This window comes from Protopterus annectens, chromosome 2.part1 (assembly GCF_019279795.1).
Source record: "Protopterus annectens isolate FY-2018-M chromosome 2.part1, PAN1.0, whole genome shotgun sequence".
NCBI classification, from domain to species: Eukaryota; Metazoa; Chordata; order Ceratodontiformes; family Protopteridae; genus Protopterus; species Protopterus annectens.
The window spans coordinates 1,049,190,156-1,049,262,244 of NC_056729.1; positions in this window are offsets into that span (position 1 = coordinate 1,049,190,156).

Sequence of the window (72,089 nt, forward strand, 5' to 3'; positions counted from 1 at the left end):
CTGCTTTAGTGTGCAGTAGGATTGCAGTAGTGGCAATATTGTAGAATCTGCTCCAAGGTTTGTGCTTTGGTACTTTTTATAGCTGTATATAACTGCTTAAAGTTGAATTCTAGTAATGTGATGCCTTAATGTGTAGTGGGATTGGAGTAGTGGAAGTGTTGTGAATTCTGTTCCAAGACTTGTGCTATAGTAATTTTTACATCTGCATATAACTGCTTAAAGTTGCATTCCAGTGCCTTTCTGTTTACATTGCTACTGTTGTTCCCCTGTTCTTTGAGTCTGCCCAGCCCCCCTGCAAAACACACACACACACACACACACACACACACACACACACACACACACACACACACACACACACACACTGAGACATCAAGCACAAATTTTCTGACATTCTAACCACAGAACTATAGTTCCAGTTTGAATTTTTCCCCAGCCTTGCCACCCTTTTCCTTTTGTGCTTTTAAATGACTGTGTCTCTGGCTATTGCCCCTTATGGTAATCTGACTTCCAAAGTCCTTCTCTCCCTCTTTCATTGCTATTATCTGGTGTATAACCTATTTAAGTACTTTTCCACTCATTGTTTTCAATATAGCCATAATACTAAGTGCCAGTCACTAAGTCAGTATTACACTTGAATAAACCTCACTTACTACAAATGGCCTGTTGCTCATTTTCCAAAAACTCTCATCTGCTTGACACCCATAGCACACTCTGAGGAGATCCTGAGTCAATTTTGTTCCATCTTTGGCAGATAAGAGATTTATGTCCGGGAAGTAAAACTTTCTATCTGATGAATCTGGGCATCTTGGGGCAATGTAGAAATTGCTTCATGCACACAGACAACCCTCTCCTCCTACCACCCAACACTACAACCTGTGAGAGATGCACTTATCTAGCCAAACTGGAGGTAAAGCTCTCTCCAACCAAGACTGAACTTGACAGTCAAGAGGAGAAGGTAAACACTTGCACCACACCACACTCATCACATAGTCTCACTAAATCTACACCACCAAAATCCACACATAGAAACACAAAAACATTTGGGGAGGCTCTCAGTAATAATCTGCTCAAGCAATAGAGACCTCCAAAGCAGAAATGCAAGCAACCTCCACCCCCAACACAACCTAAATGACACATAGCCCACAGACTCAGTGTGCCACTCAACCACAGCCAATAAGGCAAAACAATGTACCCAACACACTAGTCATAGGGGACTCTATAGTCAGGCACACTGATGTCCCACTCACCAAGCTAAACAAGGAGAAGGTTACTGTCAGCTGCCTGTCGGGTTCCAGGATCTGCTACATAAACCACGCACTCAGGTCACTCCACAACAAGTACAAATATGACTCTGTCATTGTCCATGTTGGTGTGAATGACCTGAGACATACCTCCCTGGACTACATGAAAAGAGACATGGAAGAGCTCTCCGATCTTGTAGCCCAGGCAGGTATGACCCTAGCCCTGAGTAGCGTTCTGCCATCACCCAGAATGATACCACAGTACAGGGACAAAATGATTAACTTCAACAATTGGCTAAGCTTCTGGTGTCATTCTAAAGGGATCCAGTATCTGTCTGCCTGGGATGACATGATCGACAGACCACGATGCTTTGCCAGAGATGGCCTGCACCTGTCACTCCTGGGATTCCAGATACTGGCTAAGGTTCTTGCCGCCCCTATAGTGCCTTTTGTAGGCAAGGTTCAAATGACAAATTCACCACTGTAACAGGAACAGGCAAGCAAAAACTGAGGGTGATGCTACTCAATGCTAGAAGTCTAAATCTCAAAATGCACTCACTCGAGGCATTCCTTAAAATGGAAAACATCAATATCTGTGCAGTGACTGAGACCTGGTTCAAGGTTCCAGAGATCACCCCTGTACTACCAGGCTATAACTCATACCGCACTTTTTGTTCATGTAACCTAGACCAGAACACGAAAGGCGGAGGTGGGTCCATATTCATTAAGGATATCCACACCTTCAGGCTAGTTGCTCAGCATAATACAGCCGAGGTTATCCAAGTGCAACTAACTCTGGGCAAAACTGCAATCCAAATTGTAGCTTGCTACAGATCCCCCACCATGCCCCAGGATTCCCACTCCTCTTTTCTTGATGTACTGGAAAATATTAGGGTTCAACAAAACACCCTAATAATGGGCGATTTCAACTACCTCACCATTAACTGGGAAAACTACTCATGTACCAACTCCTTCGCTCAATGCATTCTGGAATTTATAAACTCCAATGCCTTGGATTAACTTATCCACAACCCCCACCGGGAACAACAATATCCTAGATCTAGTCATTACCAACATGAGTGACCATTGTTCCACACCTGAAATCAATGCCTCATTGGTCCGATCCAACCATAAACTAATTATCCTAGATATCCACATCCTGCCCCCTCTCCCCATTAAGGAAACAATGGCAAAAATTTTCTCCAAAGCCAACTTCATGCTTCTTAAGACAGAAGTGCTGAACTTCATGGCACCCATGCAGATGGACAATACAGTTACAACTACTGAATCCTACACAATTGTACTTTATAAGCACTTACACAAGTGCATGGATCTTGCTATCCCAAACAGAACCAAGATGCTATCCTCCAAAAAAAGGAAGCCAATCTGGTGGTCCCCTGCCATAAACAAACTGTACAACAGAAGGAAGAAACTGTTGCAAACGAGAGTAAAATCCCATGAGTGGAGGAGCTCCCTGGTCAGCCTCAGTAAAAAGCTGCGATCCCTGATAAAATCCTCTAAAGCTAGTTACAAAATCAAAATTGCCACTGATTCTAAAGACAACCACAAAGCATTCTATAGCTATGTCAAGAATCTCAATGGGAACACTCAAATCTGCTCTGAGTTACAGCACAATGGCACTAAATACACAGAGTCCACTGATATTGCCAACATCCTGGCAGATTGGTTCAGTGCTAACTTTACCCCTCCTCTCACCCCCTAAAGAGCCCATCTCTATACCAAAAGAATGCAAAGTTCCTGTAATCATGGCTGCACAGGTAAAAACCACACTCTCCAAAGCCAAAAACACAGCATCCATGGGACCAGACAACATCCCGGGCTATGTTCTACATGCACTACAGAACAAACTGGCACCCCACCTAAGTACCATGTTCAATCATAGCAACACCTCAGGCTTTGTGCCCGCTGAATGGCACACAGCGACAGTTATCCCACTCCACAAGGGGGGAGCCACCACAGACCCCGATAACTACCACCCTATTAGCCTGATGAGCCTGGTCTGCAAGGTCATGGAACGTAACATCATGGAACTCATAAACAAAGACATTGGTAATCTCCAAACTCTGGACCCCACCCAGTTCGGGTTTGTAAAAGGCAGATCATGTCTCCTATACCTGATAGATTTCTTTGAAGCAGTCACCAAAGCCGTAGATGAGGGTAAGGTGGTTCACACAGCCTGTCTAGATCTTGACAAGGCTTTTGACACCATCCCCCACTCTGGAATTATAGATAAACTCACTAAACTAGGTATAAATCCCTATGTCACAAGATGGGTTGCCAACTGGCTCACTGACAGAACCTACACTGTGAAAGAAGCAGACTCCAAATCTGACTTCAGACCAGTTACATGTGGAGTACCACAGGGTTCAGTCCTGGGTCCTCTCCTGTTTGGTATCTACTTTTCTGAAGTACAGGCTAACACAGAAGGTCTTTGGCTAATGAAGTTCGCAGATGACTGCAAACTAGGAGCCATAATCGAAACTCCTAACGATGTGGACATCCTACAAAAGGGCCTCATTGAGACAGATGCCTGGTGTCAAAGCCATGGCCTCAAGCTCAATGCCAAAAAGTGCATTGTCATCCCCTTTGGTAAAAACTCTGTACTCATGAACTACAACATAGGCGGTAGTATACTTAACACCGAAAGTGTGATAAGAGACCTTGGGACACAGGTGGACAGTAGTCTCTCCTTTGATAATCACATCACCACAGTAGTCAGGAAATCCTTCTACGTGACACACCTCATCACAAAAGGTTTCTCATCCAGAAAAAAGAGGTAATTGTTCCCCTCTACTCGTCACTCATTAGACCCATTATAGAATACAATGCCCCTTTTGGTATGTACCTCACAAGACATCTACAATAACTGGAAAGGCCGCAAACATACCTCATAAAGAGGATTACCGGCCTCAAACAGATGCCGTACACAGACTGTCTCAAAAACCTCCAGCTTTACTCCGTCACATATCACCTACTCAGAGGTGATCTCTGCCTAACATACATAGCTATGTCAAACCCAGAGCTGTTGGACATGCTCCACTTAAAGAAGTCCCAAGCCCTCTGAGCTACATGCTCTAGGAACCTAAACCTTGTCACCACAATAAACAGAACATGCCGGAGGGATAGATTCCTGTCCCAGAGACTTCCCATACTCTGGAATAAACTACCTATCTATATCAAACAAAGGTCCTCATTAGTACTCTTCAAGAAAAATCTTGATGATTGAATGGGAAATAGGAAATTCACCCTGGGGATCACTTCTGTGTCTCTGCTCGACAGTGGCACAGGAAAATTATTTTCTTGGGTGGCAAAAGCAAGGGTACCTTTTTGGCTGGGCTTGTATAGGCCCTAGGGCCAATAGCCTAGTACCTACCTATGAACCTATGAACCTATGAACTTCTCTTAGAACTCATACTTGGGACAAACTTAGAGCAGCTAGTTTGCACATTAAACAGCACTACTATCAAATCTTAGCATAATGTAACCTAGTCTAGTGCCAAAATCCAGAGACCACCCAAGGAAACCTCTTTATAATCCACATGTCTGACAACATGGATATGTAACTTCCAAATATATCTCCTTAGCCAAATTGTTGGATACAGGCTTCCTGAGACAATATAACAATTGTCTCATGTTCACAGATAGCCATTTAATCCTTAAAAAAGCAAACATAGAGTGTCAGAGATGCACATGCACAGTTTCTCTGGATGCAAAAATCTCACATAGAAATAAGGTTGTCAAGAACACACACGCATGCACACACGCGTGCACACACGTGTGCACACGCACACAAACACACACACACACACACACACACACACACACACACACACACACACACACACAAAATAAAGTCACCACTCCACCGGTACCAGTATGATTCAGTCATAATCTATGTGGACATTAATGACCTGAGACATACTTCCCTGAACTGTATAAAGAGAGACATTTTTGACCTCTATGAATATGTGTCTTAAACAGGTATGTACATTGCAATGAGCAGCATTCTACCTTCACCAAGGATAATGCCACAGTGTCAGCAAAAGATGATTGACTTCAATAATCGGTTTACTTTCTGGTGTCTTTCCTTGGAGATTCAATATTTGTCAACATGGAAGGATACAGTTAACTGAATACATTGCTTGGCAAAGGATGGTCTGCACCTGTCACCTGAATATTGGCTAAAACTTTATAGGTTCATAGGTGTGTACTAGGCTAATGACCCTGGAGCCTTTACAAGCCTAGCCCATAAGATTACCCTGGCATTGTGCCACCCATCTTTAGTTCCTAGTGCCTCTGTTCAGTAGAGTCACTGGAGTGATCCTCTGCATGAATTTTCTATTTTCAATCCACTCATCAAGATTTCTCTTGAAAAGGGCCAGAGAGATGCTCTGCTTGACATGTATGGGAAGTCTATTCCATAGCATGGGCAGTCTGTGGGTTATGAACCTGTCCCTCCAGCATGTTTTGTTGATTGTGGTAATGGGGTTGAGGTCTCTGGAGCATGTGGTGTGGAGCAATTGGGATTTTTTTAGATGTAGCATTTCTAAGCAGACATGGCTTTGTAAGTCAAGAAGAGATTGCCTCCAAGTAGGTGATATGAGACAGAGAATAGTTGGAGTTTTTTGAGTCTATCCATATAGGACAAGTGTTTAAGGCCTAGGATCCTCTTTGTGAGGTACTTTTGTGGCCTCTCCAGTTGTTGCAGGTGGCTAGTAAGGTACATGCCAAATGGGGCATTGTACTCGATGATTGGCCTAATGAGGGAAGAGTAGAGGGAGACAATGACCTCTTTCTTCCTGGATGCAAAACCCTTAGTAATGAGATGTGCCACATAGAAGGACTTTCTGACCACAGTGGCAACGTGGTGGTCAAAAGAGAGGTTGCTGTCAACCTGTGTTCCCAGATCTCTTATAACACCTTCTGTGTTCAGTGGACTACCATCAATGTGGCAATTCAAGGGAACCGGGTTTTTCCCAAAGGGGATGAAGACACATTTTTTGGCATTAAGCTTAAGGCCATGGTTCTGACACCAGTCGTTGGTGTCATTGAGGCCTTTCTGCAGGATGTCAACATCACTTGGGGAGTTAATAATAGCTCCCAACTTGCAATCATCTGCGAACTTTGTCAGCCAGAGTCCCTTAGTGTTGGTTTGGACTTCAGAGAAGTAGATACCAAACAGGAGAGGACCCAGGACCGAACCCTGTGGGACTCCACTCGTGACTGGTAGGTAGTCTAACTTGGAGTCAGATACTTTCACACTGTGGATTCTATCTTTGAGCCATTTTGTAACCCACCTAGTGATATAGGGGTTGATGCCTAGCTTAGTAAGTTTTTCTATGATCCTGAGTAGGGAATGATATCAAAGGCCTTGGCCAGATCAAGGTAGGCTGAATGAACCACCTTACCTTCATCCACAGCTCTGGTGACTGACTCAAAGAAGTCAACCAAGTTGAGCAGGTATGATATACCCTTCACAAAACCAAACTGTGTAGGATCCAGAGTTTGGAGATTCCCTATATCCTTGTTTATTAGGTCCATGATGATGAGTTCTATAGCTTTGCATATCAGACTTGTCAGGCTAATGGTGTGATAGTTCCCGGGGTCTGTAGTCGCTCCTCCTTTGTGAGAGGGATGACTGTAGCAGTGTGCCATTCGGTAGAGACAAAGCCTGAGGTGAGGCTGTGATTGAACAGGGCACACAGGTGAGGTGCCAGTTCACTCTGTAGTTCATGCAGAACACAGCCAGGGACACTGTCGGGTCCCATAAAAGCTGTATTCTTGGCCTTGGACAGTGCTGTTTTAACCTGTGCAGCAGTAATATTGGGTGCCTGGCAATCTACTGGTATTGTGATTGGTCCTTTGGGGGGGTGAGAGGGGTAAAGTTAGCACAAATCTGTTCACCAGTATATTTACAATATCTGTTGGCTCGGTATAGGAGGTACCATTGTGCAGTAGCTCAGAGCAAATCAGGGTATTGCCATTGAGATTCTTTACATAACTGTAGAAGGCCTTGTGGTTGTCTTTATTATCTGCTGCAATTCTGTTTTTATAGCTAGCTTTAGAGGATTTGATGAGGGATCTCAACCTTTTGTTGGGGCTGATAAGGGAGTTTTTCTAGTCTTGGGACTTCACCTTATTCCACATCAGTTTCCTCCTTCTGTTGTAAAGTATGTTTATGGCAGAGGACCACGAGATTGGCTTCCTTTTTTTTGAGGAGAGCATCTTAGTTCTATTGGGTATGGTGAGATCCATGCATTTGTGTACGTGTTCATACAGTGCATTGGTGTATGATTTGGCGGTCATGCAACTATTCTCCATTTGCATGGGTGCCATGAAGTTAGCCATCTCTGTTTTTAGGACCCCAAAGTTAGCTTTGGAGAAGTTTTTCCTGGTGGTTACCTTTGTTATCCACCCCCTTAGAACCTTTTTTAGGCAATGCCAAATTGACAAACCTATTGATATAGCAAATAAAACCCAAAGAAACCCAAAAGTCTTACTGCTCAATGAAGGAGACCCTAAACAAGAAACTCCACACCCTAAAAGCTCTCTTCAATCTGGAGAACATAGACATCTGTGCCTTTGCTGAGACACAGTTTAAATCCACAGGAAGTACTTCTGCAGTGCAAGGTTTTAGTGCCCTCCATACATTTAGACCATCAGCTGCACAGACATGGTCAAAGGCAGAGAATCCTCAATCTCTAGTAGCAACAAGTGTAACTCTCCTTTGGTTAAACAGGATAATGCTCTGGAATTTTTCCACATGCAAATCACCATATGCAAGGTCCCATACCATATCCAAGCAAGCTATATGTCAGCCTCTATGTCTCTAGAATCCCAGAGCTCATATCTAGACTTACTGGAGACGCTCATCATTAAAAAATTACCCTATTCATGCAAGTCATTAACTACCCCTCTATAGACTGGGATACATACACTGTGTCATACTTGTAGGTACAATGATTCCTGGACTTTAACAAAAATACTGCTGATCAGATAGTGTGCACAACCACCAAAGATTCAAATATACTGGACCTGGTACTCATCAATATGGGAGAGTGTTGCACCCTCCACCCTACGTCACATCCTCACTGATGAGGTCAGTCCACAAAGCTGTCTCCTGTGAAATAAAATCAACTGGGTAACCCCAGCAAACTCTTTAACAGTTAAGTACTATTCCAAAAACAAACTATAGTCTATTAAGTTATAATTTGCCAAAATTCAGTGCTTCTCGCGACCCTGAGTTCACGGTAACCTATGTAGAATTGTTCACAGAGACCCTGTACAATTAGGTAAATGGCTGTGTAGAGTCTGCTATACCTACTAGAATTAAATTCAAAACAAACTACACTGGTAAAATCATAACATTAATAGGGTATATGACAAAAGGAAAAAAAAATCATGGCTAAAACCAGGAAGAGCAGGTCTCATAATGATAGGAGCTCTCTAATTATACTAAACATTAAACTAAGAGGACTAATTAAGTCCAACAAGGTCAATTATAAGGCCAAGACAGACTTATACGCTAAAGAAAACCACAAAGTCTTCCACAGCTATGTCCAAAACCTCAAAGGCAGCACATATCAGTGTGCCAAACTGGTGGTCAATGGTGCCACCTTCACTGAGCAGAGTAACACACAAAATTTGCTGGCTGACAAATTTAGATCAAAACTCCTCACCTCTCAGTCTCCTCTGCCTCCCCCATGAAATACCTATGAGCATAAAACCCAAGCTATTAACAGGGGGACGTACTGGTGGCACTTGCTAAGGCCAAAAACACATTCTCAGTTAGCCTCAATAATATTTCCAGTTGCCTCCTAAATAGCTTGAAACATGCCCTATCAGTACCACTTGAGTCACTTTTCAACTATAGCCTTAAAACAGGCTTTGAACAACAGGAATGGAGGATGTAATGGTTATCCCACTTCACAAGGGTGGACCAACAACTGACCCTGGAAACTAGAGACCTATTTGTCTGACTAGTCTAATATGCAAAGCCATAGAACAAATTATCATGGAAATGTTTAACAAAGACATAGGCAACCTTCAGACACTAGAACCAACCCAGTTTTGCTTTGCAAAGGGAAAGTCATGCCTACTAAATCTGGTTTACTTCTTTGAGAAGGTCACTTAGGCAATGGATGAGGGGAAAATGGCGCATACCACCTACCTGGACCTGGCTAATGTGTCCAGTACATTACTCCACTCAGGTACAGTTGACAAACTCACCAAACTGGGCATAATCCCCTACATAACTGACTGGATTGCCATGTATCTCACACTCAGGACCTAGGAAGCTAGGACTGGTGATGACACCTCCACTAAGAGACTAGTCACCAGTGGGGTACCTCAGGGCTCCATACTGTGACAGCTCCTATTTGGCATCTAATTCTCAGATGTAAAAAATAAGGTCAAGGGCCTTTGACTGACAAGTTCACAGATGACTGCAAATTGGGAGCTAACATGGATTCCTTCATGAAACAAACATCTTACAAAATGATCTAACATATACAAATGACTGCTGCAAAAGTCATGAATTAAATCTCAATGACAAAAATGCATTATAGTGCCTTTTGGAAAAACTGTCACCCAGGCTAATAATGTGAATGCTAAGACACTCCTAAAAGCTGATCTGGTAGTCAGGGACCTAGAAGCATATGTAGACAGAATTCTGGTCTTTGAACAACACATGGCCAAGGTGATAAGAAAATCATTCTATGTTATCCAACTTATAAGTAAGGGCATGGCATCCAGGTACAAGGACGTCATAGTACCACTTTATTTGGCCCTTATCAGACCATTTCGACATGTACCTGACCAGACATATGCAGCAACTGGAAAGCCCACAAAGGTTCCTTACCAGGAGAATGCAGGGTATAAACATATTTTCCTATACAGATTGTCTTAAAGCCCTATCTCTATACTATGTCTCTACAGGTTACTGAGAGGTGATCTATACCTGGCAAACAAGGCATATTTGGATCCTGATCTGATAGATCTTTTGCTCATCTGCACAGAAAAAGCTTCAGAACTGCTAGATCAAAGGATTTGAATTTTGCTTATGATATAAATAAGACACGGTGTTGAGACATACATGTGTCTCAGAGGATCCCCATGCTCTGGAGCAGTCTTCCCATCCATGTGAAGCAGAGTCCATTCCTAACCATATTTAAGCATAACCTTGACCAATGGATGGAAATGGGAAAGTTACCCTGGGTCTGGTCCCATGTCTCAGACAGAGGCAGAGAGTAATGTCCAAACTAACATTCCCTTCCCACACACACATAACATCTAGAAATTTCGTAACTAACCTACCTAATAATAATCCATTCTATCTAATCACCCATGATACACAGGGGCACAACTGGGTTGGGTCGCATGGCTAGGCTTATAAAGGCTCTGGTGGTCATTCGCCTAATACATACCTATGAACCTATAATAATCATGGAAAGCATTGCATAATGCACTGTTATTTTTTTAGTACTATTTATTTTTAGCATTAAGTTCTCCACTTCACTGTTAGAATCACTAGTGGCACATTTCACTAGTTAATCTTGCAAACTGAACTGGATCACACACTCCATTACAGAGCAAGCAGAGGTCACCTATAAGTAACCTATGTGAAACAAAATAGAATGACAGGTCCTAAATAATTTTCCAATTCTATGACTTTTTTTTTCTAGTAAGACATCACTGTTGGCTTTTAAGTTACGTCAGGTGACTACTTTATAGGCTAAACATCGCAGTGTTGCAGTCACTACTGATTAAGATTAGCGAGGTGTAAAGAAGAACTTTTATTTCCTCTGGCATGACTAGGCATGCATTTAGAAATGGGAGAAATACACAAGTATTATTTTCTATGCCTTTTCTGCAAGTTCTTACAAATAATAAAGTACTCATATATGTGACTTTCTTAAAGGGGTGTGGTCACAACATACTAGTGGTGGATTACTGTTTACTGGCATTTGGTTGCTGCCCATTGTAAAGAAACATTCAAGGGTACTGAACTAACAATAGGACATAAAGGATCTGATTCATTTAAGCAAGACAAAGATAATAATGTCATCACAGGTTGTAAATATCCAGTTGTCTAACTGTCTGGAAGGTGCGGTGCTTTAGCATTTAGGAAGGAATTCAACATTTTGCTTTGGTATTGTGCTGTTTTTGAAGAAATTAACCTGCTTCATGTAATTTCATCACAAGAATACAACATTTTAATACCTTATTTAGACTACAGTTTTATGAATAATTCAGAATTTTGTTACTGCATCAAAGACAGCCATAGTAATATAAGCGTTATGCTTTTTTTCTGCAGGTTAAGATGATGATATTTAGACCTGCTATGTGCCTTTCTTTTTAACTGGAAGTTGAGTTAGCTAGCCATTGTTTTATCACTGAGGACCTCATGCCTTCAGAATTCTCTGTTATTGTTTTGCAAGGAATGGCATTGCCAGACCTATAGATAAGCAATGTGCAGAACTGTACTATCATGTTTAAAAATATGTCATGGCAAATGCTAATAATTTGATTTCATTCTTTTCACACTGGTCTCTTGTTGATCATAGTTTGTTAACAGTAATAATGTAATTAAGTTATAATGTTTTGCTCATGTCTTATGTTTATGATTTTGCTGAGGCTCATCACAGTGCCTGTCAGTAAAAAGTGCTATACTGTTTGTTTTTGCTGACCTTGCTGCCAGTTGTTTAGAAGTGAATCATTAAATTAATAACATTTTATCAGAAAAGTAATGATTAACACATCTAACCCAAAATGATAAAACTAGAATCCTTTCAGTGAGTGGCAGTCTAATTTCAGTTAATGAAATGCATAATCTCTTTATGAGAAATAAGGATTAATAAATTAACATCATAATGCTTGTCACTTAGTTTCTTTTTTATTCTTAAATTGTTACAGCCAATTATAACTCTCTTTTTGTCAAGAATAAATTAAAATCTTCAGTAAAGCACTCACTGGGAAGCTTAAGAAATGGAACTTTTATTCTTCAGAGATTGCCATGTTATTTATTAAGGTAAATTAAGAAAACATTCATACTGTCATGAAAACAATCTGCCAAATTAGCACATTCATTAAAGTTCACCATATATGCACCTTTGATAGATGCACAGTAAATTAAAGGTACTAAAGATGGTTGCAAGGAGTAGGCTCAGGTTGTGAAATCAATCTAACAGCTGGAATCATAGTCATTATATTTACAATTGAAGTGATTAAGCACCTGCCTGTTTATTATAAGAGAACAATTAAATCAATGTGGTAGGGTGAATTGCTCTGCCCTTTCTATAATTCATCTGAAAATATTTACTAAAGATCATACACTCTCCCCTTTTATGTTTAGAAACGTGCCTTCCTTTGGGAAATTTTTGCAAGCCATAGTCAACAATTTAGAAATAGATAGTTGAAATAAGGTGTTAAAAGTATTTCTGTGAACCATTGCTTGCTAACACTTGTTAATAGTCTCACAGACGCAAAGCATCATTTTCCTTTAAGGTGTTTGCATAGTAGTGCTGAATTTTCATGTGTACAGATAAAATTTCTAACAGAGTTTGCAAATTCCAATTTCTTTTAATCAGATTTGTATAATGGCAATGAAGAAAAATGCTTGCAATGGTGGAAATATTCCACAGTTATTCTGGGAATCCGCAAGTGCAACTAAGTGTGATATAATTCTACTAAGGTAAATGAAATGCATTTGTATCTCATTAACTACAATAAACAGACACATGAAGTAAAAACTGAAAGCAGACAAATATGCATAGAGATACATAGATAGTTAGACAGACAGATAGATTAGAGCAGAGAGAGAGATAAATTAAATTAAAGGAAAACTCCACCCTCTCCTACAGTTTAACTCAATCCTTAGTTTTTTTTCTCCTTACCATATGGTTCCAGTATTGCATAGGTACGAGAAACATGCTTGTACATTTTTAAAGCTTTTATTTCCTTGTATTGGAATCAAAGGAAGGGAAAGCCCACCTACATTTTTTTAAACTTAACTTCTCACACACTTTACAGAGGAATTTGTCTCTGCTTGCATGACAAATCACAGACACAGACAGTTAAATCTGTAGTTTACCCAGTCAGGTACTGCTGTCAATCTTTGATGGCAATTAATCCTGCTAATGTCAGGAACACTGCAGCTGATATAAAAAAGACAGAAAGCTGTGGAACTATTTTTCACTATTTTTACTGCAGAGAGGAGGAGAACTTAGCACTCACCTTTCATAGCAAAAAGAAGCAATTAGATCAGTCAGGGGTATAAAGGCAGTTGTTATGTCTTCTGAGAAATTTACATAAGCAGCGACAGATGTAAATGTTGGTTATTTATAACAGTTTATTTGCTAAGATAATGTAAATACAGTGTTAACGATTTATGTGACATCTAGAGAAAAATCAGAAAATATTTTTTCATATAAAGTATCAACACATTTACCATTTTCAAGCCCCGTCCCACACACACATAAGACAGAAATATAGAAAGAGAGACAAGTGGCAAACCTATCAACTAGGTGCACTGATAATGTTCATAAAAAGGTCTTTTATGCTTTTTGTGACATCCTACTAGAGGAGGATGCATATCTGGTACACACAGACCCATGGTAATAGATTCCCACTGACTTTGAGCCAGTCCTTACATTGTTAGAGTGCATGAGCATTTTTGTAGTCCACAACAGAAATGTGACCATTGATGTCAACCATAATATACAGCTGAATTTATTTTAATGGATGTTTATTATGCGCTTCTACATTAAAAACATTATGATTTACTACCACCACATTTCTTACATTTTTATTGCTGTTCTGTACGTGGGCAGATTTTTGTTACTTGTAGATGCTAAGGTTACTAATTGAGAAACATTTGGCAAGTTTTACATTAAGTATTCCGGTGCTGTTATATGATATCAGCTAACATTACCTGGTCTGTAAGAATATTGGTGTCATCTGCATCCAACCAATATCATACTCTAAACACTCATCATTCCCTAATCTTATGTGAGTTTGTCTCTCTCTAAAAATATAAGTATCATTGTAGTTCTGATGAACCTTGTCCCAAATCTCTATATAGACAGATGTATATACAAGTTATCACAACTTATTAGATGGCGCAGTGGTACAGCGGATAGTGTTATTATGTTGTAGTAAGAGGTTTTCAAGTTCAGTTCTCAGCTGAGGTGCTTCTGTGTGGAGTCTGCATGTCCTCCCTATGTTCATGTTGGTTTCCTCCATCGGTCAGTTTCCTCTCACATTCCAAAGACATGCAATAGCTGGATTGGACACATTAAACTGGCCAGTGAGTGTGTGTGGTATGAAAGAACAACCACAGCAGGTCTAGCCATTCAGTTGTATGAACCTTGGCTTTGGATGATTATCGCTGTTGACATGACACCCCAACCCCTTGTGCAAAAATGGGAAAAGGGGATGCTGATGGATGGATCACCACTTCTTTATTTATTTAACATTTGTTAACTGGCAAAGTCTGACTTGGAACAAAGACAATTTTCAGTGGAGGCCCAGGGAGAAATGTTCCAAATGCATGTCTTTGTAATGTGGGAGGAAACCTGACCACCCAGAGGAAACCCACATGAAAGCAGGGAGGACATGCACACTCTGCGCAGAAGGCATCCCAGTCAAGAATCAAATAGGAGAACCTTTTCCTGTGAGATGACAATGCTACTGCTGCACCACTGTGCCATCCCTTGTTGATAAGTTTTCATTTCCATATTAGTTTATATCTTAAATTAATTCATACCCATGTGTTGTCAGCTGGGTGATTGCTAAAAGTTACATTTGCATACCTATTTACAAAATACCTGTGCTTATTCACTGTTAATGGCGGTATATAGCTGACATTTCTTTATTAAATTATACCATTGTTCTGTAGATGTTCTCCTCATTGATGCTACATTACCATTTATGATTGCTTTCCAGTGATTGCTAAGAATCCTCTGCTATCCCATTCATTTCTTCAATTTAAGTAATGTTTAAAATGGTGGCTTATATACTTTTTTTCAGTTAGATTAATTTAATTTAACACTGGACAGCAAGGTTCATGACACTGAGACATAAATCCCTGAATGCATCCTAGGAAACCTATAAACAATTAGTGATTAAGGTGTTTGAGGAGCCAGTGAGGGATTCTGGGAGTAGGTATCCTATTCTGGCTCACTCATTCTGATTGAGGGAGGTAGTCTGTTCTTCTGCAATAACATCTTATCAGAGGAGCATTTTTGTAGCACTATATATCTGGATGTCTGCATGAGCCTACTAAGCTATTTTTAGTAACCTTTGAAGGCACATTTGTGGGAGTGTGCATTCATAGGAGAAGGCATTGCATGCCGTCAAAGTGATGACAGTACATTTCTCAGCTTAAACTGATTGGGGTAGGACATAATGTAAACAGGCCATTGTCTGTATTGTGGGCTACACAACATCAAGGGTAGATGATATGACGTATATGTTCTTCAACCAATAATGTCACTGGCAAAAAATGTATTACTTGCCAAAAATAAAACATTGCAAAGAATGCAGTTTTCTTACCTGATCCTAGAACTCAGCACCGCCTACATTTGCAATTGTTAAAATGGGCAATTGGTAAAGGCAAGCTGATACAACTTCTTGCTACTTTCTGATTCAAATAATAATAAATCAGCATATATGCCTTCCTTTCCCTTCAAGACATTCTACAACAACCAGCTTATATGGTCTCAGAGCAAAAACACGGCAATGTGCTAACCTTGAAAAGACCTTCTTCAGCACAAATATTTGTAAAACAGGCCTTCTCCAAATAGCTCTAGTCTGCTGTTGCATCCTTCCTAAAAAAATTAGGTAGCAGCAAACACCCCCATCCTTTCAAAATAAACTCAACTATTTTCTTTTCAAAACATATGATGTAGCTGCTTTACAGGTAGTTGATAGACAGTTTATATACTGACTTGCTTACTAAAAACTGTTGTTGGCTCTGTCTTACAAATGTGGAATAATTGGAATCCAAGCTGTAATTCAGAAACAATTTCTGCATCATAGTAGAAGATTTGGTGTGAAAAGTGTCATCTCACAGTGTGGAGTCTATTCAGTGAAATGCTGATCTAAAGTGGGGAAAGCCAAGAGATTCTGTGGCCTGCATAATATGCAAATACAGTATAATTACATGGTAATGAGCAAGTAGTGAAACCCAAGAGATTATGTGGCCTGCATAATTTGGAAATGAGGGTATAGTGACATGGTAATGAGCAACAGTATTAAAATAAGGGCAACCCTAGATACAAATGAGATTAAATAATATGGTGGAGTGCTTCATAAACATATAAAGGTGCCAACTCCAGATTTGTTAATCACAGCTAAATAGCTTATGAGAGACAGACCAAGAAAGCATGTATGAGTGAAATATTTAGTCATGACTCCAGTTAATTTGAATATGCATGAGGCTATTATCACTGATAGTGGTTGTGGTGTTGCATGTGTTTGCCTTCTGTGGAATTGAGCCATCCATTACATATTATACCCTCCATTGCACTGACATTGCAAACCACTTGTATGTGGACAGAGATATCATGCATGAGCTGGTTGAGATCTGTTGTCCTCATATGCAGGCCCATGGGATGCATGGAGTACCTATCATTCCAGAGAATAAGGTGGGTTTGGCAATTCTAGCAACACAGACCTTTCAGTGACCAGTGGGTGACATGACTGATGTATCCCAGGATGTTTCTCAATGTTATGCTATATCATATGGGGGGCATATGTGGATTCTACACACTGCAGAGGAGAGATCCAACACCATGGGAGGAGCTAATACAGCAAGAGGTTCTCCCGTTCAATTCTCGGCTGGAGTTCAGGGAGTGCCTTCTGTGTGGAGTCTGCATGTTCTCCCCATGGTTGGGTGGGCATTCGAAAGACATGCGTAGATGGGCGTGCCTTCATTGAAGGTTGGACGTCGAGCTGGCACCTCGGCATTCGTGAAAATCTACTGCCAATCATTAGTGGACTGGAGTTCTGCTGTAGCGACCCCTAACCGGGAAAAGCCGAAAGACAAACAACAACAACTGGAGGCCATAGACTGCACCTACATTGCAAAACAAGACCCAATTGGGGAGTATAGAATAATGTATACTGACCTTAAGGGGTTCCCTTCTTTCTGCTGCCAGGTGGTCTGTAATGCAGAGGGTATAATATATAAAGTGTCTGACCACCCAGGCAGACACTTTGTATAGGTCCTACCATGACTCCAACATATGGCAAAGCAGCAGTTTGTGTGTGGGGTGATTTTAACCAGGGACTGGTGATTTCAGATATGCTTTAGATCCATGCTTAAGGACACCTATTATAAATCATCATGCCATGACAGTGAATGGGTATAATAATGCCCTGTCTCAGTCCTATGCAGCTGCTCTTTGACTGGGGTAAGGCCCACTTCCACTATCTGGATTTATATGGTTATGTACTGCAGTACGACCTTGCAACATGCGATAACTTTTTTGCAGTTTTTGCAATGTTCATAGGTTCATGGGTTCATAGGTTGGTACTGGGCTATCTGCCCGAAGGCATATATTAGCCCAGCCACGTTGTGCGGTATTCACCGCCCCTTTAGTAGTTCCCTAGACTCTTGTACTAGCAGCTAGTACCCTTGCCCCCTATCTAGTAGTGCTGTTGGTGTGATCCCCGGTGTGAACTTTCTGTTAGCCATCCACTCATCAAGGTTCCTCTTGAAGAGTGATAGTGAGGGTCTCTGTCTTATGTAGATCGGGACCCTGACATACACCATTATTATATATAAGCAGTTACAGTAAGGCAGACACATGTAGGAGGAGTATGCTCCACTCAGCAGTTTAGGAGGTGCTGGATGAGTAATCTGTGGAGTAGACGGCTGCAGGGGAGGACTATTTCAGACAGAGACATGCAGATTATGCAGTGTTTGTTTGGACCATAACCAATTGCTGTCAGGGTATTAGAAACCCAAACAATGTGGAGAAATTAAAAAAAGACTTTACTATGAGGGTTGGAGGGTGGTCTTAAAGAGTCTATTTGCAGTATTATACATATAAAGTATATGCAGGAAAAGAAATGGTAAGGATACAACTTGGACATAAGATGGTCTGTGAAAGTAATGTTAATGACTTGGTATAAGAAGATTCTTTGCAAAGTAAAGACAAAAGTGAAATGTAGGGTGTAAATACATACTGCTAACACTTTTTTAATTTACAGGCTAAAAACAACAGATATATTTTATTGAAGACTCCATTGTGTTACTAAGTGCATGCACTAAAATATCGGTAGTCAGCCCCAAGTCATTTCATGAAAGGGAACTTATGTAAAAAGTAGAAAATAAATTATTTATACACAGCTACATTGTATTCTGAGAGGATGCTGCAATATATCTGCATTTAAGTAATATAGACATTTCTCTTTCTCTATCTATATATAGACAGATATAAATATATAGGGAGAGACAAATATTTAAAGATAGCTATAGATATAGACATAGATATACATATAAATATAGAGAGATATAGATGTAGAGGATTATGATCAGGTCTCCAATCAAAAACTGTTTATTGTGTGTTTGAGACATGGAAGCCAAGAACACATAATAAAGAATTATGATTGGCAACCCAATCATAATTCTTTCTAGTTCATGGAACTTTATCTATTCCATGTACTACGAATTACAGAAAAAAAAAATGCTAAGTGTTTTGACTGCTTTCAAAGCTGTAAAGCACTTAAGGGTGAGCTGTCAGAAAGGCAGTGTAATGCTTTCCATTATATTTACACTCAACTTTCATGGTTTTCAACTATCAAGATTTCTGCAGAAAGTCCAGATTTTGCCTCATTTGTTTGGGCATTTCCTCATAAAGTCTATGGTTGACAGATCATGGAGGATTAAGTCACTGAATAGGTTCATGCATTTGAGTTTCAGCATTAGTTTCTTTTAGGAAAAGAAAATTCAGTTGAACACATCCTGTTATTCTTATTGCTTTCAAAGTTTGTAAGAGGAAGGGACATGTTATCCCTTTGGACAGCAGTACTGCTGCTGTCATTTATTGGTCAGTACTGGCAGATTTGACTGCCTACCACTGGACTCGACCTTAACAACTTTAGCAAGAGATGCTTAAAAGTCATTATGATTGAGTTTTGCACCAGTTTAACACAACTGAGCTGCCTTTTTCCAAACTTTGGTGTGTAATCACTGTGCTCCATGCACTATATAGGCATTCATACTGAGCAAAAATAAACAGAATGGAGAAACCCGAAATAAGTGTACAACCAAAAACAAAAACCTAAAAACACTAAAAAGGTGGTTGGGTGAGGAATATAAACTCTTCAATAAACTAAGTAACTAAAAATGGTTAAGTGCTTTTGTCTCTCAATTTACAGACATCATCAGAGCCATTATTTGAATGAACAACCGAGTTAAATTACCCAGGCCATGAAACCCACCTCCTCAGTGAACCAATCATCAAAAGTTCAATGAAAACAGTCTCGTTTCTGCACCATACCTCTTAAAAATAAAATGGCAAAACAATAAAAAGTATAATAGCAAAAATGTAAACAAAAATAAAATATAAGGTACATACTATATGCAGATGTAACACAACTCCATCAAAGCATTGTTACCAGTGATAAACATAAACACATATATAAGACACTACACCATGCAATGTCTCTTCTTTAACTCACTGGTGATAAAAATGACTTCATTAATACGAGGTGGAGTGGCAGCATCTAATCTTAGCTGCCACAACATCTCTTGATGTAATAACATTTTTTTCCAGTCACCAGAATAAGGATTGGCAGAAACTTGTTCAAGAATAAAAAAAATTTAACTTATCAAATCTTTCATATAGAATGTCGGGCCAGGGCATGTTTGTTATCCAGCTTCTGAATGCAATATAAATGTTGGTATACTCTTTGATTAAGCCCATTAACTGTATTTCCAACATAGAATGCTTGACAGTAGATACAAAAGGCAAGGTAAACAACCCTTTCAGACCACGTTATATTTGCTGCCTGTAACAAACCTTGCAATCTGGTTGTAAAGCCAACCAGTGTAGTTACTTTCAATGTATCTACATTGTTTGCACCTACCACATTTAAGGGTGACTGGCCAAGCACCTAACTCATTATGCAGTGGCCTCTCTTAAAGATCTTTAATGTTGTATTTCCTCTTATATGTAAAAGTAGGTCTCAGTGCCTCATTTGACCTAGTACTCTCTTCACAATCAAACATTGATCAATTTTTGGTAATAATATTTTCAATCCCTTTTACATCTAAGGTGTAACTTAACACCATATTGTTACATGTATTGAAATTATCTCTACTAGCCCCATGCTTTTTCTGTATCCTGCATTAGCATTCTACTTTTTTTGGATAACCAAATTGCATTATTTGTTTTTAGTCTCTTCCCTGTAGGAACTGCAAGGCTATTTAGGATATTTAGAAAAGTTGTACTGAATTCATGTACAACATCATGTATGGGGAGGATTTTTCAGAAGTTCCAGTTAATAGATGATAGTGTAATAATGAACATTTCTGGGTTAAACTTGGAACGATTGCATGTTATTTTATAAATATGCTGTTTAACTGAATGTGTGAGATGTCCGGTCATATATATTGGGAGATGATCCCTGAGAGAGTCTGACATTGTACCTATGGTGGAGTATTTGTTGGGTCTGATACTAGGATGCAGTCTAATAGGGAATTTGATGTCTGAGAATGAAGACTGGAAAGGCTGCTGGCCCAGATGACATACCTGTGGAAGCATGGAGGTGTTTAGGTGAAATGGCAGTGGAGTTTTTAACTAGATTGTTTAATGAAATCTTGGAAAGTGAGAGGATGCCTGAGGAATGCAGAAAAAGTGTTTTGGTACCAATTTTTAAGAATAAGGGTGCTGTGCAGAGCTGTAGTAACTACAGAGGGATAAAATTGATCAGTCACAGCATGAAGTTATGGGAAAGAGTAGTGGAAGCAAGGTTAAGAAGGGATGTGATGATTAGTGATCAGCAGTATGGTTGCATGCCAGGAAAGAGCACTACAGATGCGATCTTTGCTCTGAGAGTGTTGATGGAGAAGTACAGAGAATGTTGGAAGGAGTTGCATTGTGTTTTTGTAGACTTAGAGAAAGTATATGACAGGGTGCCTAGAGAGAAGTTGTGGTATTGTATGAGAAAGTCAGGAGTGTCAGAAAAGTATGTAAGAGTGGCACAGGATATGTACGAGGGTAGTGTGACAGCAATGAGGTCTGCGGTGGGAGTGATGGATGCGTTTAAGGTGGAGGTGGGGTTACATCAAGGATCAGCTCTGAGCCCTTTCTTATTTGCAATGGTGATGGACAGGTTGACAGATGAGGTCAGACAGGAGTCTCCGTGGACTATGATGTTTGCAAATGACATTGTGATCTGTAGTGAGAGTAGGGAACAGGTGGAGGAGACCCTGGAGAGATGGAGATATGCTCTAGAGAGAAGAGGAATGAAGGTCAGCAGGACTAAGACAGAATATATGTGTGTGAATGAGAGGGAGGATAGAGGAATGGTGTGGATGCAAGGAGTAGAGGTGGTGAAGGTGGATGAGTTTAAATACTTGGGGTCAATAGTTCAGAGTAACAGTGAGTGTGGAAGAGAGGTGAAGAAGAGAGTACAAGCAGGATGGAGTGGGTGGAGAATAGTGTCAGTAGTGATTTGTGACAGACGAGTACCTGTAAGAGTGAAAGGGAAGGTCTACAAGAGGGTAGTGAGACCAGCTATGTTATATGGGTTGGAGACAGTAGCATTGGCAAAAAGGCAGGAGCTTGAGCTGGATGTGGCAGAAATAAAGATGTTAAGATTTGCACTGGGTGTGATGAGGGTGGACAGGATTAGGAATAAGTATATTAGAGGGCCAGTCCAGGTTGGAAGGTTTGGAGACAAAGCCAGAGAGGCACGATTATGTTGGTTTAGACATGTGCTGAGGAGGGATGCTGAGTATATTGGGAAAAGATGCTAAGGATGAAGCTACCAGGTAACAGGAAAAGAGGAAGGCCTAAGATAAGGTTTATGGATGTGGTGAGAGAGGACATTCAGGTGGTTGGTGTGACAGAGCAAGATGCAGAGGACAGGAAGAAATGGAAACAGGTGATTTGCTGTGGTGACCCCTCACGGGAACAGCTGAAAGAAGATGATGATGATGATGATGATGATGTCTTGCTATAATGTGTGGACTATTAATTAGTTGTGTGAAACCATATAAGTTCATGTTAGATGTAGGGGAGTTAAAGTTTATGTCCAAGAAATTGACATTCACATCAGCTAGTAATATTTTTTCTTGTGGAAATGTTAAGGATATCCAATGTATGATAGTTTCCAGTATAGCCATATTGTCACTAGGAGGGATATAAGGGACAGTAATACATATCTGTTTATAATTGTTTATTTGAGGAAAGCAGTAAGAAGCTCTGCTGAACTGACTTTTGGTGTTGGTTTGCTGTAAGGGAAAATGTGGTAGGCCCTGGGATATATTAAAGCAGTACCACCACCTTTCCTCTTTATATGGTCATTATGGATGATATTATATCCAGAAGGTACAGCTTCTGAGTCATTTATGCTGGTTTTAAGCCAGGTTTCTGTTACAGAAAGAACATTAGGGTTATGTTGAGTAATCCAGGCATGTAGATCAGCAGTTTTAATTCTTATGTTTATAACATTTATTGGAGCAAAAAGTAGATGACAGGGGTTGGGGATTGTCATTTACTGGGATAGAGAAGTGCGTGGAAGAGAAGTATCTTTGTGTTCATTGAGATAGATGGGTCCAGGATTAGGCTGTATATCTTCTCCTAGAAGGATTTTAATATACTGGGGAATTATACCTACTATTTTTTGGAGATGATTCTTGCACTTAATTTTGTTTTGGTTTGAGTTGAAGTGCAGTTAATCAGTCTATATTTGGAATAAGGTTGAGGGGCAATATTAAATAGATTTGGTGCAATGTGTGGAGAATGTAAAGAGGATGTATGGATAGGTGGATGGGACAACGTCAGACAGATGTTGAGAGATATTGTTAAGTCATGGTAAGATGGCAGATAGCACAGCAGGAGGAGAATAGAGGATAAGCTGAAGACAGCATAATTAAGTACATGTATCTGGAATTTATAGATGTCAGGTGGTGGGGAATTAGCAATGAAGAGGGAAAGAAGTTGCAGGGCAGTAGGAGATTCAGTGATGGTGGATTCTGGAAGCTGGTAGAGGATAGCAAAGGAGAGAAGTGTTTTCTATAAAAGAAGAGAGTTGGATTGTCCTAGTAGCTTCTCTGGAATTTAAGGAATAGAGGGGTAGGAAAGGCTAACGTATAATGGTATAGTCAAAATATGAAGAAGAAGATGAAGAGTGCAGTGCTGACAACTGAATGTGATAAAGGTGAAAGCAATTATGGGCAACCTGTTACTTTTAGATCTACTGCAACCCCATCAGCACCTATATGCAGTCATTTTCGTAAGAGACAAGTCTCAGTTTCATTCATCTTATTGAGTGTACATCTCCAGTTTCTCATTGTTTTAAAAACAGACCCAGTAAGATATTCTAGCTGGCTTCAGAAAATTGCACACTAACTCTAAAAAGCCAGGAGAATGACTACTTAAAATGAACATATGACAACAGTGTCAATCACTTTCATCCAAAGTCAGCTTCCTGTACCCAGCCATTAAAGCCAGTGGTATTGACTGTGTACATCTCTGATATAAGAATGTAATAAAATAAAGAATAATAATTGGCTATAGTAGTTTTAACCCCCTACACATACATACAGATGAGACAAGCAGTTACAGCAAATTATATGACTTTGATTATAGATGCTTGCAATCAAATGAATGCCTAAATACATGAATAACAAACAGACTTATCTTGTCAGCTCACTCAGCTATTTAGCTCAACAATCATGGAGAAAGATAAAAATTAATGGTATACAAAGGGCCAAGATCAGGGACAGTTATTACTTTTTGATTCCAGAAGATCGCGCATACAGATCTTTACCCTTTGTTATCCGGTGTTCTTCACGGTATGTTTATTCCTTTTTGGCAAATAATCTGTTCTGCTATAGACAGCGACATGTTATACATTTCAGTTCAATGTATACTATGCAACACGACTGAAAGAGCCCCTAGAAAATCAACATAAGATATAACAGATGTATTGCATTTGAAGACTGTTCTCTTTGTGTTATTATACTGACACCATTATTGGAACAACTGTCTGATTTTTGCTTCTGCCATTCCGCATGGCCGCTTACAGCAGTAAGAAACGCTGAATCACTGTCAAATTACTGAACCCAGTTCCAGGGACATCAAAATATAAAGGTTGAAGTTCATGAGTTCACCCAGTCTAACCGATCTGGGCAACAGAGATCAGACACTGTTGGATGAACGGGGAACCCAACAGCGACGTGCTGGAGCAAATGCTACGTGGAACAGTATCCAAGATGGAGTAATTTCAGTATTTCAAAGAAAGGGTCTTCCTGAGACAGAGCTTTATAATCTCAATGAGGGTGTAATATTTCAGATTGGCAGAATTATCTAGTAACAGGTTAGTGAATTTGTCTATCTATCGTTTAGACCAGCATGAGAGAACTGTGCTAAACAGAGGACTAACTTTTGTGCCAGCAACCATGACTAGGAACGCTTAGAGCAATCTATACAAGAAGAGACAATTTCTGCATGTTACTCACCTCGTGCAGGCTATCCACTAGCTTCCACTGCTTCATAATCATCCATTCAACCAGAAAACACCATCAACTTCTTTGCTTCTTATTTTCGGCAATGCAACGCCTACTGATGACATCAGTGCTAAGAGATATGCATCTCCAGGAAGTACTGAGCTTGGAAATCACCGACAAGTAACTTTATTAGCGTAAATTAATGCTATACTCAGTCTGATTTAATTTTTTACTTGGTTGGAGGCTACATGACAGTTTCTTGAATACTTCATTGTGGAATACATAAATCGCGATCTCCTGAGGCAAGAAAGCTTGTAGGGAAAAAGAGAAGAATAAGGAGAAAAAAAAGAAAGTACGTAAGGTGAAGATATAACTGAGTTATGCTGCCACTGTTCTGTTGGTGCTGCCAGAGCCAGACTCATGCCGATTTTATATGCACACGCTTGTGGAGCAACAGAAACAGAGAGAGCAGTGGATGGTGTGAATCTACATAACAGAGCAGGAAGAGGCCAGGAAGTGGAGAAGTGTGTTTGCTTTAAGAGAATGCTAGTTTGGTGGATTTAGCAGTTTTATGAACGACAGACTGGGAAGGGACTTTGCTGAATTCTAGCACTGGCCATAAGGACTCTTTTGTCCCCAGGGACTGTTTTTTCTCCGGTGACCCAAGCGGGCTGGTCTGATAGATTTTTCACAGCTGCCATCAGTTAGTGGACAGCAGTGAGGCTAATCTCTGGTGTAAGCTTACCCTAGGTGTGCTGTACTTCTTATATGCTGTACAAAAGCAACAAACAGAATTTGTGCCCGCACAAGTAAGAAATAAACCAAAGGGCAACAACATCTGTTTTATATGTTGTATAAGTTAGTTACTTAACTGTATCTGATTAGAATATCAATAGTGTAAGAAACCCTACTACTGTATGCATTTACTCTTATCTATTTTGACATTGAAATATTTATTTTAATTGTATTCTGCCTGATGTTATTATTGTATAACTTAAAAGATTTTGTTTATACTGCATGTAATTAAAATTAAATCACACTCTCACTCCATCAAACCCAAAGCACCCTCTATTCTAACCACAAAACTTCATATAACAACCATCCACAGGCCTCTCACATAGAGAACTCAATTACCATGTTACCAACACCACTCTCCCACAACCATATCATCCCATTACTCTTGCCTTCACTATCCATCTGTCTTTACTTATCACCACCCACTTAACACCATGTACTGTATCAAATCATCCACCCTTCCATACACCACAAACAACCCCTCCATACCTCCAAACACACAACTAATTATCTATTACCCTTTAATGTTACAACTCACCTCTCCTATCCATTATACCTCACAATCTAAAAAACACCTTAGCCTCAAATATCACTTCCTAACTATATTCTACCTTAAAACCATCACCAGCATTGCAGCTGAACTACTACTAGGAGGTAATATTCACCCCATCCCTGGCCCAACAAACAACACCCATACGACACCTGACCCCAATCTCCCATTTAAACACAAATCCACTGATATACTCATACTAAACCTAATATTCGCAGTATCATAAATAAAATAGAACAGTTACATGGAACCATCTTTGTATATAACCCAGATATTATAGTGATTACAAAAACATGGCTTAAACCCCACATTAAAGATAACTTCATAACTTCACCTGGTTTCAATATATTAAGAGTAGACAGACCTCACAGAAAAGGTGGTGGCATTGCCCTTCTTTACAGATCCAATTTAAAATTTCAGCTACCTGAAAAAGAAACCCCAGATTTCAACACTGCCGAGACCCTATTCACCAAAATCCTACTAAATCAACACAAACAACTAGACCTACTCAGCATTTATATATCACCAGGAGACAACATTAAGACACTAGAATCTATACTCTGCTGGGCTTCCCATTCCCTGTCTCAAGAAACTGTACTCCTAGGTGATGTCAGCATAGACTGGCACACCATACACTCACGCATAGCTACTAACCACATAAACCTATATAATTTCGTACAACTCATACACTCACCCACAAGAATTGACAAAATCACCAAACGTGAATCCATCTTAGACTGGATCCTGACTAACCAGCCCAATACTGACCACCTATAAGGGATACTACCTGATTCCCTCAGTGACCATAACCCAACCTTTCTCCTTCGGCACAAACTAAAATCTACCAACACCCCCGCTCTCTTACAAATCCACACCCACACCCCAGCACAATTCTCAGAAGCCCTAAAATCCTGTGACTGGGCTCCTATAAAAACCCTCCCCCTGTATATTGCAGTAGAATACTTTAATGCCAAATTCCTAGGGATTTTAAACCAACTAGCCCCACTAAAAACAATAAGATTGCGAAGTAACCCTGCTACCTGGTTAAACAAAGCCACTAAAATCTTACTCAAGACTAGACACAAAGCTTGGTTAACTTGGCAAAAATGCAAAACTTCCAAAACTAGACAAAGCTTTGCTGAGCTCAGAAATAAAGCAAAAAAAACAGGTCAGGTTGGACAAGATAAACCACTATATTTCCCTACAAAGGAAACATAACAACAACCCACAGAAATTCTGGGCTGCAGTGAACAACATCCTCCAGCCTGGAAAACTCACCACACCACCCCCAGATATCAAAGGTATTGATTCACATATAGCCTCTAGTTTCAATAACTACTTTATCTCTTCAATACTGAACCTGGTAAGTGCAATATCACCCACAACCCAACCTCAACCCTTAAACTACCAGACTAACTCTACCCCCTTCACACTCACCCCAGTACCAACATCTACCATTCAAAATCTCTTAGCTAAACTCAAACCTACTACCCTAGCTAAACCAAACGAATGAGCTGTAGAAAGCACAAGTCCAAGGCTGACAATAAAAAATGTAAATTTAATGAAGTAAGCACACGCTTTCGGAGAACTCAATGGCGCTCCTTCCTCAGACAAAAAAGTTTTACATCTCTGAATAACAACCACATTTTTATACAATCAATTATGCTAATTAAGTGTGTTCAAACTAACAAATCACATAGACAATCACATATAAGCTTATAGGTTTAATGAGAAGTTAATTGGATCAACGGTTATTTAAGATTATAATAATCTTTTTTGTGTTGGTTTTTAATTATGGTGCAGTAGGATTTTAGTTTGTTATACTTGTCCCTTTTAGGATGAAAGTACTTTGTTTGCTGGTGCTAGTAATAGGAACACACCCCCTTATGGGTCTATGTGATTTGTTAGTTTGAACACACTTAATTAGCATAATTGATTGTATAAAAATGTGGTTGTTATTCAGAGATGTAAAACTTTTTTGTCTGAGGAAGGAGCGCCATTGAGTTCTCCGAAAGCGTGTGCTTACTTCATTAAATTTACATTTTTTATTGTCAGCCTTGGACTTGTGCTTTCTACAGCTCATTCATTTGGTTTACCGGGTTTGTCATTTGTTTAGTGCTTTTTGGTTTACCTACTACCCTAGCTGCCGACAGTCTTCCAGCTAAATATCTACAAATTGCATCCAAGGCCATCACCTACCCCATCTCCCTACTTATTAACAGATCTATCGCCCTGCATACTATTCCTTCATTATGGAAAATCTCATATATCATCCCCCTCCACAAGGGAGGTCCATCTACTGACCTCTCCAACTACCGTCCCATTGCAATCCTATCACCTCTCTCAAAAATTCTAGAAAAATGTATCCACCACCAACTCCTTACCCACCTGCTAACCAACAACCTTCTAACTAAAACCCAACATGGATTCAGACCTTCCCATAGCACCAACACTGCCCTAATTAACCTTTCCAATACCATAAAATTGCATAGGAATCAAGGAAAGCTGGTCTCTGCCACCTTCTTAGATCTATCCAAGGCATTCAATACAGTTTCCCATAACAAACCCCTCACCTGTCTAGCAGAACTCAACCTTGATGACCCCACTCTACAATGGTTTAACAGTTACCTAAACAACCGGTCACAATCTGTCAAATGGGGCAATTCCCTGTCCCCCCACTCCCTGTCACATGTGGTGTCCAACAAGGTTCAATCCTTGGCCCCCTTCTCTTCAACATATTTACAAATAATCTCCCCCTAGCTACCACTAAAGCCAACATTGTCCAGTATGCGGATGACACTACCCTAATCTGCTCATCAACAAACATCCAGTTACTTCAAAGTAAAGCCCAAGAATCCTTCACTGAGGTAGAGAACTGGCTAAACAACTACCAACTAATACTAAACCCCCAAAAAACACAGCTAATACTATTCCACCCAACCAAACACTGCAACACCACCTTTACCATCATGTCTACCAATGGCACCCTAATCACTCCAGTAACTGAGGCTAATCTCATAGGCATCACTATTGATCACCAACTTAAATACAACAAGCACATATCCCAAAGTATCTCTAAAGTCCATAAAAAACTATGTTGCCTATATCATTGCAAACTATTCCTAACCCCTGAGACTAGAACAACAATAGCCAGAACTCATCTCTTATCAACATTACTTTACACCTCTCCAGTTCTCACCAATATTAACAAAACCAACCTGAACAAACTCTCTACATGCTACAATAAAATAGCTAGGTTCACTGCCAATAATAGATCACATTCCCACCATTGCCTGTCCCTAACTAAACTGCACTGGTTAGAATTTCCAAACCTCCTATGCTACCACCAACTGATCATAGTCCATCACATTCTCTTCCATCCGGGGAAGTGCCCTGCACTTGCCGACATGCTAAACTTTCACAACCCTAAAAGGGAGCTACGTTCATGTATCAAAAACCTGATTGAAGTTAATCCATGCAATAACAGATCTGGGGAGGCCTTATTCTCCCATAATGTTGCCAAAGCATGGAACACCCTCCCACCTGAACTTAGGCTACAAAGTCACACAGGCACCTTTAAAGGCCTTCATAAATTACACCTCAATACTAACCCTCTCTGCAACTGCAAAGACCCCCCCCCCCCCTTGAAGACCCACTTTTCCATATGTAATTGACCAGTTGAAGCATTTAATGCATACACTATGCTCTCACCTGAAATGCACTTTTTGTATATATTGTAAATAATGGTACTACTCCTGAGTATCTTATTGTTCTACATAATTGTTTTTTTGTACTTCATTGTTTCTCTTATCTTGTATGCCAGTTTTATTGTTAGCTAAAGCATGTATGTACACTGTTATTTCTTTGGAGCTTTTCTCCCCAGGACTCCACTGAAAAAGGACACATGATGTCCAGTTGGATTTATCCTGGTAAAATAAATGTTAAATAAATAAATAAATAATTTTAAATACAGAATTTTGCTGGAATAACAAACAGGCTTTGTATTTGTATGTTTTTTCAAGGTTATTAAGTTGTGACAGCTGAAACTGAACTATTTTAGAAAACAAGTGCTTAATTATTATTGCTCCATAAAAAGCATACTAGAACTCAGAAAACTGCCCCACTGTTTAAAAGACTATTAAAAGCCTGATATGGTACAGATTAATGCTGACATTACATACTAATATTATACATATTAATATTGTTATAAATCGGTATCAAACACTGGAAATAACTGACATTGGTACTGTTCTCTGATACTCTTGAGTGCATTTTTTCTTATTCAGACTAAGCACTTTCTTAGTTAGATGTGACACTTGAGCAGATCCCTAGGGCCTTAATACTTTATTTTTAAGATTTTTCACTGCATTTCCACCTTAGCAATTATAGCTATTGTTTTTAACCCTACTTAGGTGTTCACATGTAGCTTTATACACATGTTCAATAATATTATGATATTTTTTTTACACACAAACCCAATGACATATTTATTTGGTACAAAAGCAGTATTTATTCCGATAGATATCAAGTGCTAGATCTTTTTGTTAGTTTAATAGTCATTTTGTTAGTGAGCTGGTTTCTTAATTAATAAAGTTTGGATTAGTAGGTTAGCCTTAATAAGCTGTTCTTATATATTTTAATTTGTCTCTAGCTTTTTAGTTTCAGTTGTAAGATAGCACAGTCTCAGTTTACACTATGCTGTTAAGGGGAAGGGGGACTTGGTTGAAGGAATGAGTTTAATGCTTTTATTACTCTTAACACAACCACCCTCTGTAACCACTCCCTTGCTCCAACTAACCTGATTATATATAAATAATGAATGTTTTGATGCTTTTTATTGCACTCAACTAGGATCGCTTGTTTGTGTGTTTCAATAAAGGATATACCGTTTTAACTCGTGTGGGACTACCTACTATTTTCTACTTTATTATTTTGTAGTATGCATTTTGCAGTTCAATTTTTATTAGTGAACTAGGTGCATAACATAACTCAAGGAGTGAACTTCACACCCTCCACGCTGCAAAGTTTCTTCTTGGTTTTTAAGTCTGAAACCTAAATGTCATTGTTATTAGTGTCAGCAATCCATATTCATTTGCCAGAATAAAAACACAAACTCTATGAGGAACAGAACAAAATAAGGCAAAAATTCAAACATTCTGCAAAATTAGGAACAGTTGATAGCATCTATGCCCTCCCCACACACACACACGTAGAAATGTGAGCATCAGTTACAACGACTTATATGACTATGTAAACCTCAAATGACTGATTATAATCAAATGAGTGAATGAATGAATAAATACCTTACTAACTGCCACACAGCAATGTATCTTCTCAAGTCAGTACTGCCAGAATTTAGTATTCAACCCACTGCAACCAAATGCCTTTCAACATTGCAGCTCAAGAATTATGGGGAAATCAAAAAAATAGAGAAGGACAAAGGACCAAAACAAGGGACGAATATTGCCTTTAAAAAAGTTCCTAAAATAACAGGCATGCTTTGCATTAGCATGTTTTTTTCTGATGCTGTTATGTCTAAAATTCAAATGTCTGTCATTACTTAGTAATTGCAGTCCTCACTGTTTTGTCAGAACAGCACATATTGTATAAGAAAACAGATCAAAAGATCTATATATCAAAAATATATCATATATATATATATATATATATATATATATATATATATATATATCCATATACACATACATACATATTCACACACACACACACACACACACACACACACACACACACACACACACACACACACACACACACACACACACACACACACACATATACCAATTAAATAAGTAAGAACTCATCTTCCTTCATGCTGGCCTGGCATACTGACTGAAAAAGAAATCCCATGATCTTGCAAGGCTACCAACAATAAATGTTTCTTTTACTTTCAAAATCAGGCTGTCCCAGTCACCTGAAAGCCGCAGCCAATAGAAACGGCTCCTCTCTGCTTCATTCAGCAGCCCAATGAAGCACTTGCTGAGTGGTGATGTCTCCAACATTCTTAACAGTTCTGGGGATTGAGGAGTCTGAATTTATAAAGTCCTAAACTGTGTGGTTTCAAAACAGCCTGGAAAGCAAAATATGCTGAGTCTTTGTGTGTGTGTGTGTGTGTGTGTGTGTGTGTGTGTGTGTGTGTAAAACCAAAGTAACCAGTCTCAGTATATTACTTGTGTATCTTATATAGTATGAGATTAATGTAAGAAACCATAACCATCTATCCCATGTGTGTATATATGTCCTGAGCTAGTATATTCTGGTTGTGGCAGAACTTCTCTGAACTACACACTCCACACATGTGCATATGTAAAGTTCTGAGACCCTGAGTGAGAAAGAAAGAGAAAAAAGTTGGATTGTTTGTGTCAGCTTCCCAAGTATGTTCTCTCTCTCTCTCTCTCTTATTTTTAACTGGGAGACAGCAGCCTAGAAGCCAGTACCACGAGCTACCCCTAATTAATCTGTAGTTTCTTGGATTCTGATCTGTGCACTGAGATAGTGGGGCATTGGATTTATCTGCTAACTGACTGTTGCAATTATGAGCTTCACAGCCCCTGTGGCAGCGTCATTGGTCAGATGTGAATGTTCTCTGTCAGGACCAAAAGGGATCTTGTGAAGTTGCTGCCTCTTAATTCTTATAAGCTCCTATTCCAATTCCCATCCTGATAAAAATCTTCAGTGTTGGACATTTTTTACAGGCATTTAGCTTCTTGATAAAGATTTCCAGGGAAGTAGCTAGCTCAGTTGGCACCATTAGCAGTTCCCAGACTGGCTCTCCCCAAATCAAAGTTGTGGACCTAAAAGAAGGTCCTTGACCTTCTGGTGGCTCTTGCTCCAGACAAAAGACTTTTATTTAAGCAGATGTGGTGTGAGCCGTATCTGTTTAAATGAATGCCAGTACTACACTTATGATCAATCAGAAACTCTTCTAATGTACTGATCATGCCACCTAGCAGCTTGCCCCTAAGGCAGCTGATACCGTCTACCAAACCTAGCTGTGCTACTTTAGAGGTCATCTTCTTTTTCCTATGACTGTAAGATTTTCCTGTCCTTTTCCCAAATCTCAAGTTCTTGATAAACCAAGTAAATGATGTAACTTATGTATATCAGCTAGAACCTATGCTGACCCATGGCTTGTCATAACAGGTAAAAGTCCTTTAAGTCTGTCTTAATGAGCATTTCTAGTTACACAGTCATATCAAAAAGTAATGTTAATAGCACTTGCATGCACCAACATCTGCAGTAAACTGCAACTTTAGTATAGTACAAAATGTCAACACAATAGAAAAGATGTTATCAGCTCAGGCCTGATGAATGTACTTCTAACCCAAACTAGACTGTATGCTTTTAGTGATACTGTAATTCTTAAAATGGTAATGCTATACCATGACCTTAAAGTGGAAATATTGCAATACATATTTACTGTATATACAGTCATATAACGGCTCTGTATTTCTTATCTCATGTCTCTTCCTCAAGAGAATGAATGCTCTGTCTGAAACTACAAAGTTTAGAAATGTGTACAACTGGTGCACATATTCAATAATTTTGAATGATATTGACTGTGCAAGCACTCCAAACTTTCACATATGCTATTTTACCTTAAATTTATGACATAAAAAAGTTGAGCTATGAGGAAAAATCTGAAACAGTTACTTATTTGTCAGTTTATTCCATCATAGTATCTATATCTCGTGAACGTTTTAATTTCTCTTCTACTACATGCCTATTGAATGGTACAGCAACAGGAAATGGAACCTGTGGAATAATTATAATGAACAGCATTTTATTTTGAATCAGTCTGCAAAACAGTCTTAACAGTAATAGTTGCATTCAGATGGGCAGCACCCTATCTGTCAATGCATATTGTGGATTTTGAATTTCCTCCCTTATTTTGGATATTGGATGGCGATAGTGCTTGAAAGGAAAACAGAAGCACTTTTACTGTCTCTGGACCTGATTATTCTGTGTTAAAGCACTTTAGATTTATAGGTTCATAGGTTGGCACTAGGCTATCTGCCCAAAGGCATTTATAAGCCTAGCCATAATGTGTTGCCTTTCGCCACCCCCTTAGATTAGTTCCCTGGGCCTCTGTCCAGCAGAGCCACTGAAGTGATCACCGAGGTAAACTTTCTGTTTCCCATCCACTCGTCAAGGTTTCTTTAGAAGAGTGTTAGTGAAGAGCTCTGCCTAATGTAGATTGGGATCTTGTTCCAAAGCATGGGAAGTCTCTGGGACAGGAATCTATCCCTCCAGCATGTTCTATTTATTGTTGTGGTGAGGTTCAGATCCCTAGAACATGTGGCTCGAGGGAATAAGGTTTTCTTTAGGTGGAACATGTCCATCAGTTCTGGGTTGGACATGACCTTGTATGTCAGGCAGAGATCACCTATGAGTAGGCGGTAGGCAACAGAGTACAACTGGAGTTTCTTCAGTCGAGCTGCATAGGGCATCTGTTTGAGGCCAGTGATCCTCTTGGTGAGATACTTCTGTGGTCTTTCCAGCTGTTGCAGGTGTCTTGTAAGGTACATCCCAAATGGGGTGTTGTACTGTATGATGGGTCTGATGAGTAATGAGTGGAGGGGTACAATGACCTCTTTTGATCTGGATGCGAACCCTTTTGTGATTAGGTGGGCCATGTAGAAGGATTTTATAACCACTTTGGCAATGTGATTATCAAATGTGAGATTACTATCTACTTGGGTCCCCAGATCCCTTATTACGTCTTCTGTATTTAGGGGACTACCACCTATGTGGTAGTTTGTGGGTACTTTGTTTTTTCCAAAGGGGATGACTATGCACTTTTTGGCATTTGCTTGATGCCATGATTTTGACACCAGGTATCCGTCTCAGTGACATCCTTTTGGAGGATGTCTGTGTCAGCCGGAGAGTCAATTATAGCCCCTAGTTTGCAGTCGTCTGCGAACTTGGTCAGCCGTAGTCCTCCTGTGCTTGCCTGTACCTCTGAGAAGTATATGCTGAACAGGAGGGGTCCTAGGACTGCACCCTGGGGAATGCCACTTGTAACCGGTTTAGAGTCGGACCTAGCTCCCGCAACTCTCACCATGTGAGTTCTGTCCGTGAGCCAGTTGGCAACCCATCTTGTGATATAGGAGTTTATGTTCAGGCTGTTGAGCTTGTTTATAATACCAGAATGGGGAATGGTGTCAAAGGCCTTAGCGAGGTCTAGGTAGGCTGTGTGTACCACCTTTCCCTCATCTATAGCCTCGGTAACTGTCTCAAAGAACTCCACCAGGTTTAGGAGGAATGATCTGCACTTAACAAAGCCAAACTGGGTAGGGTCCAATGTTTGGAGGTTCCCAGTGTCTCTATTAATGAGTTCCATGATGATGTGCTTCATAGCCTTGCAGACCAAGCTAGTCAGGCATATTGGGCGATAGTTCCCGGGGTCTGTTGTGGCTCCACCTTTGTGGAGCGGAATAACTGTTGCTGTGCACCACTCTATGGGTATGTAGCCTGTGGAGAGGCTGAGTTTGAACAGTGTGTTTAGGTGAGGGGTTAGTTCGTCTTTGAGCTCGTGTAGGACGCAGCCTGGGACACCATCCGGTCTCATTGATGCTGTGTTTTGGCTTTGGAGGGGGCTGTTTTAACCTGAGTGTCTGTGATTTCAGGGACTCTACATTCTTCTGGTATGGTTATGGGCCCTTTTGGGTTTAGAGGGGGGTGAAGTTTGCGCTAAACCTGTCTGCCAGGATGTTGGCGATATCGGTCGGTTCAGTGTATTTTGTGCCATTCTGCACTAACTCCGAGCAGATCTGAGCATTGCCACTTAGATTCTTGACATAGCTAAAGAATGCCTTCTGGTTATCTTTGAAGTCCTTGGCAATTTTTCTTTCAAAGCTCGCCTTGGATGATTTTATGAGGAATCATAGTTTCTTGCTGATACTGATCAGGGATGTCTTCCCTTCTTGGGATTTAACTCTTTTCTGTACTAGTTTCCTTCTTCTATTGTATAGCTTGTTTATGGCAGGAGTCCACCAGACTGGTTTCCTTTTCTTGGATGAGTGAGTCTTGGTTTTGCTTGGAATGGCACGATCCATGCATTATTGTAGCTGCCCGTAGAATGCATTAGTAAAGGATTTTGCAGCTTGCGCAGTGTTATTCCTCAGCATGGGGGCTTTGAAACTTTCCACCTTGGTCTTAAGTAACGTGAAGTTTGCTTTTGAAAAGTTTTTCATAGTGGTTTTCTTGTCCGGGGGTGGGGGTGGAATATGGATACACAAAGTGATTTGTTTATGGTCAGATCTAACCAGCGAGGTGTTGACCTCTGGTGTGGAACACTGGTCGCCCATGTGGGTGATGACCAGGTCCAATATGTTGTCACCTCTGGTAGGAGTGTTGACCAGTTGAACCAGGGCGTTTGAGTTTATAAATTCTAGGAAAAGTTGGGCAAGGGAGTTAGTACTTGTGTAGTTCTCCCAGTTAATGTTTGGGTAATTGAAATCACCCAAAATTAGGGTGTTTGGTAGGACCTTTATGTTTCCCAGTGTTTCCAGAAACATGGAATGGGGGTCCTGGGACATGGTGGGTGATCTGTAGCAAGCTGCAATTTGAATTTCAGTTTTGCCCATTGTTAGTTGCATGTGGATGATCTCTGAAGCATCGTGCTGTGCCACAAACCTGGAGGTGTGGGTATCCTTGATGATTATGGATACGCCCCCACCTTTTGTATTTCGGTTTGAGTTCTGTGGCTGAAATGTATGGTATGAGTTGTAGCCTAGTAGTGCTGCGGTGCTCTCTGGAGCCTTAAACCAGGTTTCTGTTACTGCACATATATTGATTTTCTTCATACTGAGGAGTGCCTCGAGTGCATGCATTTTGAGGTTTAGACTTCTGGCATTGAGTAGCAATACCCTCAGTTTTTTGTTACTTGTGCTATTTACGGTGGTGGGTTTGTCTTTTGAGCCTTGTCTAAAAAAGGCACTATGGGGGTGGGAAGAGTCTTGGCCAGTATTCAAAAGCCTAAGGGTGACGTGCAAGCCATCTCTAGTAAAGCAGCGTGGCTTGTCGACCATGTCATCCCAGGCAGACAGACACTGGATCCCCTTTGAATGACACCAGAAACTTAGCCAACTGTTGAACTCGAGAATTTTTTCTTTATACCGTGGTATCATTCTTGGTGAGGGCAGGATGCTACTCAGGGTCAGGGTCATACCGGCCTGGGCTATATGATCAGAGAGCTCTTCCATGTCTCTCTTCATGTAGTCCAGAGATATATGGCTCAGGTAATTTACACCAATATGGACAATGGCAGAATTATATTTGTACTTGGTCTTGAGTGACCTGAGTGCTTTTGTTATGTGATGGATCCTGGTACCCGACAGACAGCTAACAGTAACCTTCTTCTTATTCAGCCTAGTGAGTGGGATGTCAGTGTGCCTGACTATAGAGTCATCTATTACTAGTATGTTGGGTATGTTATTTTGCCATAAGGGATGTGATTGCATGGCACACTGGTTTTGTGAAGTATGTGTTTCATGGTTTGTGTTGGGGGGGTGGAGGTTGCTTGGATGTTTGCTTTGGAGGTCTCTGTTGGTTTTACAGATTTTTATTTAGAGCCAACGAGTATGTTTTCATGTATTTATGTGTGTTTTTTGCTGGTGCTCATTTAATGGGTCTATGTATGACTGGTGGTGTGATGCAAGTATTTCCTTTCTCCTCTTGACTGTCTGATTCAGTCTTGGGTTAAGAAAGCATAGCCTCTAGTTTAGCTGTATAACTGCATCTCTCGCATGTATTAGTGTTTTATGGTAGGAGGAGGGGGTTGTCTGTTTACATGAGGCAGTTGTAACATTGCCTCAAAATGCCCAGATTCATCAGTTGGACTGGAGAGTACACCTGAAACTGCCCTTTGGACATGCCTGGATACGTACAGTGAACTGTTTTACTGGATGGCTGGCAAGATCGAATAGAGAGCCTTGTCCTTCTGTACAGTACAGGACGGTCTAGTGCTAGGGTTTATAAGTGCTTGCTATAAGTTTTGAGCAAGTGCCGGGCTGATAAATGAATGGCTTGAGTGCTTAAGTTGAAAGTTTGTCTAGTTCCAAGGGAAAAATTAAGGAGGAGACTTTGTGGAGCCGGGAATAGTTTTACCCTAGCTAACCAGCGCTGCCCGGCGTGCAAAAACCCGGGAAATACTGTATTTATAGCAGGTAAAAGAAAGAGATAGAAATTAGCCCAAAATGGCCAATAAATGACTAATTTCTGGGCTGAAACCACTCCTCCAGGGACAGATAGGCTGCTCAAAGCTCCTCTCTCTCACAGGTGAACAGAGAAACTTCCTTCTATCCAAGTAAGGTATGGGCAAAAATAGAGCTTTGTAACACAGCCCTGAATTCAGCACTGACCTGAAAACTGGACTACACTAGCGTAGAAAGGAGGGAAGCAAATATATATATATCTATATATATATATATATATATATATATATATATATATATATATATATATATATATATATATATATATATATATATATATATATATATATATATTTTAGAAAATAAAGCAGATACACTAAAAAAAAACAGTTTAAAAGCACAGAAAAGGATACTTATTGTCATATATCACAGATCAGAGTTGTAGTCATTGCCCCAGTAATAAAGTAGGAAGAAACACAAATACAGTAAAAGCAGATGAATAAAGTACAATTTTATATATATATATATATATATATATATATATGTATATATATATGTGTGTGTATATGTAAACAAACTGACTTAAACAAGTTACCCAATTAACCAGAAAAAAGCTCAAAACTGAGCCCTGTTCCAGCAGTCTTCAATCAGACAAGTTCTAACTGCACACCCCTGCTTACTAGGGTGCAGGGGAACCTTCTCCAAAAAAGATGGCCTGGATCTGTGCTCAGGTTATACAAACAAAGCTAGATTCAGCAGACCTGAATCTGGTCTATGCTACAGCAACAAGGCGCACCAATTTCAGAAAGAAACAGTTCAAATAAGCAGTCACAATAAGCCTATGACCAGAAAATCCCAGCTCAGTAGAGCAGAATCCAGCCTCTCCTCCCACAACAGTGCAGACCACAAACCTTCTTAATGTAGAAATAACTGGCCTGAAGCCCAAGTGCTTAAGCCAGAACTAATACACTTTTAGAATAGCAGACACTGGGCCTTCAATCAGCAATTCCAGCTTAGAAGGATGTAAGCTACCCGTCCTGCCACAACATTGCAGACCACAAACATTCTTAATGTAAAACAGCCTGCATAAAGCCCAAGTGCTTAAACCAAAAGACTTAGAATAACAGTTACAATTTAATCAGGCTACGACCAAGCAGTAATAAATGCAGCAGAATAAATAAAAATGAGTACTTTTAAGAAAAGCAAAATAAAGTAGGAGGAAACACAAATACAGTAAAAGCAAATGAATAAAGTGCAAAAAAAATTTTTTTTTAAGTGCAAGAAGGGAGGAAGGAAAAACCTAAGTGGGCTGGCCTTCTCAAATCTTCTCTCTGTATTAAGTAAAGTGAACACTAGACTCAGAATATGATTTAACTGTACTTGATTAAGTGAACAAATGAGACGGACCCAGGAGGAGTGTTCTAATACAGATTTACATTAGTGGCGGACAATTCCAGAGCCACAGACACTAATACCAACACAGGAACAGGGAGGGAGGGGAACTAACTGCAGAGAGACACACAGCACACTGTTCAGAAACACACAATTAGGAAACAGAAAAAATGAAAATACAGTACTTTTAAAACTGCAAGTTTGCACTTAACAGAAGACTAAAATTCACTACTGCAAGTTTCACTTAGCCTCAGCTTGTAATGCAGATGCTTATAGCCAAGCATGTCTCTCAGGAGTTGAGCATAAAATGATTTCTCAAACTTTGTGGCTAGCACTTAAAGTACAGAGGAATCCCTCTAGGGTATTAAATATCAGATAACAAAGAAGTGATAACACCACCTGCTCTTATAGCAAAATAACTGCAGAGATACACACAACACACTGTTCAGAAACACACAATTAGGAAACAGAAAAAATGAAAATACAGTACTTTTAAAACTGCAAGTTTGTACTTAACAGAAGACTAAAATTCACTACTGCAAGTTTCACTTAGCTTCAGCGTGTAATGCAGATGTTTGTAGCCAAGCAAGTCTCTCAGGAGTTGAGGATAAAATGAGTTCTCAAACATTGTGGCTAGCACTCATAGTTGGCCTTAGGCATAGGCCAACTAGGCAGCTGCCTAGGGCACTTCTGTAGCAGGAGCACTTTTCCAGTATTTACTTGGTGTAGGTAGACCAGGATGGGGGCACCTGGGTGGTGTGTGGGGTGCCATGGAGCCCTTTTGCCTAGGGCACCGGCTGAACTAAGACTGCTCCAGCTAGCACTTAAAGTACAGAGGAATCCCTCTAGGCTATTAAATATAAGATAACAAAGAAGTGATAACACTACCCGCTCTTATAGCAAAATAACTACAGAAAGACACACAGCACACTGTTCAGAAACACACAATTAGGAAACAGAAAAAATGAAAATACAGTACTTTTAAAACTGCAAGTTTGTACTTAACAGAAGACTAAAATTCACTACTGCAAGTTTCACTTAGCTTCAGCTTGTAATGCAGATGTTTGTAGCCAAGCAAGTCTCTCAGGAGTTGAGCATAAAATGATTTCTCAAACATTGTGACGGCACTTAAAATACAGAGGAATCCCTCTAGGCTATTAAATATCAGATAACAAAGAAGTGATAACATCACCCACTCTTATAGCAAAATAACTGCAGATAGACACACAGCACACTGTTCAGAAACACACAATTAGGAAACAGAAAAAATGAAAATACAGTACTTTTAAAACTGCAAGTTTGTACTTAACAGAAGACTAAAATTCACTACTGCAAGTTTCACTTAGCCTCAGCTTGTAATGCAGATGTTTGTAGCCAAGCAAGTCTCTCAGGAGTTGAGGATAAAATGAGTTCTCAAACTTTGTGGCTAGCACTCATAGTCAGCCTTAGGCATAGGCCAACTAGGCAGCTGCCTAGGGCACTTCTGTAGTAGGAGCACTTTTCCAGTATTTACTTGGTGTAGGTAGACCAGGATGGGGGCACATGGGTGGTGTGTGGGGTGCCATGGAGCCCTTTTGCCTAGGGCACCAGCTGAACTAAGACCACTCCAGCTAGCACTTAAAGTACAGAGGAATCCCTCTAGGCTATTAAATATAAGATAACAAAGAAGTGATAACACCACCTGCTCTTATAGCAAAATAACTACAGAAAAACACACAGCACACTGTTCAGAAACACACAATTAGGAAACAGAAAAAATGAAAATACAGTACTTTTAAAACTGCAAGTTTGTACTTAACAGAAGACTAAAATTCACTACTGCAAGTTTCACTTAGCCTCAGCTTGTAATGCAGATGTTTGTAGCCAAGCAAGTCTCTCAGGAGTTCAGCATAAAATGATTTTTCAAACTTTGTGGCTAGCACTTAAAGTACAGAGGAATCCCTCTAGGCTGTTAAATATCAGATAACAAAGAAGGGATAACACCACCTGCTCTTATAGCAAAATAACTGCAAAGAGACACACAGCACACTGTTCAGAAACACACAATTAGGAAACAGAAAAAATGAAAATACAGTACTTTTAAATCTGCAAGTTTGTACTTAACAGAAGACTAAAATTCACTACTGCAAGTTTCACTTAGCTTCAGCTTGTAATGCAGGTGTTTGTAGCTAAGCAAGTCTCTCAGGAGTTGAGCATAAAATGATTTCTCAAACATTGTGGCTAGCACTTAAAGTAAAGAGGAATCCCTCTAAGCTATTAAATATCAGATAACAAATAAGTGATAACACCACCCACTCTTATAGCAAAATAACTGCAGAAATACTCACAGCACACTGTTCAGAAACATACAATTAGGAAACAGAAAAAATGAAAATACAGTACTTTTAAAACTGCAAGTTTGTACTTAACAGAAAACTAAAATTCACTACTGCAAGTTTCACTTAGCTTCAGCTTCTAATGCAGATGTTTGTAACCAAGCAAGTCTCTCAGGAGTTGAGCATAAAATGATTTCTCAAACATTGCGACTGGCACTTAAAGTACAGAGGAATCCCTCTAGGCTATTAAATATCAGATAACAAAGAAGTGATAACACCACCCGCTCTCATAGCAAAATAACTGCAGATAGACACACAGCACACTGTTCAGAAACACACAGTTAAGAAACAGAAAAAATGAAAATACAGTACTTTTAAAACTGTAAGTTTGTACTTAACAGAAGACTAAAATTCACTGCTGCAAGTTTCATTTAGCTTCAGCTTGTAATGCAGATGTTTGTAGCCAAGCAAGTCTCTCAGGAGTTGAGCATAAAATGAGTTCTCAAACTTTGTGGCTAGAACTCATAGCCAGCCTTAGGCATAGGCCAACTAGGCAGCTGCCTAGGGCACTGCCATAGCAGGAGAGCTTTTCCAGTATTTACTTGGTGTAGGTAGACCAGGATGAGGGCACCTGGGTGGTGTGTGGGGTGCCATGGAGCCCTTTTGCCTAGGGCACCGGCTGAACTAAGACCGCTCCAGCTAGCACTTAAAGTACAGAGGAATCCCTCTAGGCTATTAAATATCAGATAACAAAGAAGTGATAACACCTCCCGCTCTTATAGCAAAATAACTGCAGAGAGGCACACAGCACACTGTTCAGAAACACACAATTAGGAAAGAGAAAAAAATGAAAATACAGTACTTTTAAAACTGCAAGTTTGTACTTAACAGAAGACTAAAATTCACTACTGCAAGTTTCACTTAGCTTCAACTTGTAATGAAGATGTTTGTAGCCAAGCAAGCCTTTACTCTTAAGATCTCAACATTCAGCTTGAGGCTCATCTGAAAGTACTTGAATATACCTCTGGTTGGAGTCAGCTATGGCACCATCCTCTATTTGTATCATCCATGACCTCAGTCCATCAGTTTTTTGTACTGAATAAATGTTCTATTCTTTTCTAACTTTAGGTGCACTGGCCAGCCCAGATGACGGGTAGATAGTGGATGAGGTGAATAGCATTTGTTATAGATCATTTTGCATACATTTTTATCTCTTTGGTCATTTCGTGTTACTGATTCATTCTGAATCGTTTGGGGCTCATGTTTGGATTCCAGCACTGGCATTTGAGTCCTTTTTTGACTTTTAAGGATTAGTTGTGAAGGCATTACTTCTTGTAGTACTGTGATGTGCAACTCAGTATAACCCTGAGTGCTCTGTATGGATCAGGTAGTTTCTAGAACTTTTTAGCTGTTTTGACTACTCAGTCAGTGGCTCCATTCATGTGATGGACTCTAGATCAGTCATTTTTCTGACCATGGTTGCATCTGACCTAAGCTTACTAACACTTATGTTTTGCTCAAAGTACTGAAGCTTTGTTTTTTTCAGAACAGGATTGGTCTTGGTTTAGTTAAAAAATGAAATCTTTAATGGACTGAAGCATGCATCTGAAATCATGCCTCTTTTCCCAGAACCAAACAGTAGTATGCCATACCTGATGAAAACAACATTTTCATGGTCTTTTAGTAAGTCACTTATTTTATGCTGAACTATTTGTCACGCTGAGGTTATACCAAATGGTAGTTTTTTTTGAAACAGAAGCTTCCTATTACAGCAATGATGGCAGCCAGATTTTGGCCGTCTTCCTTTAGAGGTATTTGCTAAACTCATTGTAAGCATTTCATGCATAAAAATTTCACATTGACAGTGTGGGTACAATGTCTTCCGCTGTAGATAAAAAAATCCTTTCTCGCATGAGTGCTTCAGTAAACATTTTCAAAATCAATACGTATTCGGACATGTACATTGCTTTCATCAGTACTGTAATCATTGGCAAATACCATGCATTTGGCTCAGATTCTGTTTCTAGCCACTAATTTTTGGCATTTTTTTTTTAAATTTTGCTTTTACTTTGGACTTCATATGAAATCATACTCTGTTGGGTGTGTTCAAGACATGTGGAACATCACATGTATTTTACTTTATCTTTATGCATTCACAGTTAGGCAGACCAACTTTACCAGAATCTACACTAACTTCATTTATACCTGTCATCCATTCCATTTTGCATGGCATACTCTGCTGAGCAGATTATTTATGTATTTACCATCCTACATATAAACCCAGAACTCATAATTGTCTCCTTCCACTCAAACAATTTTAGATTTCTAATACTTTTGCTTCTGTTTCATACAACTACAGATGCTTTAAGATATTTATATCGGCAGCATGTGATACTACAGTAACACTGACCCTTGTATTAAGTTCCTTGAACAGGGAGTTTTATTTGCTAGTATGGGGTCTATATCATATTTTTGAAAGTTTCAAACATTGAACACCATATGGTCGACACCATATAAGAGATGTTTGAAATTTCGAAAATATAATGAAAAAAATAAAAATAAAAAACTATACTTACCTAAACGCTGTATGGAGCAGGTCACACCCCCCTGCACTCCACACCCCTGCTACTTAAATATTCCTATTCCGTGATCGCACTGCATTGAAGTAAAGGAAAAATATTCCCTATGGCAATGTCAGTGTTATGCACACGACATTTCGATGTTTCGACCAATCGGGTTCGCTCAATACGTATTTGCTGTTTACAATTTTTGATCACGTGATAGGAACCCTGCTAGTATGATTCAGTATTAAGTATTGATAGTTACTAAACCAAGCAAACATGGTATCTAAATGCTATTTTCTAATGTTCTGTTGTCAGAAGCAACATTTTTAAGTTTGTCTTACAAATGACAGCAAACTGTCCAAATTTTTACAACTCCTACACCTTCTGCATCATGCTGCACTCTGCTCTGATATTGCATCTTGAAGATTAAACTTTGTGCTTTTGACTAAATGGCATTTGTCCATAAACACCTCAACACAAAAGGCACACCAATCTCTGCGACTGTGACCACTTTATTGAAATATGAAATCTTAACACATGTAATGACAAGTAAAATAGCAACAATATACATGAAATCCAACAGAACACAATTATATATTTTCATTTCAATAAACAGTGTTAGACCCACTCAGCATCATTTTCTCAATACAAGCAGCATTACATTCCTCCTCTCACTTTGAAACCCCTTATTTCTTAAGGAGTGTGCCACTACTCACCTAAAAAATGTCATATCCAAATTCATCATAACAAAGGAAAAGGATGAACAGAAGAGGGGTTCAAGGTGCTCCTTTCTTCCTCCACTCAAAATTATCTACAATTCTCATGACTAAGGGATTGGGAGGTTGAGTTTAAAGTTAATCCATACCAAAAAGACTGTTAAATTCCAATGTCCCACCTTATAAATAATAACTTAATAACCCCCTCCCCCATTTACCTCACTTCCTTTTTAACCAACACTTTAATCCTCCCCACTTAACCCTTTCCTAGACAAACCCTAACCTAAATTTACATTCTATCCTCAGTTTAACCCCCCCCCTCATGAAATAACCTAACAAAAGAAGGTGTCTCCTGACAAATATGTCTGTGCAAAAATACATTTATTCTTCTTCTCCTGTAAATGCTTATTTGACCAGTATTATACTTCTTTTTAACGATGCAATTTTCTATACATTTTGCCTAACAAACACTATTTGCCATATTTGCAAATTCAGCCTCTTTGGCATTCTGCATTTTTTTCAAAGTGAAAATCACTTCTACCTATGGTTACTGAGATATTTTATCATCAGCTGGCCCACTTGTGATCATGTCTTTAATATGTTCATTCTTCATTTTGTTAAAGCCATGATTTTAACCAGTTCATGCACTCACCTAACAAAATCTTCAGCACTTTCACCTTTAGCTTGTATACATTTGTATTAGCACAGTCGTTCAAGTACATATATTTCTTTTTGGCACACATAATGCATGCACACACACACACACACACACACACACACACACACACACACACACACACACACACACACACACACACACACACACACGCACACACACACACATATGTGCACACACACATATACACACACACGCACACACACACACACACACACACACACACACACACACACACACACACACACACACACACACACACACGTACACATGTACACACACACATATACACACACACACACACACACACACACACACACACACACACACACACACACACACACTCCTGGGAAAGGCTGGTGCACATTTACTAGCTGTGCCCCTTCTTACCCAGACTATAAGGTAACCTCACTGCAACCAGTCAACCACTGTCAGGCTCTTACAAGGGTATGCAATTATACTCAGTAAAATCAATACTAACATAAACAGTAGAGTGCAACCAAAGCAGCCAGGCTTTTTATAGTGGCCAAGGCATCAGTACACTAAGCACAGGTACTCTCAAGACATTAAAACTATTCTCTAAAAGACCAGCCACAATGAAAGGTATAAAAACATTTAATAATAAATAGTAAAATAGAAAACACGAGAATACTAAATATCAAAGTACAATAAATATCAGAAGAAAACAAAACAAAACACGTTGCTGTGTGAGTTCCATCATCTCAATGCTGGCTATAGAATGACATCATATTTGATTACTTGACTCTGGTACAATACACATTTAGAGCATTGCTAATATCTGTTGAAGTATTTGAAAGTTATAGAACAATTTCAAAAACCTCTACTCTTCCCTTCCACAATTCTTTGCTTAAACATAAATATTTAGTCAGAATAACACTGTTGATATATTTTTTTTAACACAAGCATCTGTACAAGTCTGTGTGATAGTCAAATGACACAAAATTATTTACAAAACTTCAGCAAACTATGTTAGCATACATTACACATGCACTGCCCTATTCTCTCTGGTATAGATGGCAACTCCTGACATTGTCTTTACACTGCCAGATTTTCCTATTGACATATAATGGAGGACACATAAAAATATGAGAAAACAGAATCTCATTTGCTATTTGTTTAGTTGTTTTTTTTTTAACTGTTACTGGGACAGCACAAAAATATGAGGAAAATTAGGTATGCTTCTTTTTAAGTTCTACAGAATGTATTTTTGCATGTTTACAATAAACCAAGCAATCAAGGCTTTGTTATGACTGAAATCTGATCTGTAAAGCCATGGAGCGTATTATTATGCTTCTCATAAACAAGGACATAGGCAATCTCCAAGCATTTGACCCCACCCAGTTTGGATTCGTCATTGGCAGATCTTGCCTGTTGAACCTGGTTGACTTCTTTGACTGTCACCAAGGCCCTTGATGAGGGGAAAGTAAGTACATACAGCTTACCTTGACTTGGCCAAAGCCTTTGACACAATCTCCTACTTGGGCATCATCGAAAAGCTAACACAACTTGGAGTAAATCCCTATCTCATGAGGTGGGTGGCCAACTGCCTCACCAACAGGACCCTTAAAGTTAAAATAGGCACCTCCACCTCAGATAACAGACCTGTCACTAGTAGACTTTCCCCAGGGATCTGTGCTGGGACCCCTACTGTTTGGCATCTATTTTAAAGAGGTCCAGGCAAAGACAAAAGGCCTGTGGCTGACCAAGTTTGTGGACGACTGTTAGTTGGTTGCTGTCATTGACTCCTCAAATGATGTTAACATACTGCAAGAGGGTCTCACAGCAACTAATGACAGGTGCTAAAGTCATGGCCTCAAGCTAAATGCAAAACATGTATCATAATACCATTAGGCAAAAACATGACCCCCACTAATTACCACATCAACAGCAACCTCCTAAGCACACAACCTGTGGTAAGAGACCTGGGTTCTCAGGTTGATAACCTCACATTTGACCATCATGTAGCGGCAGTTGTCAGAAAAGCCTTTTACTTGATTCATCTGATAAGCAAAGGCATTGCATCCAGAAAAAAGGAGATTATTATCTCTCTGTACTCCTCCCTCATTAGACCAATAATTAAGTATAAAACCCCGTTTGGGATGTACTTCTCCAAACATCTGCATCAACTGGAAAGGCCACTGAAATACCTCACAAAGAGAAACCATGGCCTCCAACACCTGTCCTATGCAGACAGGCTCAGATCACTATCACTCTACTTGGTATCATACAGATTGCTCAGGGGTGATCTGTGTCTTGTCTACAAGGCAATCTTGGACCCTGCCTACTAGAGATGCTCCATTTCCATAAGTCTAACTCCTGACACACTACCTGCTCAAAAGGTCTGAATCTAATATGCGACATCAACAAAACCTGCTGGAGAGACAGGTTTGGCTCCCAGAGGCTGCCCCGTCTCTGGAATAGACTCCCTATACAAGTCAAACAGAGCACCTCACTGACTCTATTCAAGCGCAACCTTGATGAGTGGATGGGTAACCACAAATTTGTCCCAGGAGTTCCACCTGAGTCCCTCATTGACAGGGGTGACAGGTGCTGACTGAGGTTTCTTTTTGGGTATAAACTCTTGGCTAGGCTTGTAAGGGCCCCAGGCCATTAGTCTAGTAACCTCCTATGATGCTATAAATGTGGAAAGAACATCACTACACTTTATGGATAGAATTTAACACCCCAATATTATGCAAAAAAATAATTATTTACATAATTACAATGGATTATACATAAATATTTGTAGGTTGCCTTCTTATACTACTTTAAGTATAAAGTGTGAACCTAGATAGTTACACATTTATCAATAAGAGAGTTTCTTGCTTAAGTTTTAACCATGTAATGAAATAATACTATTTCTACTGTTTGACACTCCTTTTTTATATTACATATTGACTCTCAATATGTTCTTAAACTATATTATATATAATCTATATTATATGTTCGAAGTCTGAAAACTTCAAATCTCATATGATTGACTCCATATGAGCAAAGTTTTCAAACATGAAACATAAAATATAAACAAACTAAAAATAAAAAAAAATACCTGAATGCTCTATGCAGGAGGGCTGCACCCCCCACACCCTGCTGCTACTTAAATATACCAACTCCAAGATTGCACTACATCGAAGTGAAGGGAAATATTCCCTACGGCGATCTCCGTTGAAATGTTTGACGCTTGAAAACTTCGCTCATATGATGTCGATCATATGAGATTCAAAGTTTTCAAACTTCAAACATACAATATAGACCCTTCTTAAACAGTATTATGCTTCACAAAAGTAATTTTTCTGGCAAAACATTGTTAAATACCAATTTAATTTAGCTAAACAGCCAAGCAGATAACAAACCATGATTCTTTAGACTTATTTATGTGTAATTATGGATGCTTGTACTTGAAGACATAAATGAATTGCTACTGCTAAATATCAATGTACCGAGAAAGTGGCAGAATTTGTATCTATCAGTAATGTTTCAGTTTACCAGTGCTTCATTCTAGCAAGGTACTTTGAGAAATGAGAATGCAGACATCTGTGAAATGTTCCTATGCTTTACAGCATGGTGTAACATAAATTCTAGTCATTAAAATGTAAGGATCATTGACAGCATTCATTTTTAAAGCCTAAATAAATATACAAAAGTAGAAATTGCACTACTGCGTATTCAAAAAAGACAGTGGTTGTCCTAAAGGAATTGTACAATGTGTACAAAAATGATTGCTTACAGAGCATAATATGGTAATTATGTGCAGGCAGGTACAGCTATTTGTTTCTTTTAAGATACGCAATTATGTTTTTTATCTTTACTATCTTAATACAAAAAAAGAAATTCAGTCCTTAGTTTATCATAAAATTATTAAGACAGCCATAGAAGGAGTTTTTATTTCTAATCAGAAAAGAAGGGTTAAATCAGATGGCACATTTTTTCTTAACTTTGCATGAATCTGTCAAATAAAAATGTTTTCAAATGCCATCTCATTTTATGTCACATCTTAGTCCCCACACATACCACTACCAGTTTCCTTATACAGATAAAAAGAATGATTGTTCATTTCATCTTTCATCTCAAATCGCATATAGAAAACAATGAGATGTGGGGGGGATACAAGCTCCCCTCACCACCTGAAAGAATATAAACTAACTCTACCATCACAACACACTGTGATGAAAAGGGGAAAGCCTCAGGCAATGGTGCAGTCAATGCATGGCAAACACAAAGGTAAGCTCACCAGTATCTCAGAATACCTGCACATCTAGAACAAAAAATACATTATACTGCTGTGTTTTGATCTTACATGTAGGACTCTAAATTATAAAAGCAGCCTAATAAAATATCCATGCCTCCTTAGTTTTATTGTTCTTGCTCCTTTATGCATGCCCAGTCTTGCGTGTTTCAGTTTTATCTAACACATTTATTTTTGCATTTTATTCTCAGACCCCTAACAAGGAAAAGCCGAAAGACACAACATTCTCAGACAGGAGTTGATATAAACCATAATGACAATATGAAATTTCCATTTTATTGTACCACTTGGTGAGTCAAAGCTTGTCTTTGGGTGTGGATCATCCCATTTTAAGTCAAAAGCAAAGAAATCTTATCAGGTGTGAAATGACAGCAATTTATGGTATCATACTAGTGTCCATGTCTATGGAAGAATGATTTCATAACAATGAAAGTTATGTTTCAAAGTAGTATCACTAGTGCAACAGGTAGCATTCTAACCTTTGATATAGAAAGCTGGGGGTTCTATACTCACACCAGGTAGATGCATAGCTGACAATGCAGTGCAGCATTAGACAATGTGGCTCTCTTGAGTGAATTGTCCTTTGGATGAAATGTTAAACTAAGGTCTCATTAGCTTGAGTTGGTGGTAATTCAGGTGGATGTAAAAGATCCCATGGCACCTATGGAAGAGTAGTGGAAATTCCCAGATGTCTTGGCCAAAATTCCCCCAGTAGTATAAATACCACTTTGGGACTAACCTGAAAAGAGGCCACTATCCTAGTGAGACTAATTCAGTCCACCTTGGGTCTCCACTGAAAAGAGGCCACTATCCTAGTGAGATTAATTCAGTCAACAAAGAATAAATAAAATGAACATTTAAATAAAAATTGATGGGTATTACTTCTGTAAACACATACCAGCTTCACCAGATACTGACATTTAAGTGGGATGAAGTCAAAGTCTTCAACACTGATAACCTAGTTTATATACTTGGAATGTTCTAAGAAATGTTTAGTGCTAAGTCTGTTTGGAAAAAAAATCACTATAGTATTATATATCTCTCTTGGTAAGTGGACAGCTTAGGTAAGGTGAGACATTAAGAAAATGAAGTGGAGACTATTTTGAATGTATTCTATTTATAGTAAAGACAAATCTCTTCTTCACATGTACAGTTTCGAGAGGACATAATGATGCATAGTGCTTTAAAAGGTACTTTATAAAAAGTAACCAAAAGATCCTAATGTGCAGCAATGAAAAAAGAATTACTAATGGAATATGTTAAAATATATAAGAACCCTGAGAAGAACCAGTAAATTTAAGTGACCACAACAAAATACAGATGTATGAGAAATGATTTAATATTCTGCTTCAGCTTTACATTGTGCTGTCCATAACATTCATTCATTCATTATCTGATTAATGCTTTATTCCATTAAAGCATTAATCAGAAAATGATTAATGCTTTATTCCATTAAAGGTTGTGAGGTATCCAGACCCAGCAAGACAGAAAAACAATCTTGGATGGGATCCCAGTCCATCACAGAATGCAAGACATGCACACATACATAAAGTCATACCTAAGGGCAATTGAAGGGTTGACCAACTGTACTAAGAATGTGTTCCATTAGGATGTGATATAAAACTGGAGCAGCAAGAAAAACTCATACAGACAGAGGAAAGAGGTATAGCTCTGTATGCGCTTTCATGTTGGGAGCATCTGGTGGCTGAATACACTGTATACTTTTTGTGACACTGATGTTTTTATAGCATACACTAGCATATGCCTGACTGGAATGTGCCTAAAGAATGTAATATGCTGCAGAAACATGCATCACCGGAGTATGCAATCTGCAATGTACTGACAGCGGTTCAATTCTTGAACTTATTCTATTTCTTGCATTAAACATTTTCTCACTGACTCTTCAAGGAAGACCATCACATAAGCATCCTCCTCCCAACTCTTCCTTATGCATCTCCCATTCTTACAAATACTATGCTTAAAAACAAACTCATCTCTTACTGTAACAAAATTATAACATTCAGAACAAATGTTTGACTTACATCCTACCAGTACCAGGCCCTGAAACATCAAGACTGGCTAAAAACTACATAAATGTCTAACCTACAATTAGTTATTCACAAGTCACAAACTTTAATACAAACCAGAGAACTGCCCCACTCTAAAGAAGTCTGCCCAGATTTAGTCTCCACACAGGCATCTCTACTCAACCAACAAATGCTTACTTAAGATAACAAAATGTAACAACTCTGCAGGAGACTCTTTATACTTAAATTATGCAGAAAAACTCTGGAACTCAGTCATTCGCACATATAAACAATTGACAAATTGAACAGATTTAAGCAAACCCTAAAGCAACACCTAAATGATTCTTAATGCTCTAAATCTGTTCTGCTCTCACTAAACCTCACCTTAACTCTGGCCATACTCTCTATCTTTTCCCTCACAAACAGCTCCGTTATCTCCCTACCTTTTCCTCACAAATATCTTCTTTTTTCTCACTACCTCACTATCAACTCTTCTCTCTCTCTCTTCCTTTTCCATCTTAATTCACTTTCACGTCCTCACCCTCTTGTTTTCCTCCATTATTCTTTCACTACTCTCTTTCTCTTTCACCCCATCCCCTGTCCACTTAGCTTATCTCTCGCCTCCTTTCCCAACTTAATTCTCCTGTTATGTTATTTCACCCCTTTTCTTTCCTCTCCTTCTTTCACTACTTCTGATTCTCACACTGCACATATCTGCACCTAGCTTATCTCCCTCTCTGTCTCCTCCTGTTCCATCCTAATTCATCTACTCTTATGTTATATTTCATGTTCTTCCTTTCCTACATCTTTTTTTTCATTACTCTCTCTTTCTCTCTCTTTCTCACCCCATACCCCCTCTGCATGTAGCTTATCTCCCTCTCTGTCTCCTCCTTTTCCATCCTAATTCATCTACTCATCTTATTTCATGTTCTTCCTTTCCTACGTCTTTTTTTTCATTACTCTCTCTTTCACTCCCCATACCCCCTCTGCATGTAGCTTATCTCTCTCTCTCTCTCTCTCTCCTTCTTTTACATGCTAATTTACCTCCTCTTATGTTATTTCACCCACATACTTTCCTCCATCCTTCTTTCACATTTCCCTGTCTCTCACCCCACATCCCCTTTACAGCTAGCTTACCTCTCTGTCTGTTCTCCTCTTCTATCCTAATACACCTCCTCTTAGTTTACTTTACCCTCTTGCTTTCCTCCATCTTTCTTTCACTGCTCGCTCTCTCATCCCACATCCCTTCTGCAGCTAATTTCTCTCTCTCTCTCTCCTCCTTTTTCATCCAAATTCAACTCCTATGTAATTTCACCCTCTTCCTTTCCTCCAACTTTCTTTCACAACTGTCTCATCATATATCTCCCTTTTTCCTACTGCTTTTAAGTAGTTTCACATCTTTACCACTCTAAATTACACTCTAGCTCAATCCCATCTCACCTGCTTTAACATCACACGACAATGATATATCCTCTTCATCCTCTGTATGGTTTGACATAGCCCAACCTACTCCTGATTTTTTTCATTTTCCTTTCACACCTCCTAAATATATACTTCTAATCACAAAGTATTCAATACTTAATATCCAAGTTAGCCTTACTCTTTATGCATCAAATATACTACTATTATTTTGCCTATTTAACATAAAACACCAACTTTCACAACTTGTAATAGTTGTCTGTCTGTTACTTCTTAAAGAGTGTTACTCTAATTTATGTACAGATGTATGAATTACAGTTACATTTTACTTGTTTGTAATTTAAATATATTTTTAATTTACTTACTTGTAATATAAGTATTTTTAAATGTATGAATGTGGAGCTTTTTTTCCCTGGCCCTCTGCTGAAAAAGTGTTTTGTATAGATTAGTCAGACTTTCACAGTCAACAGAGGCAATAAATAAATAAATTAAAATGAATAAATACATTATGATTTAAATACTGCACATTTGAGTTGTATTATTATATACATAATCCACTCCGTTGTATAGGACCACACAAATTTTGCTAGATAAACACATACAGCAACTCTTCTAATCGAAAGACTGATGCTTAATAAATGCTGCTGTCAAACCCACCAGATGTGAAAATACCAACATGAGACCTTGCATGCCTTATTACCCTCTTAGGGATTATGTGTGTGTGTGTGAGGGCTGGCAGCTCTTTGGAATGATATATGGCTAAGGCTATCCTATGCAGTTTCAGTAGATAATGTTTGCAAATATCACATGCTGAGCGTAAGTCAAGTTCCCCATATCCACGGTAAGTGTCTGTGGCTTTTGGATAATTATTTCACATATACTAACCACACATGTGTAAAATGCCTTCCCAGAGGCATTCACTAGTAGTACACCTTGTATTTGCCATGACATTATATCATGAAAAGAACCGTGCTGTGTGTTATATACAATGTACTCCACATGCAATGCTCTACAACTTCTGCACAGCCAGCATATAGCAAGCAGTGGTGTTGCACAGCTAAGGCATATACTGCATGCACTGTAAAGTAGCACCCCTGCAGTTCTGTCCATGACAGACAGGCCTGTAAAAGATGGCTGTTATTGGAGAACACTCTGCCACATGACTGAGTCATACTGAAGTATGGATTGGATATTACTGGTGATTGAGGTATTCTTGTTTATGTGTGTGTGTGTGTGTGTGTGTGTGTGTGTGTGTGTGTGTGTGTGTGTGTGTGTGTGTGTGTGTGTGTGTGTGTGTGTGTGTGTGTGTGTGTGTGAAAATCAAACAATACCCAGGTGTGGGTGTGTCAGCTACTTGGAAATGGGACACAGTGCTCCAAAGTGAGTCTTGTTTGGGATCTGTAGAGACAGAGAGACCAGTCCCAGTGGAGTGTGTTCCCTATGTGCTCTTCTGGGAAACTGTCTTTAATGCAGAGAGCTGCATTTGAAAATACTGTGTAAATTCATTCCTGTTTTTAGTGACTGTGTCTCACTGGTGTCAGTGGTGAGGATTGAGGATCCTTGATAACTGGCCTGGGGTAAAGAGAGGCGGTCACATATTGGTATCAGAGTGGCGGGATATTAATTGAACTTCAGTAGCCTGTGGCCAGTTGTCACTGAAGGGATGTGTACTTTTAACAGCCATATGTGTACTTTTACCAGCCACAAGTTAAACATTCAGAGTTTAATTTTCGCAACAGTTTTATTTATTTTTGTTAGTTTAGTTTAGTCAGGGGAAAGCAGGCAAACATGTCAGCAGAGGATTATGGTAAGCTGACAAAGAACCAGTTAGCCAAGGTATGCAAAGCCAAAGAACTGCTGCATGCTAACTGGACTAAAGAGGGAATTATTTCTGCTTTAATTGCAGCTGTAGCATGGATCAGTGACCAGGAAGACAGTCTGGTGTTGGGGATGTGCAGTCTTCAGAAACAGGAGTGTTCACCTCTTCCTCAGAGGGCTTAAAAATCCATCTGGAGTTAAAGAGATTTGAAATGGAGGCTGAAGAAAAGGAGAAGAACCGTCAGCATGAACTGTGACATTTGGAAGCTGAAGAAAAGGAGAAATGGTGACAAGATGAGCGGGACATTTTGACTCTTAGTCAGGAGCATAGAGGTAATGGGGAAGGGAATAACTGGACCCCAGAAGCAAAAAAAATCAGTAAATTTCTTCCAGAATTTGCAGAGAGGGATAACTTTGATAGTTTTATTCATATATTTGAAAGAGTATATAAACAGTAAAATGTTGACCAAGAGCTCTGGGTACAGTTCCTGACCCCTTTACTCAATGGTAAAGTTGTAACTGCTGTTTCTAAATTGTCTGATACTGATTGTTTAAACTATGTTAGAGTGAAATATTGTTTAGGTTCATAGGTTCATAGGTTCATACTAGGCTATCTGCCCTAGGGCATTTATAAGCCTAGCCAGAATGTGTTTGGCTTTCGCCACCCATTTTAAATTTATTTTGCTATGCCCTTTTTCGAGGTTAGTATACTGTGCCTCTGTCTAACAGTGACACAGAAGTGATACCCGGGGTAAACCTACGATCTCCCATCCACTCATCAAGATTCCTCTTGAAGAGAGTCAATGAGGGACTCTGCCTAACCTGGACTGGGATTTTATTCCGGAGTGAAGGGAGCCTCTGGGTTATGAATCTGTCCCTCCAGCATGTCCTATTTATTTCAGTGCTGAGGTTCAAGTCTCTCGAGCGCGTAGCTCGATGGGATTTGGATTTTCTGAGGTGCAGCATGTCCATTAATTCTGGGTTGGACATGGATTTATACGTCAGGCACAGATCGCATCTGAACAGGCGGTATGCCACTGAGTAGAGCTGGAGTTTCTTTAACCGGGCAGCATATGGCATCTGTTTGAGCCCTTTGATCCTCTTGGTGAGGTACTTTTGGGGTCTTTCCAGTTGCTGCAGGTGTCTGGTAAGGTACATCCCAAAAGGGGCATTGTACTCAATTATGGGCCTGATGAGGGATGAGTAAAGAGGCACGATGACCTCCCCTGATCTAGATGTGAATCCCTTCATGATTAGGTGGGCTATATAAAATGTTTTTCTAACCACTTTGGCCATGTGGTTGTCAAATGAGAGATTGCTATCAACTTGGGTCCCCAGGAAACTAATTACTTCTTCTGTACTTAATGGATTACCACTTATGTGGTAATTTGTGGGCACTTTGTTTTTGTCAAAGGGGATGACTATACACTTTTTGGCATTTAGCTTGAGGCCATGGCTCTGGCACCAATTGTCTGTTTCTATGAGGCCCTTTTGGAGGATGCTTGTGTCGGCTGGAGAGACGATTATGGCGCCCAGTTTGCAGTCATCTGTGAACTTGGTCAGCCACAATCCTTCCGTGTTGGCCTGTACCTCCGAGAAATATATACCGAACAAGAGAGGTCCCAGGACTGAGCCTTGTGGGACACCACTTGTAACTGGTTTGGAGTCTGACATGGCTCCAGCAATTCTAACCATGTGGGTCCTGTCCTTGAGCCAGTTTGTAATCCATCTAGTGACATAGGGGTTTATATTTAAGCTCGTGAGCTTATCTATAATGCCCGAGTGGGGTATTGTATCGAAGGCTTTTGGGAGGTCCAGGTAGGCTGTGTGGACCACCTTCCCCTCGTCAATGGCCTTGGTGACTGTTTCAAAGAAATCAACCAGGTTTAAGAGGCAGGATATGCCCTTAACAAAGCCGAACTGGGTAGGATCCAGTGTCTGTAGGTCCCCAATATCTTTATTTATGAGGTCCATGATGATCCTTTCCATAGCTTTGCAGACCAAGCTAGTCAGGCTTATGGGGCGATAGTTTCCAGGATCCGTTGAGGCACCACCTTTATGGAGAGGGACCACTGTTGCTGGACGCCACTCTTTGGGCACATATCCTGTAGTAAGGCTGAGATTGAACAGTAGTTTTATGTTTGGGTTTAGCTCTTCTTGGAGTTTATATAGGACGGAGCCCGGGACACCGTCTGGTCTCATTGATGCTGTGTTTTTTGCTTTGGAGAGGGCGGCTCTTACCTGAGTATCTGAGATGTCAGGGGGGGCAGCACTCTGCTGGAATAGATATTTGCCCTTTTGGTGGGGAAGGGGGGGAGAAGTTTGCGCTGAACCTGTCAGCTAGGATGTTGGCAATGTCTGTGGGTTCAGTGTATTTTTTGTCATTTTGGACTAATTCTGAGCATATCTGGGAATTACCACCCAGGTTCCTAACATAACTAAAGAAAGCCTTGTGATTATCCTTAGTGTCCTGTGCAATTTTTCTCTCGAAGCTGGCCTTAGACAATTTTATGAGTGCCCGTAGTTTTTTGCTAATACTGATCAGTGATGCCTTCCCTTTTTGGGATTTTGCTCTATCATGTAGTAGCTTCCTCCTTCTACTGTATAGTTTGTTTATGGCTAGGGTCCACCAGACAGGACGTCTGCCTTTGGAGGATTGGGTCTTGGTTTTATTTGGGATCGCATGATCCATGCATTCCTGAAGGTGTTCATAGAATGCATTTATAAAGGATTCTGCGGTCTGGGCCGTATTTTCCACAGGCCCGGGGTCTTTGAAGGATTCCACCTTGGTTTTGAGGAGTGTGAAATTTGCTTTAGAGAAGTTTTTCACTGTGGTTTTCTGGGCGGGGGTGGGGTCGGGATGTGAATATCCAGTGAGATTAGTTTATGGTCTGATCTTACCAGTGAGGGATACACTTCTGGTCTGGAACATAGAGTCCCCATGTTGGTGATGATCAGGTCCAGTATGTTTTCCCCTCTTGTGGGAGTGGTAACAAGTTGTTCCATAGCATTTGAGTTTATAAATTCTAGGAACCTTTGGGCTAGGGTGTTGGAGCTAGAGTAATGCTCCCAGTCTATGTTTGGGTAGTTGAAGTCGCCCAATATAATGGTGTTTGGAGAGACCTTCATATTTTCCAGTGTTCTCAGAAAGGCCGAGTGGGGTTCCTGGGTTTGGGAGGGTGGTCTGTAGCATGCTATAAACTGGAAGGCAGTTTTACCCACTGTTAGTTGCACATGGATAGTCTCTGATGCTTCGTGCTTTGCCACCAACCTGGAGGTGTGGGTTTCTTTGATGAATATCGATACTCTCCCTCCTTTTGTGGTTCGGTCCAAGTTTTGGGGCCGAAAAGCATGGTATGAGGTATAACCTGGTAGTGCTGGGGTGCTCTCGGGTGCCCTGAACCAGGTTTCTGTTACTGCACAGATATCGATGTTCTCCATGCTAAGGAGAGTTTTGAGTGCGTGCATCTTGAGGTTTAGACTTCTGGCGTTGAGTAGCATTACCCTTAGTTTCTTATCCCTTGTGATACCTATGGAGGTGGGTTTGTCTTTTGAGCCTTGCCTAAGAAAGGCACTACGGGGGTAGCAAGAGCCTTTCCCAATATCAGGAAGCCCAGGGGTGACAGGTGCAAGCCGTCCCTAGCGAAGCATCGTGGCTTGTCGAGCATATCATCCCAAGCTGACAGGCATTGGATCCCCTTTGAATGACACCAGTACTTAAGCCAATTGTTGAAATTGATCATCTTGTCTTCATATTGTGGCATCATTCTTGGTGAGGGTAAGATGCTACTCAAGGTCAGGGTCATACCAGCCTGGGCTACATGCTCAGAGACCTCCTTTATGTCTCTTTTTATGTAGTCCAGGGAGGTACGTCTCAGGTCATTCACACCAGCATGGACAATGACTGAGTCATATTTGTACTTGCCTTGGAGTGACCTGAGTGCTTGTGTTATGTGGCGGATCCTAGCGCCGGACAGGCTGCTCACCGTGACCCTCTCCTTGTTCAGCCTGGTGAGCGGGACGTCAGTGTGCCTGACGATAGAGTCACCTATTACAAGTGTATCAGATGTGTTGTTTAGTCTTAAGGGCTGTGACTGTTCGGCACACTGGCTTTGTGAGATATGTGTTGCACGTGTTTTGTTTTGGGGTAGCGGTTGCTTGGGTGTCTGCTTTGGAGGTCTCTGCTGCTTAGGCAGATCTTTATTTAGAGCCTCTGAGTATGTTTTTGTGTGATTATGTGTTTGGTTTGCTGTCGTGGTAGGTCTATGCGAGACTGGAATTGTAGTGAGTGTGGTTTCCTTCTCCTCCTGACTGGTTATGCCAGTACTGAGTTGAGAGAGCTTAGCCTCCAGTTTGGCTATATGGTTGCATCTCTCACATGTGTTGGAATTTGTTGGGAGGAGGAGAGGGTTGTCTGTGTACATGAGGCAGTTGTAACATTGCCTCAAGATTCCCAGATTCACCAGCTGGACCGGAGAGTAGATTGACAACTGACCTTTGGACATGCTAGAATAATATTGGGAATTCCTTAATAATTGAAAACAAGGGCCAGTGGGGAGTGAGGGTGTAGTGCTTTTCATTTTTAGTGCTGACTTATATAATTGCTTTAGCGCGCAAGTGCCAGGTAACTTAAGTGCAATGTGTTACAGGTAACTTAAATGCAAAAATGACAAACAGTAACTTTCTTTCAAGTGAAACAAGGAAATAAGTACAGTAAGCAAGCAGATATCACTAGTGATCCACAGAAGCGCTGAGAAGCCGTGTATTAGGTGGAATTAGCGTTCCAGGGAAATAACAAGCAAACAAACAACAAGCATATAAACAAAGCTAGATTCAGCCGGCCTGGATCTAGTCTGTGCTACAGCAAACAAAGTGTACCAATGTTTATTGAACTGTTGTAAGCTAACACCTGAAGCTTACAGAAAAAAGTTTTGTGAACATAGACACAAGAGAAGAAAGTGTATGTGATTACATTGCTGAGTTAAGCATTTATTTTCATAGGTGGACGAGTGGGTATCAGGTCACTACTTTTGAAAGACTGGCAGACCTTTTGGTGAGGGAACAAGCCGTTAATACTTTGCCTGAGACATGAGAATCTGGATATCAGATCGGGAGTGTAACTCTGAAGATGAGTTGGGGAGGAAAAGGGGATCTGTACTTAGCAAACAGTGCATCACTGCACAAGAAGAGAGTACCCAGTGCTGCATATGGATATAAGGAAAGCCATGGTGGGTAGTCTAAATCACTCCAGCAGAGCCTATCGGTAACAGGGGAAGCCAGTAGTTCAGGTACACAGCCAGGATCATGGGTTAGATTTTTTAAATGCAACCAGAGGGGCCATGTAGCATTAAAATGTCTAGCTGAGGCTACTGATATGGCTATTTCAGGGAGGGAGCTACCCTGTAGTAGTGAGCCTAAAAGAAAGCCACAGATGCTGGTAGGTACTGATGTTCCCATGAACAGTGTCACTGCAAGATCAGAGGTGAGTAGTAGTACCCAGGCGGACAGTGAGTCACCACTGTTAGAAGATACTAGGCTTCCTGTTGAAGGGGAGCTGGGAGGGGGTCACAAAAGTAGAGTTAAGACAGGCTAAGCTTTTGTACTCTACCTTAAGTGGCTTGAGGGAGTTAGCTAAGAAGACACCTGATTCTCAAGGAAAAGGGGAGTCCTCTATACTGGAATAAAGGGTTACTGTACAGAGACTGAACCCTTGAGGGAGGGCTAGAGGGTGAGGTAATACAGCACATGGTAGTGTACAAAGGCTACCATCCGGCACTTCTAGCCATAGCCCATGACATTCCTTTTGCAGGTCATATGGGCATAAAATGTTTCAAGAGACTTATTATGCAGAATGTTTATTGGCCTGGGATCGCAAAGGATGCAACAGGGTACTGCAGGACCTGTGAGCAGTGCTAAAAGGTAAACAAGGCAGGGGACAAGGTCAAGGCTCTGTTGATGCCTTTGGTTGTGACTGCAAAGCCATTTCAGAGGGTAGGTATGGACATTGTGGGGCCTCTGAGTAGCCCAAGTTCCGCAGGGAAAAATTATGACTAGAAAGGCTCACCCAGACTCTGCTACACTTTGCCATGAGGGAAAGGTTAGTTTGCTTTTTATTTGTTGTATTACTTTATTGCCTTTTTCTATTTTGTATACTGTGATTTGTTTTATTTACCTTGTGTTTTACTTTTATTCTGCTTTTAACTGCATATTAAAACTTGAAAAGAGACCACAGCTCTGTCTCTTGTGAGTCAGGCAGAAATTTGTTTCCCCACCCTTACACCAGGTTGCTGTAGTGTTCTTAAACACCACTGTCTTTCTAGTTAACTTCCCCTTATGTTAATTTGGCCATATATCTCATTTCGTCTCTGTTTTTACTGACTTGTGTGAGTAAGCACAAAATTATAATTTTGTGAAATCACTCCCCTTCAACTATTTAAATTTATTGGCCATCTTACTGTATTCTATAGTACCAGAATACAAAAGTAACCACCCCCTTTCAATCTATCTTGCTGTTTTAAAAATAGTGACTCTCCACTAAAACTTAACTTTTAACACAGGTAAAACTTAAGTTACCTACTTTCACATGTAACTCCTCTAATGCACACTGCAGTGCTTAGGATAAACCATTTTTTTCATCTTACCTTTAAGCATCCCTGTGACTAGCACGTGGTTTAAAACATGCTGGAAAGCACTAGGAAGTCTTAAACTGATAAAAGCACTCAGCTCTCCTTGTTAATAATGAGAAATTAATTGTAGGCACTAAACAGCCTATAATTGCAAAGTACCTTGTTAAGGTAAAGGAAAACAGCTCTTGTACTTTACAAAAAAAAAGCACTAAATCAGGAATGTCCAAGGGTCAGCTTCTGGTGATTTCTCCTGTCCACCTGGTGAATCTGGGCATACTAGGGCAATTTAGCAATTGCCTCATGTACACGACAACCTCTCCTCCTACCACCCAACACTACAACCTGTGACAGAAGCACTTACATAGCCAAACTGGAAGCAAGATTGTGCTAGACAGTCAAGAGGAGAAGAATAACACACTCACTACACCTCAAGGAACACATAGACCTTCTAAACCCACACCACCAACATCCACACATAGCAACACTAAACCCACATATGTGGAGGCTCTTAACAGTAACCTGCCCAAGCAACATGGACCTCCGAAGCTGAAATGCAAACAAACACCAGTCACAACCAAAGTGTCACATAGCTCACAACACCAGTGTGCCAGCCAACAACAGCCCCTAAGGCAAGACAATGTACCCAACACTTTAGTCATAGGTTACTCTATAGTCAGGCACACTGATGTCACACTCACCAGACTGAACACGGAAAAAATTACAGTCAGCTGCCTGTCGGGTGCCAGGATCCACCACATAACGCATGCACTCAAGTCACTCCACAACAAGTACAAATATGACTCTGTCATTGTCCATGTTAGAGGGAATGACTTGAGACATACCTCACTGGACTACATGAAAAGAAACATGGAAGAGCTCTCAGATCATGTGGCCCAGGCAGGTATGACCCTAGCCCTGAGTAGCATCCTGCCTTCGTCCAGAATGATACCACATTATAAGGACAAAATGATTGACTTCAACAATTGGCTAAGCTTCTGGGGTCATTCAAAGGGGATCCAGTATCTGTCTGCCCGGGACGACATGATCGATAGACCATGATGCTTTGCCATAGATGGTCTGCACCTGTCGCCCATGGGATTCAGGTTATTAGCTAAGGCTCTTGCCACCCTTATAGTGCCTTTTTTAGGCCAAGATCAAAGGACAAAACCACCACCGTAACAGGTACAAGCATGCAAAATCTGAAGGTAATGGTACTCAATGTTAGAAGCCTAAACCTCAAAATGCACTCTCTCGAGGCACTCCTAAAAATGGAGAACATTGATATCTGTGCAGTAACTGAGACCTGGTTCAAGGGCTCCAGAGAGCACCCCTGCAATACCAGGCTACAACTCTTACCACACTTTTTGGCCACCAAACCAGGACCGAAACACTGAAGGTGGAGGAGTGTCCATATTCACCAAGGATATTTACAACACCAGGCTAGTTGCCCAACACAATGTGTCTGAAATTCTCTAGGTGCAACTAACACTTGGTAAGACTCCAATCCAAATTGTAGCTTGCTACAGATCCCCCACCATGCTCCAAGATTCTCACTACACCTTTCTAAACATAATGGAAAATATTAAGATACAACCAAACACCCTAATACTGGGTGATTTCAACTACCCAGCCATTAACTGGGAAAACTACTCATGTACCAACACCTTTGCCCAACAGTTCTTGGAATTCATAAATTCCAACGCCCTGGATCAACTAATCCTTAGTCCCACCAGGGGCTCCAATATCCTAGACCTGGTCATTACCAACATGGGAAATCGATGCTCCACAACTATGGTTACCCGCTCGTTGGTCAGATCTGACCATAAGCTAATCACCCACGACATCCAAATCCCACCCCCACGCCCCCAGTAAGGAAACCTCCATAAAAAACTTCTCCAAAGCCAACTTCATGCTACTCAAGTCAGAAATGACAAACTTCATGACACACATGCAGACGGGAACTGAAAGTTCAACTGCTGAATCCTACACTATGGCACTGTACAAGCGCATCCACTCGTCCATGAATCATGCCATCCCCAATAGAACCAAGATGCTCTCCTCCAAAAAAAGGAATCCAATCTGGTGGTCCCTTGCCATATACAAACTTTACAACAAAAGGAAGAAACTGTTGCAGAAAAGAGGAAAATCCCAGGATTATGCCAAAAAGAGGTCACCCCTGAGGAGTCTGTATGAAAGTGAGTAGAGGGGTAGGGCTTTTAGTCTATCTGTGTAGGGTAGATATTTGAGGCCCTGGATTCTCCTGGTGAGGAACCTCTATGGTCTTTCCAGCTGCTTCATGTGCTTTGTGAGGTACATGCTGAAAGGCCATTGTACTCAGTAGTTGGCCTTATAAGGTAAGAATGCAGGGATGTTATGACCTCTTTGTCCCTGGATGAGATACCCTTAATTATGAGGTGGGCCATGTAGAAAGCTTTCTGTATACCAGAAGCAACATGGTCATCAAACGTCAGGTTACTATGAACCTGGGTGCCCAAATCCCTCATTACTAATTGTGTACTTAGGATATTGTTATTAATGTGATAATATGTGGGGATGTCATTCTCCCCAAAGAGGATAATGATGATGCATTTTTTGGCATTCATCTTGAGGCCATATTTCTGGAACCAGTCATTTGTTTAGGTGAGACCCCTCTTGGAGGACGTCCACATCACTTGGGAAATTGATGACTGTGCCCAGCTTGCAGTCATCTGCAAACTTGGTCAGCCATAGTCCACTTGTTTTGGCCTGGACCTCAGAGAAGTATATCCCGAATAACAGAGGCCCTAAGAACGATCTCTGGAGTATGCCATTTGTTATGGGTTGACTGCTTGAGGTGGCTTCCCCTCTTTTGCTGAGGTGGGTTCTATCAGTGAGCCAGTTTGCTACCATCTGGTAACTTATGGATTGATGCATAGTTGAGAGAGTTTATCTACTATGCCTGAGTAGGGAATAGTGCCGATGGCTTTGGCCAGGTCAGGGTAGGTGGTGTGCACTGTCTTCCTCTCACCCATGGCTTTGGTGACTATCTCAAAGAAGTTGAGCAGATTTAACAGACATGACCTTCCCTTGACAATGCCAAATTGTGTGGGGTCGAGTGTTTGGAGGTTGCCAATATTCCTGTTAATAAGGTCCATGATAATCCATTCCATGGTCTTGCAGATCAGGTTAGTTAGGCTGATGGGTCAATAATTTCTTGGATTAGTGGATGCTCCACCTTTGTGTAAAGGGATAACAGTGGCTGTTCTCCACTCAGCTGGGACAAAGCCGGTACTCAGGCTTTGGTTGAATAGGGTACCTAATGGTGCTGCAAGTTCATGCCTGATTTTATGTAGGATGCAGCCAGGGATGTTATCGGGTCCCATGGAGGCTGTATTTTTTGCCATTGAGAGGGCAGTGATGACCTGTTCCCTAGAGATAAGGGGTGGGGGGTGGGTAATGGGGGATGTACTGATTTACTCTTCGCAGGGAAATGGGGGAGAAGTTTTCGCTGAATCTGTCAGCCAGTAGATTGGCTATATCTACAGCATTTGTGTATGTAGTGTCCTTCACCACCAGTTCTGAACAGATCTGGCTGCTTCCTTTGAGATTTTGGACATATGTGAAGAATGCTTTATGATTGTCTCTAGTAGATGTGGACAATTTGGACTCAAAGTTGGCTTTAGAGGATTTCAGTAGTGCTCTTATTTGCTTGTTCAGGGTAAGGAGAGATTGCTTCCAATTGGGCATCTGCTCCTTCTTGATCCTGGACAGTAATTTTTTCCTTTTGTTATATAGTTTATTTATTGCAGATGTCCGCCAGACAGATTTACTCTTCCTTGCAAAGGATGATTTTGTTGTGTCAGGTATTCCTGATTCAATACAGCTATATAAATGCTTGAACAGTACTTTGGTGTAGATTTGGACTTTGGTGTCAGTTCCTACAGTGGTGAAGGGAGCTGTGAAGCTGTTTATACCATTCCTCAGGAGGTTGTAATCAGCTTTGGAGACATTTTTTTTGTTAGACCCTAGCTAGGGGGGGGGGGTCAGGGGAGATGGTGACTTCGAACGTGACCACTTTATGGCCAGATCTTACTAATGAGGATGATACTGTAGGGGTGCTGTAGTGGTTACTCATGTTGGCTAATATCAAGTCCAAGGTATTATAACCTCTTGTGGAGGTATCAACTAGCTGTTCCAAGGCATTTGCATTGATAAAATTGATGAATCTCTGGGCATTTGTGTTCTGGCATGAGTCATTTTTCCAATTTATGGTTGGGTAATTAAAGTCACTCAGGATCAAGGTAAAGGGCTGAATCTTGATAGATTTGAAGAGGTCTAGATAGATGAAGTGGGCATCTTGAATCAAACTTGGGGGCCTGTAGCTGGCTATAATTTGAATAGAGGTCTTGTCAATGGTTAACTGCACCTAGAGTGTATCCTGTGCGTCATACTGTTTGACCAGCCTGGAGGTGTGTATGTCTTTAATATATATTGAAACTCCACCTCGTTTGGCTTTGCTGCCCACAGTTTGAAGTCTGAGTGTGTGATAGGATGAGTAACCAGGTAAGGCTGGGGTGCTCTCCACAGCTTTAAACCAGGTTTCTGTGACTGCACAAATGTCAGCATCTTCCAGGGTTAAGAATGCTTGCAATGTGTGCAGTTTCATGTTTAGACTCTTAGCGTTTAGCAGTATAAACTTTAATTTGCGTTTTGTTGAAATTTTTATGCTGGTGGTATTGACCTCATGACTTTTTCTAAAAAAGCCACTATGGGGGAGGCAAGGACCTTTGCCAGAAGCCTGATGCCCAAGTGAGACAGATGCAGGCAATCTCTAACAATGCATCATGGTCAGTCGATCATATCTTCCCAGGCTGCCAGGTACTAGATCCCCCTGGAATGACACCAGAAACTAAGCCAGTTGTTAAAGTCAATCATTTTCCTTTTGTGTTGAGGCATCATTATGGGTAACTGTCAATATAATCTGCCATTAAAAAATTCAACAAATTGCAATAGAAAAACACCATTTTCTCACCATGTGCTAAAATGCATGCAGTGATAACTTGTATTGACAGATTCCGTTGATGGTACAGTTTGTCAAATTATGAATCGACTGAAGTTCATTATATAGACTTTTGCATAATTCAGGGTTTTTTTTCCTGTTTTTCATGTTTGTGCAGCCCCAAAGTTATTATATGTAATTCCAAGGTATGTGGGGGAAGTATTTTTTTTTTTTTCATAATTGCAAATGTAATCTATTCATTATAAACTCATGTATCTATCTATATAATATAGCTTTTCAGTGCCTTTTTTTTTGTACCTACTCCATCTCACGGTGGAATCCCTTTAGAAGCCTCTCTGTACAGAAAACTACCTATTGAATTCTTATATTCCACATCTTTCATGGCACTGTAATATACCACCTGCAAATGTACACTGAATAACCTAACCTAACAAAACAAAACAAAACAAATACTATAATAAACAACAGAAAACAACAGAATCATATTTTTTTTACCTCTGACCCAATTTTGGGGTGGTGCTCATCATATCTCCAGCTACAACTGGTACAACATGGAACTGAGCATACCATGTTACCCAGATGTGATTGTTATTGCCCATTTAGTGAAGTCACATTGGGGAATAAAGCAAATTAATAGAAACTGTGTACCCCTCTTATTTTATATAGTTTATGAGTAATTGTACATTCATAGCTGTCTTCTTGCCATGCTGTGTTAGTTAGGTCATTATGCAGGTATTTTCAGGCTGTTATGTTTTCTCTTCCCTTTCACTCTTGTTTTCTCTCATCCTGACAACATTGTCAATCTTTTTTCCACAGTCCCTCATATTGCATTTAGCTATGTATGCATATGTGCTTCATCTCTCTCTCTCTCTCTCGCTCTCTCTTTCTCTTTATCTCTCTCTCATGTAATGGGCTTTTTTATCTTTCTGATTCATTCTGAAGAAGACTTCATGTTGAACCATTGTTTAACCTTTATTTTCTATTTACAGCATGCATTCATAATAAACCTTTTTTTTTCTTGTTTCCATGGCACATGATAAACAGCTCTTGAATGATGTTTGTATGTTAATATTTTTGAACCCTCAGAATGATCTTTGATCAGAAGCTGACTCACATTTTATGCCTGAACACTGAAAGCCTTAGACACTGAATCATGGAAAATATATGCTGGACATGGGTATAGTGAGTCTTTTGACCAAGTAATAGCAATATTATAGCAATAATCTATGACGTCTTTGTGGTATATTGAAGATTTACCCATGGCTGGTGTGGTTTAATCATGAGGGCAAATCGAGTGATTAAATAAAGCCAACCGTGGGTAAATCTTCAATATACCACAACCATGGAGTCAGTTTTTCTATTATACAATGACATTATTTAAGAAAAAAACTAGTTACTTTTCTTAAATAATGTCTTTGTATAATGGCGCATTACTGTTCTTCCACGGTTGGTGGTATACTGCTTCCTTGTATTGATGTACTTTGCATGCATATGGGACTTGCATTTCCATGCATAACCAGTGCATCAGTTTTCGGGAAAGTAAGCAACGGAGAAAAGAAGATCTCTGTTGCTCCATATTTCATTTATTTATTTTTTTTAATTAAAAAAAAATTGGGAAGTTTAGGGTAGGAGAGAGACAGAATGGAGGAAATACAAGGGAAATCAGGTACATGTCTTTAGTTTTAAACAACGTACCTGATTTCCTTTGTATTTTCTGCATGGTGTCTCTCTCGTATATCCAAGTCCTCTGGACTACAAATTTTGTTTTTATTTTTGTTCAAAAAAAGTTAAAATTAAAGAATATACCAACAGAAAAAAGTCTGGGCGACCGGACCTTTTTCCATTGGTATATTCTCGGATTTACAATGGGCACACTGGTTGGGCTGACCAATCAGCATGCTCATTTTAGAATGTTAATGGCCAGTCATTGTAAAATATTATTTAGAACATGCTCACAACATAAAAAGCCTAGATAAGACAGGTATTTGCTTACTGTGCAAGTATTGTGAGATCTAGATGAGTGATAAATGAAGGCATGAGGAAACAAGCAGATATAGGATAACTTGTGCCTTACTTGCTAAAGAAAAATTTGTTCAGTATTAATGTTAGTAGATTTGACTTTGCAAATGGCACTTGGTGAATTAACAATACCAATGATATTTATGAAGCAGGGAAATATGACATGCAGTCAGGTGGTACTCCTGTGGCACCCCTAAAAGGGACACTGTTTTACAGTGGGATTACCAGTTTAGCAAATGCATGAAAATAAAAAAAAATGGTGCAAGAGGCTTTGACCATGATTGTAGCTAGTCAGTTAAAATGGATTGATACTAAACACCAAATATGCTGAGTGGTGTTGGCAGACGTTAATATGGAGTCCATTACTTCATTGGAATATGCAAACATTTCTAACTGCAAATAAAGCTTCCAATGCCATTGAGTTGTTGGAATTTAAAGCACATGCTTAGCTGATTAACTGGCAGAGAGAGTCATCACCAGTTGAGTTAAGCATTTACACTTATCACAGATAGTCATTTGGTTTTCATAAGGGTTTGTGATCGGTGCACATGAGGCAGTTCATACACTCACTCAGAATTCCATGTGTTATAAGGCTGGCAGTAGAGGAGAGGTTTGTGTGCTGATGCTCATCAATGACCACTGCTGGAAGATTACAAGTAAGACGGGATCTAATTGAGGCTGGAGATGTATTACAGTTGTTGAAGTTTGCTGGACTTTTTATATTTTCAACATAAGTCCACATTGCCAAGTGCAGCTGGTACTCAGGCTGTGCAGATCAGCTCAACTAAGAGGAAACTCACACAACTCAAATCAAGCAGTTTAGATAAAATGGAAATGTATAAGTAACTCACATATATTATAAGAACGTACCCTTCATGTGGTACAAGAAGGGAGAGAATTATACATGCACTACCACAGCACTGTACAGTAAATGCAATGGAAGAGTCCAAAAGAACCAATGAAAGTAGGTGAAATGTAAAGCACAAGGGCCATTAATCACCTAGAACATGCAGCACAAGGGCCATTAATCACCTAGAATATGCAGCAATCAGTCTTACTCTCATTTGGATGACAAATCTGATTCTAGAATGGCCTCCAATCCTCGCCAAGCAGATTTACTATCAAGACATTGACATAAAAGGAACAAAACAGTATTTTAAAAAACTCAGAATTGTTAATGTGTAACCTCCTGCAATATCTAAGGCAGTATTAGCTAAAAATGTGAACAATGCTATAACAAAGTTGTTAAATGTGCAGCGAATACCCATTTCAAAACCCACCACTGTATACACAGCTTCTTACCACCTATAAAATGATTCTGCATCCATCTGCCTGTCCAGCACTGAAAAACATTCTACACAACTATGTTCCCAGTCGGTGAGTGCAGTCAAGTAACCAAATACTCCTGTCTGCCTACAAATCTATAAAATCTCCTGGGCATTGTCTGTACTTGTACAAGGGTGCTAAGTCCTGGAACTCATTGCCTGTATCCATCAGACCAATGCCCTCCCTCCCATCTTTCAAAACCACTCTGAAAGATTTCTTAGCTAAAATCTGGCTTTGTTCTTGCTCAAAACCAGGATAAACGATATCCCTAAATGTGAACAAGCACCTTCTATTTCCTTATATCTCCTTATTCTCCATTGTTCACTTATTTCCTTCCTTCTATCAAATTATCTTCCTTGACTTTCTCTCTAAATATACCATAAGATTGTTTTTTTCCCTCAAATCATATTGCAGTTTCTGTTTGCATTAGACTAAATTACCTTTAATTTCTCTGCAAACTGTCTAAAATTTCTACATATGTTAAATGATTATCATATAACTTGTTATGCTTAACCAATGTTTTTATATTATCCCTAATCTGTCATAATTATTTAAACTGCAGATGTTTTTGTTTTATTTTTGAAGATATTAAAATTATTGTTCTTAAAAATGTTTTGTAATAATTTGGAGCTTTTCTCCATACACATCCATTGAAAGTGGGCTTCTAGCCAGCATGACTTTCCTGGTAATCAAATGTCAACAAATAAATAAATAAATACAACCAAATATAAAATAGTATAAATAAGTAGTACAAGCAATGCAAAAACCTTACAAATAGCTTATGAATGACATTTTGTGGTCATGTATAAGGGGGAGAGGTGTTCAGTACCCTGAGTCTGACTCCAAAAGCTCTGACCATGCCATACTTTTAAGTAGCAGCTTAGACACAAAACAGGCTGAATTAACAAGTATATTTGTAAGTGTACAAACAGCAGCCAGTTCAGTTTGCAAGAGGTGACTCAGTATGCTACACATAACATCTTCACACATTTGCCAAGCTGTAAGGTAAATGGCATGCTCAATTCTAAAAGAAAGAGTTATGCATGTCACACTAATCCTGGGTGGAAATCAGTTGGTGCAAGATCATTGTTTAACTGCAAGCTGGAAACAGTTAAAGGACCTCTCGAAAGTGCATGGGGCGTGCATGGGGCAAACAAAACTGGAAATGACCCAGCTGATGCTGTGGAAATGGAAGGCATCTTAAATGATAAAACATGGGGCTTTACTTCCATCCAAGCAAATATAGATCTAATTACTCATTTAAAAAAATACAGGAGCAGAATAATGTGTTGTACTTGTTTAGTGACAAAGATAATTTTGTCTTGGTAAAATGTATTAGGAAGATGAAATTGCAAGGAAGTTTTATTGCTTCATTCAAGATCCCAGTGAAAATAAACATGCTGAAAGTGATATGCAGAACCTGTATGATCTTAAGACCACATGTAAC